Raw genomic sequence first — 72,089 nt, forward strand, 5'->3', positions numbered from 1 at the left:
GTGTATACTGGAAGCCTGTGCTAACATTTCTCCTGCGGTGTATATAGTAGTATATAGCAGTGTATACGTAAGCCTGTGCTAGCATTTCTCCTGCGGTGTATATAGTAGTATATAGCAGTGTATACAGATACTTGAAGCCTGTGCTAACATTTCTCCTGCGGTGTATATAGTAGTATATAGCAGTGTATACAGATACTTGAAGCCTGCGCTAGCATTTCTCCTGCAGTGTATATAGTGGTATATAGCAGTGTATACTGGAAGCCTGTGCTAGCATTTCTCCTGCGGTGTATATAGTAGTATATAGCAGTGTATACTGGAAGCCTGTGCTAACATTTCTCCTGCGGTGTATATAGTAGTATATAGCAGTGTATACGGAAGCCTGTGCTAGCATTTCTCCTGCGGTGTATATAGTAGTATATAGCAGTGTATACAGATACTTGAAGCCTGTGCTAACATTTCTCCTGCGGTGTATATAGTAGTATATAGCAGTATATACAGATACTGGAAGCCTGTGCTAGCATTTCTCCTGCGGTGTATATAGTAGTATATAGCAGTGTATACTGATACTGGAAGCCTGTGCTAGCATTTCTCCTGTGGTGTATATAGTAGTATATAGCAGTGTATACTGGAAGCCTGTGCTAGCATTTCTCCTGCGGTGTATATAGTAGTATATAGCAGTGTATACTGGAAGCCTTGTCTAGCATTTCTCCTGCGGTGTATATAGTAATATATAGCAGTGTATACTAGAAGCCTGTGCTAGCATTTCTCCTGCGGTGTAAATAGTGGTATATAGCAGTGTATACTTGAAGCCTGTGCTAGCATTTCTCCTGTGGTGTATATAGGAGTATATAGCAGTGTATACTGGAAGCCTGTGCTGGCATTTCTCCTGCGGTGTATATAGTGGTATATAGCAGTGTATACTTGAAGCCTGTGCTAGCATTTCTCCTGTGGTGTATATAGGAGTATATAGCAGTGTATACTGGAAGCCTGTGCTAGCATTTCTCCTGCGGTGTATATAGTAGTATATAGCAGTGTATACTGGAAGCCTGTGCTAGCATTTCTCCTGCGGTGTATATAGTAGTATATAGCAGTATATACTGGAAGCCTGTGCTAGCATTTCTCCTGCGGTGTATATAGCAGTGTATACGGATACTGGAAGCCTGTGCTAGCATTTCTCCTGCGGTGTATATAGTAGTATATAGCAGTGTATACGGATACTGGAAGCCTGTGCTAGCATTTCTCCTGCGGTGTATATAGTAGTATATAGCAGTGTATATGGATACTTGAAGCCTGTACTAGCATTTCTCCTGCGGTGTATATAGTAGTATATAGCAGTGTATACGGATACTGGAAGCCTGTGCTAGCATTTCTCCTGTGGTGTATATAGTAGTATATAGCAGTGTATACAGATACTGGAAGCCTGTGCTGGCATTTCTCCTGTGGTGTATATAGTAGTATATAGCAGTGTATACTGGAAGCCTGTGCTAGCATTTCTCCTGCGGTGTATATAGTAGTATATAGCAGTGTATACAGATACTGGAAGCCTGTGCTGGCATTTCTCCTGTGGTGTATATAGTAGTATATAGCAGTGTATACTGGAAGCCTGTGCTAGCATTTCTCCTGTGGTGTATATAGTAGTATATAGCAGTGTATACAGATACTGGAAGCCTGTGCTAGCATTTCTCCTGCGGTGTATATAGTAGTATATAGCAGTGTATACTTGAAGCCTGTGCTAGCATTTCTCCTGTGGTGTATATAGTAGTATATAGCAGTGTATACGGATACTGGAAGCCTGTGCTAGCATTTCTCCTGCGGTGTATATAGTAGTATATAGCAGTGTATATGGATACTTGAAGCCTGTGCTAGCATTTCTCCTGCGGGGTATATAGTAGTATATAGCAGTGTATACTGGAAGCCTGTGCAGCATTTCTCCTGCGGTGTATATAGTAGTATATAGCAGTGTATATGGATACTTGAAGCCTGCGCAGTGATTTCCTCCCGTCCATTATTGGTCTTTTCGGGGGACGTTTTGGTCGCCTGTGACTTTGGAATAAACGTTTTTGGAGACTCTGAGATGATATTTGAGACTTTTTATTATTATTTAGACAATATGGGGGATGATGAAATGATGACCGAATCCTCGCACTGTCTGACATTAACCCTTTAACTCCCGATGACATACATTTACATAATGGGGGCATTAAGGCGCTATAGTGAATGCTCGGAGGTCGGGCCCCCTCTATACCACCACTAAAAACATATTTGATATCGCTGAATTATGAAATCATTACGTTCCCGATCCTGCAGGGAGCGAAAACACAAGAAAATTCCAAAGTCAAATATTTCTGCTTTTTGGTCACATCCCAGTAAAAAAAATATCATAAAAAAGTGTTTAAAAATTCCCATATTCTCAAAGTGGTGCCAATAAACCTAAACTACAGATCACAGAGTATAATGGTCCCTGTAGGTCAGTGGTCTCCAATCTGCGGACCTCCAGATGTTGCAAAACTACAACTCCCAGCATGCCCGGACAGCCGTTGGCTGTCCGGGCATGCTGGGAGTTGTAGTTTTGCAACATCTGGAGGTGCGCAGGTTGGAGACCACTGCTGTAGATGAGAGATCAGAATGTGACGATTTACATGGATACATTGTATCTTCTCTTTTCCTTTGTTATTTCAGCGGTTCAGCCTCAGCGCCATCTGGTGGACATATTGTCACTGCAGGGATCGCACTTCATTTCTTATACAGTGTAGGAGGCCGCCTAGTGGTGAGACTGTATATTGCATCTCAGCAATGGAGACGGCAGGAGTGTGAAGCGGGGAAGAAGAACCTGGGATCTTCATATACAAATGTTTATCAGATAGTAACACAGACAGAGGAGCGAACGTGTTCTGGAGGAAATACCCCGATGTGTCCACGGCGCAGAGACCCCCGGGGCCCAAGAGGATCTTCATGATGAATTTCTCTCATTCCGCTGTCTCTCATGTTCCAAAAGATCCTGCAAAAGCAAAAATTAACATCACAGCCTATCCATCACTAGAGATCAGCGGTGACATCACTGAGAATACAGCCTATCCATCACTAGAGATCAGCGGTGACATCACTGAGAATACAGCCTATCCATCACTAGAGATCAGCGGTGACATCACTGAGAATACAGCTTATCCATCACTAGAGATCAGCGGTGACATCACTGAGAATACAACCTATCCATCACTAGAGATCAGCGGTGACATCACTGAGAATACAGCCTATCCATCACTAGAGATCAGCGGTGACATCACTGAGAATACAGCCTATCCATCACTAGAGATCAGCGGTGACATCACTGAGAATACAGTCTATCCATCACTAGAGATCAGCGGTGACATCACTGAGAATACAGCCTATCCATCACTAGAGATCAGCGGTGACATCACTGAGAATACAGCCTATCCATCACTAGAGATCAGCGGTGACATCACTGAGAATACAGCCTATCCATCACTAGAGATCAGCGGTGACATCACTGAGAATACAGCCTATCCATTCACTAGAGATCAGCGGTGACATCACTGAGAATACAGCCTATCCATCACTAGAGATCAGCGGTGACATCACTGAGAATACAGCCTATCCATCACTAGAGATCAGCGGTGACATCACTGAGAATACAGCCTATCCATCACTAGAGATCAGCGGTGACATCACTGAGAATACAGCCTATCCATCACTAGAGATCAGCAGTGACATCACTGAGAATACATCCTATCCATTCACTAGAGATCAGCGGTGACATCACTGAGAATACAGCCTATCCATCACTAGAGATCAGCGGTGACATCACTGAGAATACAGCCTATCCATCACTAGAGATCAGCAGTGACATCACTGAGAATACAGCCTATCCATCACTAGAGATCAGCGGTGACATCACTGAGAATACAGCCTATCCATCACTAGAGATCAGCGGTGACATCACTGAGAATACAGCCTATCCATCACTAGAGATCAGCAGTGACATCACTGAGAATACATCCTATCCATCACTAGAGAACAGCGGTGACATCACTGAGAATACAGCCTATCCATTCACTAGAGATCAGCGGTGACATCACTGAGAATACAGCCTATCCATCACTAGAGATCAGCGGTGACATCACTGAGAATACAGCCTATCCATCACTAGAGATCAGCGGTGACATCACTGAGAATACAGCCTATCCATCACTAGAGATCAGCGGTGACATCACTGAGAATACAGCCTATCCTTCACTAGAGATCAGCGATGACATCACTGAGAATACAGCCTATCCATCACTAGAGATCAGTGGTGACATCACTAGAGATCAGCGGTGACATCACTGAGAATACAGCCTATCCATCACTAGAGATCAGCGGTGACATCACTGAGAATACAGCCTATCCATCACTAGAGATCAGCGGTGACATCACTGAGAATACAGCCTATCCATCACTAGAGATCAGCGGTGACATCACTGAGAATACAGCCTATCCATCACTAGAGATCAGCGGTGACATCACTGAGAATACAGCCTATCCATTCACTAGAGATCAGCGGTGACATCACTGAGAATACAGCCTATCCATCACTAGAGATCAGCGGTGACATCACTGAGAATACAGCCTATCCATCACTAGAGATCAGCGGTGACATCACTGAGAATACAGCCTATCCATCACTAGAGATCAGCGGTGACATCACTGAGAATACAGCCTATCCATTCACTAGAGATCAGCGGTGACATCACTGAGAATACAGCCTATCTATCACTAGAGATCAGCGGTGACATCACTGAGAATACAGCCTATCTATCACTAGAGATCAGCGGTGACATCACTGAGAATACAGCCTATCCATCGCTAGAGATCAGCGGTGACATCACTGAGAATACAGCCTATCCATCACTAGAGATCAGCGGTGACATCACTGAGAATACAGCCTATCCATCACTAGAGATCAGCGGTGACATCACTGAGAATACAGCCTATCCATCACTAGAGATCAGCGGTGACATCACTGAGAATACAGCCTATCTATCACTAGAGATCAGCGGTGACATCACTGAGAATACAGCCTATCCATCACTAGAGATCAGCGGTGACATCACTGAGAATACAGCCTATCCATCACTAGAGATCAGCGGTGACATCACTGAGAATACAGCCTATCCATCACTAGAGATCAGCGGTGACATCACTGAGAATACAGCCTATCCATCACTAAAGATCAGCGGTGACATTACTGAGAATACAGCCTATCCATCACTAGAGATCAGCGGTGACATCACTGAGAATACAGCCTATCCATCACTAGAGATCGGCGGTGACATCACTGAGAATACAGCCTATCCATCACTAGAGATCGGCGGTGACATCACTGAGAATACAGCCTATCCATCACTAGAGATCAGCGGTGACATCACTGAGAATACAGCCTATCCATCACTAGAGATCAGCGGTGACATCACTGAGAATACAGCCTATCCATCACTAGAGATCAGCGGTGACATCACTGAGAATACAGCCTATCCATCACTAGAGATCAGCGGTGACATCACTGAGAATACAGCCTATCCATCACTAGAGATCAGCGGTGACATCACTGAGAATACAGCCTATCCATCACTAGAGATCAGCGGTGACATCACTGAGAATACAGCCTATCCATCACTAGAGATCAGCGGTGACATCACTGAGAATACATCCTATCCATCACTAGAGATCAGCGGTGACATCACTGAGAATACATCCTATCCATCACTAGAGATCAGCGGTGACATCACTGAGAATACAGCCTATCCATCACTAGAGATCAGCAGTGACATCACTGAGAATACAGCCTATCCATCACTAGAGATCAGCGGTGACATCACTGAGAATACAGCCTATCCATCACTAGAGATCAGCGGTGACATCACTGAGAATACAGCCTATCCATCACTAGAGATCAGCGGTGACATCACTGAGAATACAGCCTATCCATCACTAGAGATCAGCGGTGACATCACTGAGAATACAGCCTATCTATCACTAGAGATCAGCGGTGACATCACTAAGAATACAGCCTATCCATCACTAGAGATCAGCGGTGACATCACTGAGAATACAGTCTATCCATCACTAGAGATCAGCGGTGACATTACTGAGAATACAGCCTATCCATCACTAAAGATCAGCGGTGACATTACTGAGAATACAGCCTATCCATCACTAAAGATCAGCGGTGACATTACTGAGAATACAGCCTATCCATCACTAGAGATCAGCGGTGACATCACTGAGAATACAGCCTATCCATCACTAGAGATCAGCGGTGACATCACTGAGAATACAGCCTATCCATCACTAGAGATCAGCGGTGACATCACTGAGAATACAGCCTATCCATCACTAGAGATCAGCGGTGACATCACTGAGAATACAGCCTATCCATCACTAGAGATCAGCGGTGACATCACTGAGAATACAGCCTATCCATCACTAGAGATCAGCGGTGACATCACTGAGAATACATCCTATCCATCACTAGAGATCAGCGGTGACATCACTGAGAATACAGCCTATCCATCACTAGAGATCAGCGGTGACATCACTGAGAATACAGCCTATCCATCACTAGAGATCAGCGGTGACATCACTGAGAATACATCCTATCTATCACTAGAGATCAGCGGTGACATCACTGAGAATACAGCCTATCCATCACTAGAGATCAGCGGTGACATCACTGAGACTACAGCCTATCCATTCACTAGAGATCAGCGGTGACATCACTGAGAATACAGCCTATCCATCACTAGAGATCAGCGGTGACATCACTGAGACTACAGCCTATCCATTCACTAGAGATCAGCGGTGACATCACTGAGAATACAGCCTATCCATCACTAGAGATCAGCGGTGACATCACTGAGAATACAGCCTATCCATCACTAGAGATCAGCGGTGACATCACTGAGAATACAGCCTATCTATCACTAGAGATCAGCGGTGACATCACTGAGAATACAGCCTATCCATCACTAGAGATCAGCGGTGACATCACTGAGAATACAGCCTATCCATCACTAGAGATCAGCGGTGACATCACTGAGAATACAGCCTATCCATCACTAGAGATCAGCGGTGACATCACTGAGAATACAGCCTATCCATCACTAGAGATCAGCGGTGACATCACTGAGAATACAGCCTATCCATCACTAGAGATCAGCGGTGACATCACTGAGAATACAGCCTATCCATCACTAGAGATCAGCAGTGACATCACTGAGAATACAGTCTATCCATCACTAGAGATCAGCGGTGACATCACTGAGAATACAGCCTATCCATCACTAGAGATCAGCGGTGACATCACTGAGAATACAGCCTATCCATCACTAGAGATCAGCGGTGACATCACTGAGAATACAGCCTATCCATCACTAGAGATCAGCGGTGACATCACTGAGAATACAGCCTATTCATCACTAGAGATCAGCGGTGACATCACTGAGAATACAGCCTATCCATCACTAGAGATCAGCGGTGACATCACTGAGAATACAGCCTATCCATCACTAGAGATCAGCGGTGACATCACTGAGAATACATCCTATCCATCACTAGAGATCAGCGGTGACATCACTGAGAATACAGCCTATCCATCACTAGAGATCAGCGGTGACATCACTGAGAATACAGCCTATCCATCACTAGAGATCAGCGGTGACATCACTGAGAATACAGCCTATCCATCACTAGAGATCAGCGGTGACATCACTGAGAATACAGCCTATCCATCACTAGAGATCAGCGGTGACACCACATATATATGTTATTTTATATTCACTCATGTGTTATACGGTCTTTGCATCTATAAGAGGAAGGATAAAATCTTAAGGGTTAAGTCTGAGATTACGTTCCGTGATGTTCTCACTATAATTGATGTGTTACCATATTCCTACCATATCTGTGCTGGGGAGTCCAGGCCGAAATGTCTTCCCAGAGTCTGGTAAAAAGGTTTATACTGTAGGTTCCTTTTAATTTAATGGGTCCACATTGATGATGGCAATGAGTAATGTGTCAAATTACCTATTCAAGAGCGCCATCTAGTGAAAAGGTAGATTATCATTTAACCAGAAATTAGTCCTTGTTAGGATTCGGCTGGCTGGAGGTGGATCCTCTGTGTCAGCGAGGGATTGGCGTGGACCGGTTCTAAGTTGCTACTGGTATTCACCAGAGCCCGCCGCAAAGCGGGATGGTCTTGCTGCGGCGGTAGCAACCAGGTCGTATCCACCGGCAACGGCTCAACCTTTCTGACTGCTGAGAAGGTGTGGGACAGAAGGACTAGACAGAGGCGAGGTCAGACGTAGCAGAAGGTCGGGGCAGGTGGCAAGGTTTGTAGTAAATGGTGATAGCAGAAGGTCAGGAAACACAGGTATGGCAAACACTGGAAACGCTTTCTCAAGGCACAAGGGCAACAAGATCCGGCAATGCTGGGAAGAGGAAGTGAGGTTATAAGGACGTAGAGCAGGTGGAAGCTAATTAGACTGATTTGGGCCAGGCACCAATCATTGGTGCACTGGCCCTTTAAATCTTAGAGAGATGGCACGCGCGCGCCCTAAGGAGCGGAGCTGCGCGCGCCAGGACGTGACAGCCGGGGACCGGGATAGGTGAGTAACTTGGGATGCGATTCGCGAGCGGGCACGTCCCGCTATGCAAATCGCATCCCCGTCGACAATGTCAGTGCAGCGCTCACGGTCAGCGGGTCTGACCGGGGCGCTGCAGAGAGAGGAACGCCGCGAGCGTTCCGGGGAGGAGCAGGGACCCGGAGCGCTCGGCATAACAGTACCCCACCCCTCTTAGGTCTCCCCCTCTTTTTGTCTGCTTGTCCCTTCACATGAGACGAGGCCATTGGGAGCGATTCTTGAGTTTCTTTCTGAAAGACAGAGAAGTCCTGGGTGAATTCATCCATAGCAGGCAATCCAGAGGAAGTGGGGATTGGGAGGGGGGGCAGAGGGTGAAGCTTGTCACGGGGCAGAGTGTTACCAGGAAGGGGGCTATGAGGAGGCAAAGTCTCTGCTTGTTTTTTGTAAAAAACCTCGGCATAGTCCTGATAGGCCTTGGGGAGACCTGGTATAGGAGGAGTCACTGAAGTTTGACAGATGGGACTGGGAGCAGACGTGAGGCATTTTTTGTGGCAAGAAGCACCCCAGCTCTTGATCTCCCCGGTGGTCCAGTCAAGGGTGGGAGAGTGGCGTTGGAGCCATGGCAGACCGAGGAGGACTTCAGAGGTGCAGTTAGGCAGAACAAAAAATTAAATTTTTTCGTGATGCAGTCCAATGCTCATGAGCAGGGGTTCTGTGCGGTAACGCACAGTGCAGTCCAATTTTACTCCGTTGACCGAGGAAATGTAGAGCGGCTTGACGAGACGGGTCACAGGGATGTTGAACCTATTAACAAAAGAGGCCAAAATAAAATTTCCCGCAGAACCAGAGTCCAAGAAGGCCACAGCTGAGAAGGAAGAGTTAGCAGAAGGAGAAATCCGCACGGGCACAGTGAGACATGGAGAAGCAGACTTCATACCAAGAGACGCCACTCCCACATGAGCTGGGTGCGTGCGTTTTCCAGACGTGGAGGACGAATAGGGCAATCCACCAACAAATGTTCGGTACTAGCGCAGTACAGACATAAATTTTTATCCCTACGGCGAGTCCTCTCTTCTTGGGTCAGGCGAGACCGATCCACTTGCATAGCCTCCTCGGCAGGAGGCACAGGGGTAGATTGCAAAGGATACTGTGAGAGAGGTGCCCAGGGATGAAGGTCTTTTTCCTGGCGGAGCTCCTGATGTCTCTCAGAAAAACGCATGTCAATGCGGGTGGCCAAATGGATAAGTTCATGCAGGTTGGCAGGAATCTCTCGTGCGGCCAGCACATCCTTGATGTTACTGAATAGGCCTTTTTTAAAGGTCGTGCAGAGAGCCTCGTTATTCCAAGATAATTCAGAGGCGAGGGTACGAAATTGGATGGCGTATTCGCCTACAGAAGAATTTCCTTGGACAAGGTTCAGCAGGGCAGTTTCGGCAGAAGAGGCTAGGGCTGGTTCCTCGAAGACACTACGAACCTCAGCGAAGAAGGACTGGACAGTGGCTGTGGCAGGATCATTGCGGTCCCAGAGCGGTGTGGCCCATGACAGGGCCTTCCCAGACAGGAGACTAACCACGAAAGCCACCTTCGACCGTTCTGTGGGAAATTGGTCCGACAACATCTCCAAATGTAGGGAACATTGAGACTGGAAACCACGGCAGAGTTTAGAGTCCCCATCATATTTGTCCGGCAGGGACAAGCGGAGGCTAGGAGCGGCCACTCGCTGCGGAGGAGGTGCAGGAGCTGGCGGAGGAGATGGTTGCTGCTGTAGCTGTGGCAGAAGTTGCTGTAGCATGGCGGTCAACTGCGACAGCTGCTGTCCTTGTTGGGCGAACTGTTGTCCTAGTTGCTCTATCTGTTGAAACTGCTGGGCAACCACCGTGGTAAGGTCAGCGACAACTGGCAGCGGGACCTCTGCGGGATCCATGGCCGGATCTACTATTAGGATTCGGCAGGCTGGATGTGGATCCTCTGTGTCAGCGAGGGATTGGCGTGGACCGTACCGGTGGACCGATTCTAGGTTGCTACTGGTATTCACCAGAGCCCGCCGCAAAGTGTGATGGTCTTGCTGCGGCCGGAGCAATCAGGTCGTATCCACCGGCAACGGCTCAACCTCGCTGACTGCTGAGAAGGCGTGGGACAGAAGGACTAGACAGAGGCGAGGTCAGACGTAGCAGAAGGTCAGGGCAGGCGGCAAGGTTCGTAGTCAATGGTGAAAGCAGAAGGTCGGGAAACACTGGTATGGCAAACACTGGAAACGCTTTCTCAAGGCACAATGGCAACAAGATCCGGCAATGCTGGGAAGAGGAAGTGAGGTTATATGAGCAAGGAGCAGGTGGAAGCTAATTAGACTGATTGGGCCAGGCACCAATCATTGGTGCACTGGCCCTTTAAATCTTAGAGAGCTGGTGCGCGCGCGCCCTAAGGAGCGGAGCCGCGCGCACCAGGACGTGACAGCCGGGGACCGGGACAAGTAAGTGGATTGGGATGCGATCCGCGAGCGGGCGCGTCCCGCTATGCGAATCACATCCCCGTCGGCAGTGTCAGTGCAGCGCTCCCAGTCAGCGGGTCTGACCGGGGCGCTGCAGAGAGGGGAACGCCGCGAGTGCTCCGGGGAGGAGCAGGGACCCGGAGCGCTCGGCGTAACAGTCCTAATACGGTCAATGTACGTCACTAGATACTTATTTGCATATGTCCACGCCCATCATACCTATTGGGGATTACAACTAGTGGGGTGCGGAATAACTAAAGATTTTTGGTAAAAAAACAACGTGCAGATACACAAAGGGGTTTGCAACAGATCTTAGAAAATGCTTAAAAGGTACACGGAGCTGATAGAAAGCGTATACCTACAGACCTAAGATGGAGTTCAATATACATAGAGCTTATACCCTCTCTAGAACTAATTTACAACTTTAGGAACTACCTGAGGGACGAGACGTGAAGAGTTAGCGCGAGACCTACAGCCAGGCCTCTTCTGAGATGCCCAGACAATGGTTACCCCTGATGATGTTATGGACCCAGCTTTCCAGGATGCAGAAGTTAGAGCTAAAACCATCTGGGAAACATAAGAACGGCTTCTCATTTGATTAAGACCAATTTTAATAATGTGGATAAAATTATGTCAAATAAAATGGTGGATAGATCTTTGCTCCAATCGCTAGGTTGAGATTATAAATGTTAGCATATAGATCACTTCTTCTTCTTCTGCAGAGAGCAGGGTGTGTTCTATACATATCAGTGCATTCACATACTAGCTGCATCATGTGACTTTCTCACAAGGAGCTTATTCCAAGCTTTCCCTCCAAAATTTAGAGCATAGTAGATTATATATCTTGTACTGTGTCTTAAAAGGTTCTTACCAAAGTCATGTGTGTGGTGAGTTAGAAGTGGGCAGAGTGACACTAAACTTTATTCTCTTCCCTCCCAACTCCTGTCTGATCCAGTGGAACAGGCTGCGGCCCTCGATTCTTATCTCGCTATTTGGCTTACCTGCTTTGTTGGGGGCCGATCGGGAGGTTCTTAATGCACCCATCACTGGGGACGAACTCTTGGAGGTTCTAAAGTCCCTTTCTACTGGCCGTTCCGCTGGCTCAGACGGCTTCTCCTAACTCTACTACAAGACTTTCTCTTCTGTCCTCGTAAACCTGGCAAGAATCCTCATCATGATTGCTCTAGGTATCCGCCTATTGCCCTCCTTAACTCTAACCTCAAATTGTTCTCTAAGGTGTTAGCGGTCCGACTTAGCTCCTTTCTCCCCACTCTGATCCATAAGGACCAGGTTGGCTTCATCCCCTGTTGCCAGGGCGGTGACAACACCTGGAGGGTGGTGGACCTTGTTGATCTGATCAATCGGAGATCTGAGCAGGCTCTCATACTTAGCCTAGACGCTGGGATGGCCGTTTATGTTCGCTACCCTTCAGAAGTTTGGTATTACGGATCATTTTTTGACTGCACTGCGGGGTCTCTATTCCTCTCCTACAGCTTCTCTCAAACTCACTCATGCTCCTTCTCCAACCTTCCCTTTGTTCAATGGGAGTCGTCAGGGATGTCTGTTGTCCCCCTTGGTTTTTGCACTTTGTATTCAGCCTTTAGCTGCTATGATTTGGGGTGACCCGGACATCACTGGCATTCCCTTGCACGACAGGGATTTTAAGATCTGTCTCTTTGCTGATGATGTGCTTCCTACTCTCACTCGTCCCTTGCTCTCTCTACCTAGCCTTTATAGGGTCCTTCACGCAAGGTCTCCGGCTATAAGGTCAACCTCTCTAAGGCTGCATTCACATCTCGTTTTGTACATACGGGTGCCGGATCCGGCTGGGGGAGGGGAAAACCGGGTGCTCCCGTGCCCCTGCCGGATCAGCCAGTAAGTCCATTTACTTTAATGAGCCACCCGTAGCCGACCGGAGTCAAGCGGTGACTCCGGTAGGCTCAATTTTGACCCGTATGCGGTTTCCTGACCGGACCTCAAACAAAACCACATACGGGTCAAAACTGAACCGACCGGAGTCACCGTTTGACTCCGGCCGGCTCATTAAAGTAAATGGAGTCACGGGCTGATCCGGCTGGGGTATGGGAGCGCCTGGTTTGCCTCTGGATCTCGCGCCCGTATGTACAAAACGAGATGTGAATGCAGCCTAAGTCGGAAGCGCTTCCTCTGAATCTTCCCTTGTCTCTCTCCACTCTTCTTTGCTCTAACTATTCTTTCAAATGGTCCCCTTCTGCTCTTAAGTACCTGGGGGTTTCTACCACCTCTTGCTATTCCTCGCTTTACTCTACCAACTATCTCCCGCTCTTTCGCGAACTCTATGCTCTTTAGGAAAAGTGGCGCTCGCAGTACATTTCCTTTTTTCGGGGAATCGCGGCCGTGAAAATGACCATACTTCCGAAATTACTGTATTATTTTGAAACGTTGCCGGTTCGGGTGCCGCTGTCTGCACTCTGCTCATTTCAAACTGTGATTTTTTGGATGGGAAGAGGGATCGACTCCCTATGTCTGTCATGATGGCAAATAGGGCGTTTGGAGGTCTTGCAGTTCCGGATGTGGTCAGGTACTACTGGGCTGCCCATCTGCGCCATCTTGCGGCGTGTTCATCTTATCATGCCTATAGCCGATGGATGGAGCTGGGGAAGATTTGGTTAGCCCCTTTCCACCCCCAATACGTTGATCTGGTCTTCTCTCGCTTCCACTGTCTCCCTATCCCCTTTATTGGGTCCGATGGCTTTCTCGAAATATGTCTGGGGATATTGTTCTGTGAAATTCAGGCTGTTTTCTCCCTCTTCCCCTCTCTGGTCTTTCCTTTGTCTATCCTCTTGTCTATCTTCTCCAGCTTTCTCACCCCGTGATGTCTAAGAAGCTATTTAAGCTCTTTATGCACATAGTCTTGGCTGCTAAAACACTTATTGCTAAATGCTGGAAGAGGACCCTCCCCCCGGCTGAATCTGACCTCTTATCTCGCATACGGGAGATCCATTCTCTGGAATCTTTAACAGCTTCCCTGAATAACTCTGTCCCTTTGTTTCACTCGGTCTGGGAGCCCTGGGACTGTTTCTCTGGTAGGCAACTGCCTTGATACTCTCTTTTCTTTTGCTCTTTCCTCTCTTTCTCCTTTCAATCTTTCCTATGTACCTCCGTGTGTTAACTGTCGCTTTTTGTTGCTCTTGTACTCTCCCCGGTTTGAGCTCCCTCCCTTGTTTGTGGCCTTGGGCCTTGTCCTATATTAGCTGCCGTTTGGAAGTACTCTCATTGGTTTTTGTTATTTTCTCCAATAGCTGCCGGTTATGTTGGTATTGGAGGTCATTGGAACGCTGCTGTCACTGTACTGGCCTTTCCAGATCTAGTCACTTGCTAATACGATTGGCTGTATAGCTTTGGATGTTAATGGGCCCTGGCCCTTGTGACAATTCTGTTTTTATTTTTGTTTCAATTTGTAACTATGCAAACTTTTCAATAAAAATTACAGTAAAAAAAAAAAGAAGTGGGCAGAGTGGTTGCATATCACTTCCATTTAAAATATCTATACGCTAGATGTTGCCCATTCTGATATCATGTGATGTAAGGTTCTCTCTTCCCCAGTAATATACCTACTATATGTATAGAATAATCTTTATATCTTCATATCATATTAATATTCATTTATATATCATTGTGTATATTGCAAAACTACCTTCCTAGCGTCGAAGACATAAAAAGAACTTGATTATTTTAGAAATCGGCTCAGATGTGCATTGTTTATATTTTTCAGCATTTCATAAGGACATCATTTTTATAACTTTTTTGACCATATTACCGAGAAGCCTATCCATTCAATAGATATCAGCGGTGACATCAATAAGAATACAGCCTATTCATTCATTAGAGATCAACAGTGACATCACTGAGAATACAGCATATCCATTCACCAGAGATCAGCAGTGCCATCACTAAGAATACAGCCTATTCATTCATTAGAGATCAGCAGTGACATAACTGAGGATACAGCCTATCCATTTACTAGAGATGAGCAGTGACATCACTAGAGATCAGCGGTGACATCACTAGAGATCAGCGATGACACCACCATATAGACTGTTTGTTATGATTCGGCCCCTTTTTGCCCCTCACCCGCCCCCTCATACTCACGATCAGTAAGGTGCAGGATAGCAGGATGGCCTTCATGGAAACCTCCAGGTCTGGTGGGAATTGTACCACAAACTTATCTTCTCTGGAGAACATTTCCTTGCTAATTCCTTTCCACACTCGGGTTATGTGGCCGACCATAAAGGATTTATCAGCTGACAGCACCTGGAGCATGGGGAGGGGAGAGAAGCGTCATGTTACTCTATACTGATGGATGGGCCCCACAATCTCCTCTGCTGACACCCAGGAACCCCATGTGTTCAGACACAAGAGTGGAGTGTAGGTTTTGTTGTGTTTTTTGCTGTTCCGACCTTTTTTTCCATGGTATTTATTAGTTTACTCCGCTTTCAGGAAACTTTATTCATGCTTTAAAGTGTAGGGTTTTCTTCCTAGAAAATTGACAAGAGTGTTTTTTCAGAAAAGACGAGTGACTTTGGTTGAAATGTAGGGAACACGCCTCTTTTTCTGAAAACCACGCCCATTTTGTAGGGCTTTTTTTTTCACTCTGAGTGTTTCTGATTCTGTTGGGATTTTTCTGTCGCACATTCAAAATTAACACAGAATTTAGGCGCACAACTCGACAAAAAGAGTCAAAATGCTGTTAGTAAATGAGGGCCATAGTGTAGAATCCCTAAAATAATGATCGGGAGGAATGGGCGTTCAGTCCTGATAGTCGGCGACTAACCTGGAAGACTCGATCAGACATGAAGCCTTCTCCCCATCCCGGCCCTTTCACTTTTAGACAGATCTGATTTAACGGGTTCAGGATGTCAAAAGATGCAGAAGAAAAGGACCAGTTCTGTTCTATGTAACCGAGGAGCTGACCCGAGGCGTCAATTACCTGTAACTGAAGAACATCAAAAAGCGACATCAGAAGGACCCCGGAACCGAGACCATCTTTCTCTGTGATCCTAAGACCTATACGTTGTATCTCACCGATACTAAGACCTATACGTTGTATCTCACCAATCCTAAGACCTAGACCATGTATCTCACTGATCCTAAGACCTACACCATGTATCTCACCGATCCTAAGACCTAGACCTTGTATCTCACTGATCCTAAGACCTAGACCATGTATCTCACCGACCCTAAGACCTAGACCTTGTATCTCACCGATCCTAAGACACAGACCTTGTATCTCACCCATCCTAAGACCTAGAACTTGTATCTCACCCATCCTAAGACCTAGACCTTGTATCTCACTGATCCTAAGACCTAGACCATGTATCTCACCGATCCTAAGACCTAGACCATGTATCTCACTGATCCTACGACATAGACCTTGTATCTCACCGATCCTAAGACCTAGACCTTGTATCTCACTGATCCTAAGACCTAGACCTTGTATCTCACTGATCCTAAGACATAGACCTTGTATCTCACCGATCCTAAGACCTAGACGATGTATCTCACTGATCCTAAGACATAGACCTTGTATCTCACCGATCCTAAGACCTAGACCATGTATCTCACCCATCCTAAGACACAGACCTTGTATCTCACCGATCCTAAGACCTAGACCATGCATCTCACCGATCCTAAGACATAGACCTTATATCTCACCGATCCTAAGACCTAGACCTTGTATCTCACCCATCCTGGGACGTAGACCTTGTATCTCACCCATCCTAAGACCTAGACCTTGTATATCACCCATCCTAAGACATAGACCTTGTATCTCACTAATCCTAAGACCTAGACCATGTATCTCATGATCCTACGACCTAGATAATGTATCTCACTGATCCTTAGACCTAGACAATGTATCTCCCCGATCCTAAGACCAAGATCTTGTATCTCACCGATCCTAAGACCTAGACCTTGTATCTCACCGATCCTAAGACCTAGACCTTGTATCTCACCCATCCTGGGACCTAGACCTTGTATCTCACCTATCATAAGACCTAGACCTTGTATCTCACCGATCCTAAGACCTAGACATTTTATCTCACCCATCCTAAGACCTAGAATCTCACCGATACCAAGACTTAGACCTTGTATCTCACCCACCCAAAGACCTAGACCTCATATTACACTGATCCTAAGAACTTGACCTCATATCACACTGATCCTAAGAACTTGACCTCATATCACAATAATCTTAAGACCTAGACTGCGTTTTACACAGACATTAAGATCTAGACCTCATATCACACTGACCCTAAGACCTAGACCTCAGATTACACTGATCCTAAGACCTAGATATCCTATCACACTGATCTATAATAACTTTCCTCCATTGTATTGTAGACCAGGACTAATATCCTCAGTCTGCTGAGACTACAGGTTGCATATTTGTGACTTACTTTTGTTTCCCAGCTGCAGCATTCATAAGGTATAAGCAGGTGGAGGACATTGTATCCCTGAGTGTCCTGGACTCTGACATCCATCCGAGGTCCACAGCATTCCCGATTCTCAGTTGCCTGGTATACAAGGTTTCCATTTGGCCCTAACAAGTCGTAGGTGCAGGAATACTGGAACATGCTGTTCCCTGAAATCACAGGACAACAAGAAAAATAACAGGACAACAAGGCACATCACAGGACAACAAGACACACCACAGGACAACAAGACAAATCACAGGACAACAAGACAAATCACAGGACAACAAGACAAATCACAGGACAACAAGACAAATCACAGGACAACAAGACACATCACAGGACAACAAGACACATCACAGGACAACAAGACACATCACAGGGCAACAAGACAAATCACAGGGCAACAAGACACATCACAGGACAACAAGACACATCACAGGACAACAAGACAAATCACAGGACAACAAGACAAATCACAGGACAACAAGACACATCACAGGACAACAAGACACATCACAGGGCAACAAGACAAATCACAGGACAACAAGACACATCACAGGACAACAAGACACATCACAGGACAACAAGACACATCACAGGACAACAAGACACATCACAGGACAACAAGACACATCACAGGACAACAAGACAAATCACAGGACAACAAGACACATCACAGGACAACAAGACAAGTCACAGGGCAACAAGACACATCACAGGGCAACAAGACACATCACAGGGCAACAAGACACATCACAGGACAACAAGACACATCACAGGACAACAAGACACATCACAGGGCAACAAGACACATCACAGGACAACAAGACACATCACAGGACAACAAGACACATCACAGGACAACAAGACACATAACAAGAAAACAAGACACATCACAGGGCAACAAGACACATCACAAGAAAACAAGACACATCACAGGGCAACAAGACACATCACAGGACAACAAGACACATCACAGGGCAACAAGACACATCACAGGACAACAAGACACATCACAGGACAAGACACATCACAGGGCAACAAGACACATCACAGGACAACAAGACACATCACAGGACAACAAGACACATCACAGGACAACAAGACACATCACAGGACAACAAGACAAATCACAGGGCAACAAGACACATCACAGGACAACAAGACACATCACAGGACAACAAGACAAATCACAGGGCAACAAGACACATCACAGGGCAACAAGACACATCACAGGACAACAAGACACATCACAGGACAACAAGACACATCACAGGACAACAAGACACATCACAGGACAACAAGACACATCACAGGGCAACAAGACGTATAGCAATGATATCTGGGACGACAAAGGCCAGACCAGAGAAGATCAGCATTCACTAGAGATCAGCGGTGACATCACTGGGAATACAGCCTATCCATCACTAGAGATCAGCGGTAACATCACTGAGAATGCAGCCTATCCATCACTAGAGATCAGCGGTGACATCACTAATATCTATACACACACACACACATCACCTTACACGTAACGCAGGCTCCAGCAGTGAAAACTTACATTTCTGATTGATGTAGAACTGACTGACCTGTAACAGAGCAGAGACAATAAATTAATAGTGTGAAAGTGGCACAATCATCATCCTCATCACCGACACAATCATCATCCTCATCACCAATACAATTATCATCCTCATCACCAATACAATCATCATCCTCATCACCGACACAGTCATCATCCTCATCACCGACACAATCATCATCCTCATCAACATCACAGACACCATTATCATCCTCATCACCGACACAGTCATCATCCTCATCACCAACACAGTCATCATCCTCATCAACATCATCGACACCATTATCATCCTCATCACCAATACAAGCATCATCCTCATCACCAATACAATCATCATCAACATCACCGACACCATCATCCTCATCACCGATACAATCATCATCCTCATCACCAACACAGTCATCATCCTTATCAACATCATAGACACCATTATCATCGTCATCACCAATACAATTATCATCCTCATCACCAATACAATCATCATCCTCATCACCAACACAGTCATCATCCTCATCAACATCACCGACACCATTATCATCCTCATCACCAATACAATTATCATCCTCATCAACATCACCGACACCATCATCCTCATCACCGACACAATCATCATTATCATCCTCCTCCTCCTTCTCTTCCTCCCCCTCCTTATTATCCTCCTCTGGTGACTCATCCGGGGCCGGACTAGGACTTCATGGTCAGATATGCGGCCGGCAGGTCATCCAATTAGCGTCAGTCACCATCCCTGTGTTCTCACATGTACCCCAAGACCATGTTCCCTGTTATATGTCTGTATACCACCAACTCCTCCTTCATCCTATCAGGAACATGCAGAGTTCCATTTTCACTTGGACACAGGATGAAGTTGAATGGTCCTGTATACCAGTTAATTGGGGTATTACATAAGATATAGCAGTGCTAATCAATACGATTAGGAGGGAATGTGTGAGGCTCATGTAAGTGTTTGATTGATGCAGAATGATATCATCATTTCAATTTTATTTTGGGTAGACTTGGTTGTCAATTGTATTTTGGGTAGGCTCGGGTGCCGATTGTACAGCGGGGATCAAAAGTTTGGGCACCCCAGGTAAGCATTTGTATTAATGTGCATAAAGAAGCCAAGGAAAGATGGAAAAATCTCCAAAAGGCATCAAATTACAGATTAGACATTCTTATAATATGTCACCAAAAGTTACATTTTATTTCCATCATTTACACTTTCAAAATAAAAGAAAACAAAAAAATGACATCTGTAAAAGTTTGGGCACCCTGCAGAGTTAATATCTAGTACTGCCCCCTTTGGCAAGTATCACAGCTTGTAAACACTTTTTGTAGCAGCCAAGAGTCTTTCAGTTCTTGTTTGAGGTATCTTTGACCATTCTTCCTTACAAAAGTCTTCCAGTTCTTTGAGATTTCTGGGCTGTTTGTCACGCACTGCTCTTTTAAAGTCTATCCATAAATTTTTAATTATGTTGAGGTCAGGAGATTGTGAAGGCCATGGCAAAACCTTCAATTTATGCCTCTTGATGTAATCCCCCGTGGATTTCGAGGTGTTTAGGATCCCTATCCATTTGTAGAAGCCATCCTCTCTTTAATTATTACTTTTTCAAAGATGGCATCAAGTTAGCATCCAAAATTTGCTGAAATGTTATTGAATCCATTTTTCCTTCTACTCGTGAGATGTTCCCTGTGCCACTGGCTGCAATACAACCCCAAAGCATGATTGATCCACCCCCATGCTTATCAGTTGGACAGAGGTTCTTTTCATTAAATTCTGTTCCCCTTCTTCTCCAAACGTACCTTTCCTCATTCCGGCCAAAAAGTTCAATTTTAATCTGATCGGTCCACAGAACTTGTTTCCAAAATGCATCGGGCTTGTCTATATTTTCATTTGCAAAGTTCAAACGCTGATTTTTGTGGTGAAGACGTAGAAGAGGTTTTCTTCTGATGACTCTTCCATGAAGACCATATTTGTACAAGTATCTCTTTATAGTGGAATAGTGTACCACAACTCCAGTGTCTGCCAGATCTTTCTGGAGGGATTGCGCAGTCAAACGTACATTTTGAATTGTTTTTCTCACAATCCTGCGAGCTGTTCTGTCTGATAGTTTCTTGGTCTTCCAGATCTTGCTTTAACTTCCACTGTTCCTGATGACTGCCATTTATTAATTACATTTACGAACAGAGGATATTGACATCTGAAAACGTTTTGCTATCTTCTTATAGCCTTCTCCAGCTTTGTGAGCGTCAACTATTTTCAGTTTCAGATTTCTAGACAACTGCTTAGAGGAACCCGTGGTGCTGATTGTTGGGGAAAGATCAGATGAGTCTGGGCATTTATAACCTTTGAGATTGACATCACGTGGTCTTCCCAGATGATGATTGAGAACAATCCATGACACTGGCAGGTCTCAGCTTTGTAAAGGGGGCAGTGCATGCTATAAACTCTGCAGGGGGCACAAACTGTGGCAGACGCCATTTTTTTGTTTTCTGTTATTTTGAAAGTGTAAATGATGGAAATAAAATGTAACTTTTGGTGACATATTATAAGAATGTCTAATCTGTAATTTGATGCCTTTTGGAGAATTTTCCATCTTTCCTTGGCTTCTTTATGGACATTAACACAAATTTTTACCTGGGGGCCCAAACTTTTGATCCCCACTGTATTTTGGGTAGACTCGGGTGCCGATTGTATTTTGGGTAGACTCTGGTGCCAATTGTATTTTGGGTAGACTCTGGTGCCAATTGTATTTTGGGCAGACTCGGGTACCGATTGTATTTTGGGTAGACTCTGGTGCCGATTGTATTTTGGGTAGACTCGGGTACCGATTGTATTTTGGGCAGACTCGGGTACCGATTGTATTTTGGGTAGACTTGGGTGCAGATTGTATTTTGGGTAGACTCGGGTGCAGATTGTATTTTGGGCACACTCGGGTGCCGATTGTATTTTGGGTAGACTCGGGTACCGATTGTATTTTGGGTAGACTTGGGTGCAGATTGTATTTTGGGTAGACTCGGGTGCAGATTGTATTTTGGGCAGACTCGGGTGCCAATTGTATTTTGGGCAGACTCGGGTGCCGATTGTATTTTGGGTAGACTCTGGTGCCGATTGTATTTTGGGTAGACTTGGGTGCAGATTGTATTTTGGGTAGACTCGGGTGCAGATTGTATTTTGGGCAGACTCGGGTGCCAATTGTATTTTGGGCAGACTCGGGTGCAGATTGTATTTTGGGCAGACTCGGGTGCCGATTGTATTTTGGGCAGACTCGGGTGCCGATTGTATTTTGGGCAGACTCGGGTGCCGATTGTATTTTGGGCAGACTCGGGTGCCGATTGTATTTTGGGAAGATTTGGGTGCCGATTGTATTTTGGGAAGATTTGGGTGCCGATTGTATTTTGATTTAGAAGTTGGTCGAAATCCCAAAATAGACTTAAATCTTCATTGCAGGATATTGTCTACGTATCTGCCCCGAAAAAAAATGACTTATGGGAACAAAGTAAAATCTTCACCTCAACAATTGTGTTCTCTGACGACCATAAAATAACCAAATCAGCAGAGGAGGGGGCACAAGTTGTCCCCTTTATCTGGTGATAAACAAGGGAGAAGTTGTAGAATAGTTTGTTTCCAGAGAATTAAGTAATTTTAGTTTTTTCTTTCTTATATTTACAGAAAAATTGTGTTCTCCAGCCAACCTAAAAAAAAACAAAAAAAACAGCTCTGCAGGGGCGGGGGCACAAGTCGACCACATAGTTGTTCCCTTTATCTGATGATCAATGGGAAAAGTTGTAGAGCAAATTGTTTGAATCCGGAGAGTTAAAGGGGTACACCAAATGCTTAAAACCAGCGCCGGGACCCCCCCTAATATTATTTCTTATCTATACCATTTATATAAATCTAAAATCACTTAAAGGGGTACTCCACTGCTCAGCATCTGGAACAAAAAGTTCCGAATGCTTAGAGCTGGTGCCGGGAGCTCGTGACATCATAGCCCCGCCCTCTCAAGATGGCCCGCCCTGCCCGCCCCCTCAATGCATGTCTATGGGAGGGGGCGTGGTGACTTTCACGCCCCCTCCCATAGACATGCATTGAGGGGGTGGGGCGTGACATCGTGAGGGGCGGCCCCTATGATGTCACGAGCTCCTGGCGCCAGCTCTAAGCATTTGGAACTTTTTGTTCCAGATGCTGAGCAGTGGAGTACCCCTTTAAGTGATTTTAGATTTATATAAATGGTATAGATAAGAAATAATATTAGGGGGGTCCCTATTTAAGGATCTGTGGGGGTCTCGCTCAACCCCTCTAATGCACTGAAAGCATTTTAACCAATTTTAGATGCGGTGATGCGGTGACGTTGACTATACATGCGGACAGCTGGCACTCACCGAGTGTAAACTGATCTTAGCTTGTGAGTGCCGCATACACCAAGAGGACAAACACAAGGGGAAAGAAAGATACAAAACAAGTGCAGTGTGACACCGCGGGTCCCGTCCACCCCCCCCACACCCCATCCATCTGACCACAACTATTACATTAATCCTGTTACACAATTCACCTCCTGACATGACACAAACCAAGAACATCCGGATGACAAATCCGTAATGTCCGGAGCAGATATGGACGTTCTTGGCCAACATTCCCCAAACCGGCCAAACCCCAACAAAAATCTAAAATATCTTAAGGTTTAGTAATGTCTCACCGGAATTAACTCCTGCAGCCCCGGAGGAACAATCGGAAAGGCGGCCATTACTATCTGGAATGAGAGAGAAAAGTCACAATTACCTATAACTGGGCAAACACTACACCCTGACCTAATACTGCTCCACCACATGTATACACTACCGTCCTAATACTGCTCCACCACATGTATACACCCTGACCTAACACTGCTCCACCACATGTATACACCCTGACCTAACACTGCTCCACCACATGTATACACCCTGACCTAATACTACTCCACCACATGTATACACTACCGTCCTAATACTGCTCCACCACATGTATACACTACTGTCCTAATACTTCTCCACCACATGTATACACTACTGTCCTAATATTACTCCACCACATGTATACACTACTGTCCTAATACTTCTCCACCACATGTATACACTACTGTCCTAATATTACTCCACCACATGTATACACTACTGTCCTAATACTACTCCACCACATGTATACACTACTGTCCTAATACTACTCCACCACATGTATACACTACCGTCCTAATACTACTCCACCACATGTATACACTACCGTCCTAATACTACTCCTCCACATGTATACACTACTGTCCTAATACTTCTCCACCACATGTATACACTACTGTCCTAATACTACTCCACCACATGTATACACTACTGTCCTAATACTACTCCACCACATGTATACACTACTGTCCTAATACTTCTCCACCACATGTATACACTACTGTCCTAATACTACTCCACCACATGTATACACTACTGTCCTAATACTACTCCACCACATGTATACACTACCGTCCTAATACTGCTCCACCACATGTATACACCCTGACCTAATACTGCTCCACCACATGTATACACCCTGACCTAACACTGCTCCACCACATGTATACACCCTGACCTAATACAACTCCACCACATGTATACACCCTGACCTAATACTACTCCACCACATGTATACACTACCGTCCTAATATTGCTCCACCACATGTATACACTACCGTCCTAATACTGCTCCACCACATGTATACACTACCGTCCTAATACTGCTCCACCACATGTATACACTACTGTCCTAATACTACTCCACCACATGTATACACTACTGTCCTAATACTGCTCCACCACATGTATACACTACCGTCCTAATACTGCTCCACCACATGTATACACTACCGTCCTAATACTGCTCCACCACATGTATACACTACTGTCCTAATACTACTCCACCACATGTATACACTACTGTCTTAATACTGCTCCACCATATGTATACACTACTGTCCTAATACTACTCCACCACATGTATACACTACTGTCCTAATACTACTCCACCACATGTATACACTACTGTCCTAATACTGCTCCACCACATGTATACACTACTGTCCTAATACTACTCCACCACATGTATACACTACCGTCCTAATACTACTCCACCACATGTATACACTACTGTCCTAATACTACTCCACCACATGTATACACTACTGTCCTAATACTGCTCCACCACATGTATACACTACTGTCCTAATACTGCTCCACCAAATGTATACACTACTGTCCTAATACTACTCCACCAAATGTATACACTACCGTCCAAATACTACTCCACCACATGTATACACTACCGTCCTAATACTGCTCCACCACATGTATACACTACCGTCCTAATACTGCTCCACCACATGTATACACTACTGTCCTAATACTGCTCCACCACATGTATACACTACTGTCCTAATACTACTCCACCACATGTATACACTACTGTCCTAATACTACTCCACCACATGTATACACTACTGTCCTAATACTACTCCACCACATGTATACACTACCGTCCTTATACTGCTCCACCACATGTATACACTACTGTCCTAATACTACTCCACCACATGTATACACTACTGTCCTAATACTGCTCCACCACATGTATACACTACTGTCCTAATACTACTCCACCACATGTATACACTACCGTCCTAATACTACTCCACCACATCTATACACTACCGTCCTAATACTGCTCCACCACATGTATACACTACTGTCCTAATACTACTCCACCACATGTATACACTACTGTCCTAATACTGCTCCACCACATGTATACACTACTGTCCTAATACTACTCCACCACCACATGTATACACTACTGTCCTAATACTACTCCACCACATGTATACACTACTGTCCTAATACTGCTCCACCACATGTATACACTACTGTCCTAATACTACTCCAGCACCACATGTATACACTACTGTCCTAATACTGCTCCACCACATGTATACACTACCGTCCTAATACTGCTCCTCCACATGTATACACTACTGTCCTAATACTGCTCCTCCACATGTATACACTACTGTCCTAATACTACTCCACCACATGTATACACTACTGTCCTAATACTGCTCCACCACATGTATACACTACTGTCCTAATACTACTCCAGCACCACATGTATACACTACTGTCCTAATACTGCTCCACCACATGTATACACTACTGTCCTAATACTACTCCACCACATGTATACACTACCGTCCTAATACTACTCCACCACATGTATACACTACCGTCCTAATACTACTCCTCCACATGTATACACTACTGTCCTAATACTTCTCCACCACATGTATACACTACTGTCCTAATACTACTCCACCACATGTATACACTACTGTCCTAATACTACTCCACCACATGTATACACTACCGTCCTAATACTGCTCCACCACATGTATACACCCTGACCTAATACTGCTCCACCACATGTATACACCCTGACCTAACACTGCTCCACCACATGTATACACCCTGACCTAATACTACTCCACCACATGTATACACCCTGACCTAATACTACTCCACCACATGTATACACTACCGTCCTAATACTGCTCCACCACATGTATACACTACCGTCCTAATACTGCTCCACCACATGTATACACTACCGTCCTAATACTGCTCCACCACATGTATACACTACTGTCCTAATACTGCTCCACCACATGTATACACTACCGTCCTAATACTGATCCACCACATGTATACACTACTGTCCTAATACTACTCCACCACCACATGTATACACTACTGTCCTAATACTGCTCCACCACATGTATACACTACTGTCCTAATACTGCTCCACCACATGTATACACTACTGTCCTAATACTGCTCCACCACATGTATACACTACTTTCCTAATACTGCTCCACCACATGTATACACTACTGTCCTAATATTACTCCACCACATGTATACACTACTGTCCTAATACTACTCCTCCACCACATGTATACACTACTGTCCTAATACTACTCCACCACATGTATACACTACTGTCCTAATATTACTCCACCACATGTATACACTACTGTCCTAATACTACTCCTCCACCACATGTATACACTACTGTCCTAATACTGCTCCACCACATGTATACACTACTGTCCTAATACTATTCCACCACATGTATACACTACTGTCCTAATACTACTCCACCACATGTATACACTACTGTCCTAATACTGCTCCACCACATGTATACACTACTGTCCTAATATTACTCCACCACATGTATACACTACTGTCCTAATACTACTCCTCCACCACATGTATACACTACTGTCCTAATACTACTCCACCACATGTATACACTACTGTCCTAATACTACTCCACCACATGTATACACTACCGTCCTTATACTGCTCCACCACATGTATACACTACTGTCCTAATACTACTCCACCACATGTATACACTACTGTCCTAATACTGCTCCACCACATGTATACACTACTGTCCTAATACTACTCCACCACATGTATACACTACCGTCCTAATACTACTCCACCACATCTATACACTACCGTCCTAATACTGCTCCACCACATGTATACACTACTGTCCTAATACTACTCCACCACATGTATACACTACTGTCCTAATACTGCTCCACCACATGTATACACTACTGTCCTAATACTACTCCACCACCACATGTATACACTACTGTCCTAATACTACTCCACCACATGTATACACTACTGTCCTAATACTGCTCCACCACATGTATACACTACTGTCCTAATACTACTCCAGCACCACATGTATACACTACTGTCCTAATACTGCTCCACCACATGTATACACTACCGTCCTAATACTGCTCCTCCACATGTATACACTACTGTCCTAATACTGCTCCTCCACATGTATACACTACTGTCCTAATACTACTCCACCACATGTATACACTACTGTCCTAATACTGCTCCACCACATGTATACACTACTGTCCTAATACTACTCCAGCACCACATGTATACACTACTGTCCTAATACTGCTCCACCACATGTATACACTACTGTCCTAATACTACTCCACCACATGTATACACTACCGTCCTAATACTACTCCACCACATGTATACACTACCGTCCTAATACTACTCCTCCACATGTATACACTACTGTCCTAATACTTCTCCACCACATGTATACACTACTGTCCTAATACTACTCCACCACATGTATACACTACTGTCCTAATACTACTCCACCACATGTATACACTACCGTCCTAATACTGCTCCACCACATGTATACACCCTGACCTAATACTGCTCCACCACATGTATACACCCTGACCTAACACTGCTCCACCACATGTATACACCCTGACCTAATACTACTCCACCACATGTATACACCCTGACCTAATACTACTCCACCACATGTATACACTACCGTCCTAATACTGCTCCACCACATGTATACACTACCGTCCTAATACTGCTCCACCACATGTATACACTACTGTCCTAATACTACTCCAGCACCACATGTATACACTACTGTCCTAATACTGCTCCACCACATGTATACACTACCGTCCTAATACTGCTCCACCACATGTATACACTACTGTCCTAATACTACTCCACCACCACATGTATACACTACTGTCCTAATACTGCTCCACCACATGTATACACTACCGTCCTAATACTGCTCCACCACATGTATACACTACTGTCCTAATACTACTCCACCACATGTATACACTACTGTCCTAATACTACTCCACCACATGTATACACTACTGTCCTAATACTGCTCCACCACATGTATACACTACTGTCCTAATACTACTCCACCACATGTATACACTACTGTCCTAATACTACTCCACCACATGTATACACTACTGTCCTAATACTGCTCCACCACATGTATACACTACTGTCCTAATACTACTCCACCACATGTATACACTACTGTCCTAATACTACTCCACCACATGTATACACTACTGTCCTAATACTACTCCACCACATGTATACACTACTGTCCTAATACTGCTCCACCACATGTATACACTACTGTCCTAATACTTCTCCACCACATGTATACACTACTGTCCTAATACTCCTCCTCCACATGTATACACTACTGTCCTAATACTACTCCACCACATGTATACACTACTGTCCTAATACTACTCCACCACCACATGTATACACTAATGTCCTAATACTACTCCACCACATGTATACACTACTGTCCTAATAATACTCCACCACATGTATACACTACTGTTCTAATACTACTCCACCACATGTATACACTACTGTCCTAATACTACTCCACCACATGTATACACTACTGTCCTAATACTGCTCCACCACATGTATACACTACTGTCCTAATACTGCTCCACCAAATGTATACACTACTGTCCTAATACTACTCCACCAAATGTATACACTACTGTCCTAATACTACTCCACCACATGTATACACTACCGTCCTAATACTGCTCCACCACATGTATACACTACCGTCCTAATACTGCTCCACCACATGTATACACTACTGTCCTAATACTACTCCACCACCACATGTATACACTACTGTCCTAATACTACTCCACCACATGTATACACTAGTGTCCTAATACTTCTCCACCACATGTATACACTACTGTCCTAATACCACTCCACCACATGTATACACTACCGTCCTAATACTGCTCCACCACATGTATACACTACTGTCCTAATACTACTCCACCACATGTATACACTACTGTCCTAATACTACTCCACCACATGTATACACTACTGTCCTAATACTACTCCACCACATGTATACACTACCGTCCTAATACTACTCCACCAAATGTATACACTACCGTCCTTATACTGCTCCACCACATGTATACACTACTGTCCTAATACTACTCCACCACATGTATACACTACTGTCCTAATACTACTCCACCACATGTATACACTACTGTCCTAATACTACTCCACCACATCTATACACTACCGTCCTAATACTGCTCCACCACATGTATACACTACTGTCCTAATACTGCTCCACCACATGTATACACTACTGTCCTAATACTGCTCCACCACATGTATACACTACTGTCCTAATACTACTCCACCACATGTATACACTACTGTCCTAATACTACTCCACCACATGTATACACTACTGTCCTAATACTGCTCCACCACATGTATACACTACTGTCCTAATACTACTCCAGCACCACATGTATACACTACTGTACTAATACTGCTCCACCACATGTATACACTACCGTCCTAATATTGCTCCACCACATGTATACACTACTGTCCTAATACTGCTCCACCACATGTATACACTACCGTCCTAATACTGCTCCACCACATGTATACACTACTGTCCTAATACTACTCCACCACATGTATACACTACTGTCCTAATACTACTCCACCACATGTATACACTACTGTCCTAATACTGCTCCACCACATGTATACACTACTGTCCTAATACTACTCCACCACATGTATACACTACTGTCCTAATACTACTCCACCACATGTATACACTACTGTCCTAATACTGCTCCACCACATGTATACACTACTGTCCTAATACTCCACCACATGTATACACTACTGTCCTAATACTCCTCCTCCACATGTATACACTACTGTCCTAATACTTCTCCACCACATGTATACACTACTGTCCTAATACTACTCCACCACCACATGTATACACTAATGTCCTAATACTACTCCACCACATGTATACACTACTGTCCTAATACTACTCCACCACATGTATACACTACTGTTCTAATACTACTCCACCACATGTATACACTACTGTCCTAATACTACTCCACCACCACATGTATACACTACTGTCCTAATACTGCTCCACCACATGTATACACTACCGTCCTAATACTGCTCCACCACATGTATACACTACTGTCCTAATACTGCTCCACCACATGTATACACTACTGTCCTAATACTGCTCCACCACATGTATACACTACTGTCCTAATACTGCTCCACCACATGTATACACTACTGTCCTAACACTGCTCCACCACATGTATACACTACTGTCCTAATACTACTCCACAACATGTATAATCTACTGTCCTAATACTACTCCACCACCACATGTATACACTACTGTCCTAATACTACTCCACCACATGTATACACTAGTGTCCTAATACTTCTCCACCACATGTATACACTACTGTCCTAATACCACTCCACCACATGTATACACTACCGTCCTAATACTGCTCCACCACATGTATACACTACTGTCCTAATACTACTCCACCACATGTATACACTACTGTCCTAATACTACTCCACCACATGTACACACTACTGTCCTAATACTACTCCACCACATGTATACACTACTGTCCTAATACTACTCCACCACATATATAAACTACTGTCCTAATACTACTCCACCACATGTATACACTACTGTCCTAATACTGCTCCACCACATGTATACACTACTGTCCTAATACTACTCCACCACATGTAAACACTACTGTCCTAATACTCCACCACATGTATACACTACTGTCCTAATACTACTCCACCACCACATGTATACACTACTGTCCTAATACTACTCCACCACCACATGTATACACTACTGTCCTAATACTACTCCACCACATGTATACACTACTGTCCTAATACTACTCCACCACATGTATACACTACTGTCCTAATACTGCTCCACCCCATGTATACACTACTGTCCTAATACTGCTCCACCACATGTATACACTACTGTTCTAATACTCCACCACATGTATACACTACTGTCCTAATACTTCTCCACCACATGTATACACTACTGTCCTAATACTGCTCCACCCCATGTATACACTACTGTCCTAATACTACTCAACCACATGTATACACTACTGTCCTAATACTACTCCACCACATGTATACACTACTATCCTAATACTACTCCACCACATGTATACACTACTGTCCTAATACTACTCCACCACATGTATACACTACTGTCCTAATACTACTCCACCACATGTATACACTACTGTCCTAATACTACTCCACCACATGTATACACTACTGTCCTAATACTACTCCACCACATGTATACACTACTATCCTAATACTCCACCACCACATGTATACACTACTGTCCTAATACTGCTCCACCACATGTATACACTACTGTCCTAATACTACCCCACCACATGTATACACTACCGTCCTAATACTACTCCACCACATGTATACACTACCGTCCTAATACTGCTCCACCACATGTATACACTACTGTCCTAATACTACTCCACCACATGTATACACTACTGTCCTAATACTACTCCACCACATGTATACACTACTGTCCTAATACTACTCCACCACATGTATACACTACTGTCCTAATACTACTCCACCACATGTATACACTACTGTCCTAATACTACTCCACCACATGTATACACTACTGTCCTAATACTACTCCACCACATGTATACACTACTGTCCTAATACTACTCCAGCACCACATGTATACACTACTGTCCTAATACTACTCCACCACATGTATACACTACTGTCCTAATACTACTCCACCACATGTATACACTACTGTCCTAATACTACTCCAGCACCACATGTATACACTACTGTCCTAATACTACTCCAGCACCACATGTATACACTACTGTCCTAATACTACTCCACCACATGTATACACTACTGTCCTAATACTACTCCACCACATGTATACACTACTGTCCTAATACTCCACCACATGTATACACTACTGTCCTAATACTACTCCACCACATGTATACACTACTGTCCTAATACTACTCCACCACATGTATACACTACTGTCCTAATACTACTCCACCACATGTATACACTACTGTCCTAATACTGCTCCACCACATGTATACACTACTGTCCTAATACTGCTCCACCACATGTATACACTACTGTCCTAATACCACTCCACCACATGTATACACTACTGTCCTAATACTACTCCACCACATGTATACACTACTGTCCTAATACTACTCCGCCACATGTATACACTACTGTCCTAATACTGCTCCACCACATGTATAGACTACCGTCCATATACTGCTCCACCACATGTATACACTACTGTCCTAATACTACTCCACCACATGTATACACTATTGTCCTAATACTACTCCACCACATGTATACACTACTGTCCTAATACTGCTCCACCACATGTATACACTACTGTCCTAATACTGCTCCACCACATGTATACACTACTGTCCTAATACCGCTCCACCACATGTATACACTACTGTCCTAATACTACTCCACCACATGTATACACTACTGTCCTAATACTACTCCGCCACATGTATACACTACTGTCCTAATACTGCTCCACCACATGTATAGACTACCGTCCATATACTGCTCCACCACATGTATACACTACTGTCCTAATACTACTCCACCACATGTATACACTACTATCCTAATACTACTCCACCACATGTATACACTACTGTCCTAATACTACTCCACCACATGTATACACTACTGTCCAAATACTACTCCACCACATGTATACACTACTGTCCTAATACTGCACCACCACATGTATACACTACTGTCCTAATACTACTCCACCACATGTATACACTACTGTCCTAATACTACTCCACCACATGTATACACTACTGTCCTAATACTACTCCACCACATGTATACACTACTGTCCTAATACTACTCCACCACATGTATACACTACTGTCCTAATACTGCTCCACCACATGTATACACTGTTAAGCCTAGCGCTCCGGGTCCCCGCTCCTCCCCGGAGTGCTCACGGCGGCTCTCTCCCCGCAGCGCCCCGGTCGGTTCCGCTGACCGGGAGCGCTGCACTGTCATGGCCGTCGGGGATGCGATTGGCACAGCGGGACGCGCCCGCTCGCGAATCGCATCCCAGGTCACTTACCCGTCCCGGTCCCCTGCTGTCATGTGCTGGCGCGCGCGGCTCCGCTCTCTAGGGCGCGCGCGCGCCAGCTCTCTGAGACTTTAAGGGCCAGTGCACCAATGATTGGTGCCTGGCCCAATTAGCTTAATTGGCTCCCACCTGCTCCCTGTGTATATTACCTCACTTCCCCTGCACTCCCCTGCCGGATCTTGTTGCCTTGTGCCAGTGAAAGCGTTTAGTGTGTCCAAAGCCTGTGTTACCTGAACTTCTGCTATCCATCCTGACTATGAACCTTGCCGCCTGTCCCGACCTTCTGCTACGTCTGACCTCGCCTCTGCCTAGTCCTTCTGTCCCACGCCTTCTCAGCAGTCAGCGAGGTTGAGCCGTTGCTAGTGGATACGACCTGGTTGCTACTGCCGCAGCAAGACCATCCCGCTTTGCGGCGGGCTCTGGTGAACACCAGTAGCCTCTTAGAACCGGTCCACGCCAATCCCTCGCTGACACAGAGGATCCACAACCCGTAAGCCGAATCGTGACATACACTACTGTCCTAATACTACTCCACCACATGTATACACTACTGTCCTAATACTACTCCACCACATGTATACACTACTGTCCTAATACTATTCCACCACATGTATACACTACTGTCCTAATACTGCTCCACCACATGTATACACTACTGTCCTAATACTGCTCCACCACATGTATACACTACTGTCCTAATACTACTCCACCACATGTATACACTACTGTCCTAATACTATTCCACCACATGTATACACTACTGTCCTAATACTACTCCACCACATATATACACTACTATCCTAATACTACTCCACCACATGTATACACTACTGTCCTAATACTACTCCACCACATGTATACACTACTGTCCTAATACTACTCCACCACATGTATACACTACTGTCCTAATACTACTCCACCACATGTATACACTACTGTCCTAATACTGCTCCACCACATGTATACACTACTGTCCTAATACTGCTCCACCACATGTATACACTACTGTCCTAATACTACTCCAGCACCACATGTATACACTACTGTCCTAATACTACTCCTCCACATGTATACACTACTGTCCTAATACTACTCCAGCACCACATGTATACACTACTGTCCTAATACTACTCCTCCACATGTATACACTACCGTCCTAATACTGCTCCACCACATGTATACACTACTGTCCTAATACTACTCCACCACATATATACACTACTATCCTAATACTACTCCACCACATGTATACACTACTGTCCTAATACTACTCCACCACATGTATACACTACTGTCCTAATACTACTCCGCCACATGTATACACTACTGTCCTAATACTACTCCACCACATGTATACACTGCTGTCCTAATACTACTCCACCACATGTATACACTACTGTCCTAATACTGCTCCACCACATGTATACACTACTGTCCTAATACTACTCCACCACATGTATACACTACTGTCCTAATATTACTCCACCACCACATGTATACACTACTGTCCTAATACTACTCCACCACATGTATACACTACTGTCCTAATACTACTCCACCACATGTATACACTACTGTCCTAATATTACTCCACCACCACATGTATACACTACTGTCCTAATACTACTCCTCCACATGTATACACTACTGTCCTAATACTACTCCACCACATGTATACACTACTGTCCTAATACTACTCCACCACATGTATACACTACTGTCCTAATATTACTCCACCACCACATGTATACACTACTGTCCTAATACTACTCCTCCACATGTATACACTACTGTCCTAATACTACTCCACCACATGTATACACTACTGTCCTAATACTACTCCACCACATGTATACACTGCTGTCCTAATACTACTCCACCACATGTATACACTACTGTCCTAATACTGCTCCACCACATGTATACACTACTGTCCTAATACTACTCCACCACATGTATACACTACTGTCCTAATATTACTCCACCACCACATGTATACACTACTGTCCTAATACTACTCCACCACATGTATACACTACCGTCCTAATACCACTCCACCACATGTATACACTACTGTCCTAATATTACTCCACCACCACATGTATACACTACTGTCCTAATACTACTCCTCCACATGTATACACTACTGTCCTAATACTACTCCACCACATGTATACACTACTGTCCTAATACTACTCCTCCACATGTATACACTACTGTCCTAATACTACTCCACCACATGTATACACTACTGTCCTAATACTACTCCACCACATGTATACACTACTGTCCTAATACTACTCCACCACATGTATACACTACTGTCCTAATACTGCTCCACCACATGTATACACTACTGTCCTAATACTGCTCCACCACATGTATACACTACTGTCCTAATACTACCCCACCACATGTATACACTACCGTCCTAATACTACTCCACCACATGTATACACTACCGTCCTAATACTGCTCCACCACATGTATACACTACTGTCCTAATACTACTCCGCCACATGTATACACTACTGTCCTAATACTACTCCGCCACATGTATACACTGCTGTCCTAATACTACTCCGCCACATGTATACACTGCTGTCCTAATACTACTCCGCCACATGTATACACTACTGTCCTAATACTACTCCACCACATGTATACACTACTGTCCTAATACTGCTCCACCACATGTATACACTACTGTCCTAATACTGCTCCACCACATGTATACACTACTGTCCTAATACTGCTCCACCACATGTATACACTACTGTCCTAATGCTGCTCCACCACATGTATACACTACTGTCCTAATACTGCTCCACCACATGTATACACCACTGTCCTAATACTACTCCACACCACATGTATACACTACTGTCCTAATACTGCTCCACCACATGTATACACTACTGTCCTAATACTGCTCCACCACATGTATACACTACTGTCCTAATACTACTCCACCACATGTATACACTACTATCCTAATACTACTCCACCACATGTATACACTACTGTCCTAATACTACTCCACCACATGTATACACTACTGTCCTAATACTACTCCGCCACATGTATACACTACTGTCCTAATACTGCTCCGCCACATGTATACACTACTGTCCTAATACTGCTCCACCACATGTATACACTACTGTCCTAATACTACTCCACCACATGTATACACTACTGTCCTAATACTACTCCACCACATGTATACACTACTGTCCTAATACTGCTCCACCACATGTATACACTGTTAAGCCTAGCGCTCCGGGTCCCCGCTCCTCCCCGGAGCGCTTACGGCGGCTCTCTCCCCGCAGCGCCCCGGTCGGTTCCGCTGACCGGGAGCGCTGCACTGTCATGGCCGTCGGGGATGCGATTCGCACAGCGGGACGCGCCCGCTCGCGAATCGCATCCCAGGTCACTTACCCGTCCCGGTCCCCTGCTGTCATGTGCTGGCGCGCGCGGCTCCGCTCTCTAGGGCGCGCGCGCGCCAGCTCTCTGAGACTTAAAGGGCCAGTGCACCAATGATTGGTGCCTGGCCCAATCAGTCTAATTAGCTTCCACCTGCTCCCTGTGTATATTACCTCACTTCCCCTGCACTCCCTTGCCGGATCTTGTTGCCTTGTGCCAGTGAAAGCGTTTAGTGTTGTCCAAAGCCTGTGTTACCTGAACTTCTGCTATCCATCCTGACTACGAACCTTGCCGCCTGCCCCGACCTTCTGCTACGTCTGACCTTGCCTCTGCCTAGTCCTTCTGTCCCACGCCTTCTCAGCAGTCAGCGAGGTTGAGCCGTTGCTAGTAGATACGACCTGGTTGCTACTGCCGCAGCAAGACCATCCCGCTTTGCGGCGGGCTCTGGTGAACACCAGTAGCCTCTTAGAACCGGTCCACTAGCACGGTCCACGCCAATCCCTCGCTGACACAGAGGATCCACAACCCGTAAGCCGAATCGTGACATACACTACTGTCCTAATACTACTCCACCACATGTATACACTACTGTCCTAATACTACTCCACCACATGTATACACTACTGTCCTAATACTATTCCACCACATGTATACACTACTGTCCTAATACTACTCCACCACATATATACACTACTTTCCTAATACTACTCCACCACATGTATACACTACTGTCCTAATACTACTCCACCACATGTATACACTACTGTCCTAATACTGCTCCACCACATGTATACACTACTGTCCTAATACTACTCCACCACATGTATACACTACTGTCCTAATACTACTCCACCACATGTATACACTACTGTCCTAATACTACTCCACCACATGTATACACTACTGTCCTAATACTACTCCACCACATGTATACACTACTGTCCTAATACTACTCCACCACATGTATACACTACTGTCCTAATACTGCTCCACCACATGTATACACTACTATCCTAATACTACTCCTCCACATGTATACACTACTGTCCTAATACTACTCCACCACATGTATACACTACTGTCCTAATACTACTCCAGCACCACATGTATACACTACTGTCCTAATACTACTCCACCACATGTATACACTACTGTCCTAATACTATTCCACCACATGTATACACTACTGTCCTAATACTACTCCACCACATGTATACACTACTGTCCTAATACTACTCCACCACATGTATACACTACTGTCCTAATACTACTCCTCCACATGTATACACTACTGTCCTAATACTACTCCGCCACATCTATACACTACTGTCCTAATACTACTCCTCCACATGTATACACTACCGTCCTAATACTGCTCCACCACATGTATACACTACCGTCCTAATACTGCTCCACCACATGTATACACTACCATCCTAATACTGCTCCACCACATGTATACACTACTGTCCTAATACTGCTCCACCACATGTATACACTACTGTCCTAATACTACTCCACCACATGTATACACTACTGTCCTAATACTACTCCACCACATGTATACACTACTGTCCTAATACTACTCCAGCACCACATGTATACACTACTGTCCTAATACTACTCCAGCACCACATGTATACACTACTGTCCTAATACTACTCCAGCACCACATGTATACACTACTGTCCTAATACTACTCCACCACATGTATACACTACTGTCCTAATACTACTCCACCACATGTATACACTACTGTCCTAATACTATTCCACCACATGTATACACTACTGTCCTAATACTACTCCACCACATGTATACACTACTGTCCTAATACTACTCCACCACATGTATACACTACTGTCCTAATACTATTCCACCACATGTATACACTACTGTCCTAATACTACTCCACCACATGTATACACTACTGTCCTAATACTGCTCCACCACATGTATACACTACTATCCTAATACTACTCCTCCACATGTATACACTACTGTCCTAATACTACTCCACCACATGTATACACTACCGTCCTAATACTATTCCACCACATGTATACACTACTGTCCTAATACTGCTCCACCACATGTATACACTACTATCCTAATACTACTCCTCCACATGTATACACTACTGTCCTAATACTACTCCACCACATGTATACACTACCGTCCTAATACTATTCCACCACATGTATACACTACCGTCCTAATACTGCTCCACCACATGTATACACTACCGTCCTAATACTGCTCCACCACATGTATACACTACTGTCCTAATACTACTCCACCACATGTATACACTACCGTCCTAATACTACTCCACCACATCTATACACTACCGTCCTAATACTGCTCCACCACATGTATACACTACTGTCCTAATACTACTCCACCACATGTATACACTACTGTCCTAATACTGCTCCACCACATGTATACACTACTGTCCTAATACTACTCCACCACCACATGTATACACTACTGTCCTAATACTACTCCACCACATGTATACACTACTGTCCTAATACTGCTCCACCACATGTATACACTACTGTCCTAATACTACTCCAGCACCACATGTATACACTACTGTCCTAATACTGCTCCACCACATGTATACACTACCGTCCTAATACTGCTCCTCCACATGTATACACTACTGTCCTAATACTGCTCCTCCACATGTATACACTACTGTCCTAATACTACTCCACCACATGTATACACTACTGTCCTAATACTGCTCCACCACATGTATACACTACTGTCCTAATACTACTCCAGCACCACATGTATACACTACTGTCCTAATACTACTCCACCACATGTATACACTACCGTCCTAATACTGCTCCACCACATGTATACACTACCGTCCTAATACTGCTCCACCACATGTATACACTACTGTCCTAATACTACTCCACCACCACATGTATACACTACTGTCCTAATACTACTCCACCACATGTATACACTAGTGTCCTAATACTTCTCCACCACATGTATACACTACTGTCCTAATACCACTCCACCACATGTATACACTACCGTCCTAATACTGCTCCACCACATGTATACACTACTGTCCTAATACTACTCCACCACATGTATACACTACTGTCCTAATACTACTCCACCACATGTATACACTACTGTCCTAATACTACTCCACCACATGTATACACTACCGTCCTAATACTACTCCACCAAATGTATACACTACCGTCCTTATACTGCTCCACCACATGTATACACTACTGTCCTAATACTACTCCACCACATGTATACACTACTGTCCTAATACTACTCCACCACATGTATACACTACTGTCCTAATACTACTCCACCACATCTATACACTACCGTCCTAATACTGCTCCACCACATGTATACACTACTGTCCTAATACTGCTCCACCACATGTATACACTACTGTCCTAATACTGCTCCACCACATGTATACACTACTGTCCTAATACTACTCCACCACATGTATACACTACTGTCCTAATACTACTCCACCACATGTATACACTACTGTCCTAATACTGCTCCACCACATGTATACACTACTGTCCTAATACTACTCCAGCACCACATGTATACACTACTGTACTAATACTGCTCCACCACATGTATACACTACCGTCCTAATATTGCTCCACCACATGTATACACTACTGTCCTAATACTGCTCCACCACATGTATACACTACCGTCCTAATACTGCTCCACCACATGTATACACTACTGTCCTAATACTACTCCACCACATGTATACACTACTGTCCTAATACTACTCCACCACATGTATACACTACTGTCCTAATACTGCTCCACCACATGTATACACTACTGTCCTAATACTACTCCACCACATGTATACACTACTGTCCTAATACTACTCCACCACATGTATACACTACTGTCCTAATACTGCTCCACCACATGTATACACTACTGTCCTAATACTCCACCACATGTATACACTACTGTCCTAATACTCCTCCTCCACATGTATACACTACTGTCCTAATACTTCTCCACCACATGTATACACTACTGTCCTAATACTACTCCACCACCACATGTATACACTAATGTCCTAATACTACTCCACCACATGTATACACTACTGTCCTAATACTACTCCACCACATGTATACACTACTGTTCTAATACTACTCCACCACATGTATACACTACTGTCCTAATACTACTCCACCACCACATGTATACACTACTGTCCTAATACTGCTCCACCACATGTATACACTACCGTCCTAATACTGCTCCACCACATGTATACACTACTGTCCTAATACTGCTCCACCACATGTATACACTACTGTCCTAATACTGCTCCACCACATGTATACACTACTGTCCTAATACTGCTCCACCACATGTATACACTACTGTCCTAACACTGCTCCACCACATGTATACACTACTGTCCTAATACTACTCCACAACATGTATAATCTACTGTCCTAATACTACTCCACCACCACATGTATACACTACTGTCCTAATACTACTCCACCACATGTATACACTAGTGTCCTAATACTTCTCCACCACATGTATACACTACTGTCCTAATACCACTCCACCACATGTATACACTACCGTCCTAATACTGCTCCACCACATGTATACACTACTGTCCTAATACTACTCCACCACATGTATACACTACTGTCCTAATACTACTCCACCACATGTACACACTACTGTCCTAATACTACTCCACCACATGTATACACTACTGTCCTAATACTACTCCACCACATATATAAACTACTGTCCTAATACTACTCCACCACATGTATACACTACTGTCCTAATACTGCTCCACCACATGTATACACTACTGTCCTAATACTACTCCACCACATGTAAACACTACTGTCCTAATACTCCACCACATGTATACACTACTGTCCTAATACTACTCCACCACCACATGTATACACTACTGTCCTAATACTACTCCACCACCACATGTATACACTACTGTCCTAATACTACTCCACCACATGTATACACTACTGTCCTAATACTACTCCACCACATGTATACACTACTGTCCTAATACTGCTCCACCCCATGTATACACTACTGTCCTAATACTGCTCCACCACATGTATACACTACTGTTCTAATACTCCACCACATGTATACACTACTGTCCTAATACTTCTCCACCACATGTATACACTACTGTCCTAATACTGCTCCACCCCATGTATACACTACTGTCCTAATACTACTCAACCACATGTATACACTACTGTCCTAATACTACTCCACCACATGTATACACTACTATCCTAATACTACTCCACCACATGTATACACTACTGTCCTAATACTACTCCACCACATGTATACACTACTGTCCTAATACTACTCCACCACATGTATACACTACTGTCCTAATACTACTCCACCACATGTATACACTACTGTCCTAATACTACTCCACCACATGTATACACTACTATCCTAATACTCCACCACCACATGTATACACTACTGTCCTAATACTGCTCCACCACATGTATACACTACTGTCCTAATACTACCCCACCACATGTATACACTACCGTCCTAATACTACTCCACCACATGTATACACTACCGTCCTAATACTGCTCCACCACATGTATACACTACTGTCCTAATACTACTCCACCACATGTATACACTACTGTCCTAATACTACTCCACCACATGTATACACTACTGTCCTAATACTACTCCACCACATGTATACACTACTGTCCTAATACTACTCCACCACATGTATACACTACTGTCCTAATACTACTCCACCACATGTATACACTACTGTCCTAATACTACTCCACCACATGTATACACTACTGTCCTAATACTACTCCAGCACCACATGTATACACTACTGTCCTAATACTACTCCACCACATGTATACACTACTGTCCTAATACTACTCCACCACATGTATACACTACTGTCCTAATACTACTCCAGCACCACATGTATACACTACTGTCCTAATACTACTCCAGCACCACATGTATACACTACTGTCCTAATACTACTCCACCACATGTATACACTACTGTCCTAATACTACTCCACCACATGTATACACTACTGTCCTAATACTCCACCACATGTATACACTACTGTCCTAATACTACTCCACCACATGTATACACTACTGTCCTAATACTACTCCACCACATGTATACACTACTGTCCTAATACTACTCCACCACATGTATACACTACTGTCCTAATACTGCTCCACCACATGTATACACTACTGTCCTAATACTGCTCCACCACATGTATACACTACTGTCCTAATACCGCTCCACCACATGTATACACTACTGTCCTAATACTACTCCACCACATGTATACACTACTGTCCTAATACTACTCCGCCACATGTATACACTACTGTCCTAATACTGCTCCGCCACATGTATAGACTACCGTCCATATACTGCTCCACCACATGTATACACTACTGTCCTAATACTACTCCACCACATGTATACACTATTGTCCTAATACTACTCCACCACATGTATACACTACTGTCCTAATACTGCTCCACCACATGTATACACTACTGTCCTAATACTGCTCCACCACATGTATACACTACTGTCCTAATACCGCTCCACCACATGTATACACTACTGTCCTAATACTACTCCACCACATGTATACACTACTGTCCTAATACTACTCCGCCACATGTATACACTACTGTCCTAATACTGCTCCACCACATGTATAGACTACCGTCCATATACTGCTCCACCACATGTATACACTACTGTCCTAATACTACTCCACCACATGTATACACTACTATCCTAATACTACTCCACCACATGTATACACTACTGTCCTAATACTACTCCACCACATGTATACACTACTGTCCAAATACTACTCCACCACATGTATACACTACTGTCCTAATACTGCACCACCACATGTATACACTACTGTCCTAATACTACTCCACCACATGTATACACTACTGTCCTAATACTACTCCACCACATGTATACACTACTGTCCTAATACTACTCCACCACATGTATACACTACTGTCCTAATACTACTCCACCACATGTATACACTACTGTCCTAATACTGCTCCACCACATGTATACACTGTTAAGCCTAGCGCTCCGGGTCCCCGCTCCTCCCCGGAGTGCTCACGGCGGCTCTCTCCCCGCAGCGCCCCGGTCGGTTCCGCTGACCGGGAGCGCTGCACTGTCATGGCCGTCGGGGATGCGATTGGCACAGCGGGACGCGCCCGCTCGCGAATCGCATCCCAGGTCACTTACCCGTCCCGGTCCCCTGCTGTCATGTGCTGGCGCGCGCGGCTCCGCTCTCTAGGGCGCGCGCGCGCCAGCTCTCTGAGACTTTAAGGGCCAGTGCACCAATGATTGGTGCCTGGCCCAATTAGCTTAATTGGCTCCCACCTGCTCCCTGTGTATATTACCTCACTTCCCCTGCACTCCCCTGCCGGATCTTGTTGCCTTGTGCCAGTGAAAGCGTTTAGTGTGTCCAAAGCCTGTGTTACCTGAACTTCTGCTATCCATCCTGACTATGAACCTTGCCGCCTGTCCCGACCTTCTGCTACGTCTGACCTCGCCTCTGCCTAGTCCTTCTGTCCCACGCCTTCTCAGCAGTCAGCGAGGTTGAGCCGTTGCTAGTGGATACGACCTGGTTGCTACTGCAGCAGCAAGACCATCCCGCTTTGCGGCGGGCTCTGGTGAACACCAGTAGCCTCTTAGAACCGGTCCACGCCAATCCCTCGCTGACACAGAGGATCCACAACCCGTAAGCCGAATCGTGACATACACTACTGTCCTAATACTACTCCACCACATGTATACACTACTGTCCTAATACTACTCCACCACATGTATACACTACTGTCCTAATACTATTCCACCACATGTATACACTACTGTCCTAATACTGCTCCACCACATGTATACACTACTGTCCTAATACTGCTCCACCACATGTATACACTACTGTCCTAATACTACTCCACCACATGTATACACTACTGTCCTAATACTATTCCACCACATGTATACACTACTGTCCTAATACTACTCCACCACATATATACACTACTATCCTAATACTACTCCACCACATGTATACACTACTGTCCTAATACTACTCCACCACATGTATACACTACTGTCCTAATACTACTCCACCACATGTATACACTACTGTCCTAATACTACTCCACCACATGTATACACTACTGTCCTAATACTACTCCTCCACATGTATACACTACCGTCCTAATACTGCTCCACCACATGTATACACTACTGTCCTAATACTACTCCACCACATATATACACTACTATCCTAATACTACTCCACCACATGTATACACTACTGTCCTAATACTATTCCACCACATATATACACTACTATCCTAATACTACTCCACCACATGTATACACTACTGTCCTAATACTACTCCACCACATGTATACACTACTGTCCTAATACTACTCCACCACATGTATACACTACTGTCCTAATACTGCTCCACCACATGTATACACTACTGTCCTAATACTGCTCCACCACATGTATACACTACTGTCCTAATACTGCTCCACCACATGTATACACTACTGTCCTAATACTACTCCACCACATGTATACACTACTGTCCTAATACTACTCCACCACATGTATACACTACTGTCCTAATACTACTCCGCCACATGTATACACTACTGTCCTAATACTACTCCACCACATGTATACACTGCTGTCCTAATACTACTCCACCACATGTATACACTACTGTCCTAATACTGCTCCACCACATGTATACACTACTGTCCTAATACTACTCCACCACATGTATACACTACTGTCCTAATATTACTCCACCACCACATGTATACACTACTGTCCTAATACTACTCCACCACATGTATACACTACTGTCCTAATACTACTCCACCACATGTATACACTACTGTCCTAATATTACTCCACCACCACATGTATACACTACTGTCCTAATACTACTCCTCCACATGTATACACTACTGTCCTAATACTACTCCACCACATGTATACACTACTGTCCTAATACTACTCCACCACATGTATACACTACTGTCCTAATATTACTCCACCACCACATGTATACACTACTGTCCTAATACTACTCCTCCACATGTATACACTACTGTCCTAATACTACTCCACCACATGTATACACTACTGTCCTAATACTACTCCACCACATGTATACACTGCTGTCCTAATACTACTCCACCACATGTATACACTACTGTCCTAATACTGCTCCACCACATGTATACACTACTGTCCTAATACTACTCCACCACATGTATACACTACTGTCCTAATATTACTCCACCACCACATGTATACACTACTGTCCTAATACTACTCCACCACATGTATACACTACCGTCCTAATACCACTCCACCACATGTATACACTACTGTCCTAATATTACTCCACCACCACATGTATACACTACTGTCCTAATACTACTCCTCCACATGTATACACTACTGTCCTAATACTACTCCACCACATGTATACACTACTGTCCTAATACTACTCCTCCACATGTATACACTACTGTCCTAATACTACTCCACCACATGTATACACTACTGTCCTAATACTACTCCACCACATGTATACACTACTGTCCTAATACTACTCCACCACATGTATACACTACTGTCCTAATACTGCTCCACCACATGTATACACTACTGTCCTAATACTGCTCCACCACATGTATACACTACTGTCCTAATACTACCCCACCACATGTATACACTACCGTCCTAATACTACTCCACCACATGTATACACTACCGTCCTAATACTGCTCCACCACATGTATACACTACTGTCCTAATACTACTCCGCCACATGTATACACTGCTGTCCTAATACTACTCCGCCACATGTATACACTACTGTCCTAATACTACTCCGCCACATGTATACACTACTGTCCTAATACTACTCCGCCACATGTATACACTACTGTCCTAATACTGCTCCACCACATGTATACACTACTGTCCTAATACTGCTCCACCACATGTATACACTACTGTCCTAATACTGCTCCACCACATGTATACACTACTGTCCTAATGCTGCTCCACCACATGTATACACTACTGTCCTAATACTGCTCCACCACATGTATACACCACTGTCCTAATACTACTCCACACCACATGTATACACTACTGTCCTAATACTGCTCCACCACATGTATACACTACTGTCCTAATACTGCTCCACCACATGTATACACTACTGTCCTAATACTACTCCACCACATGTATACACTACTATCCTAATACTACTCCACCACATGTATACACTACTGTCCTAATACTACTCCACCACATGTATACACTACTGTCCTAATACTACTCCGCCACATGTATACACTACTGTCCTAATACTACTCCACCACATGTATACACTACTGTCCTAATATTACTCCACCACCACATGTATACACTACTGTCCTAATACTACTCCTCCACATGTATACACTACTGTCCTAATACTACTCCACCACATGTATACACTACTGTCCTAATACTGCTCCACCACATGTATACACTACTGTCCTAATACTACTCCACCACATGTATACACTACTGTCCTAATACTACTCCACCACATGTATACACTACTGTCCTAATACTGCTCCACCACATGTATACACTGTTAAGCCTAGCGCTCCGGGTCCCCGCTCCTCCCCGGAGCGCTTACGGCGGCTCTCTCCCCGCAGCGCCCCGGTCGGTTCCGCTGACCGGGAGCGCTGCACTGTCATGGCCGTCGGGGATGCGATTCGCACAGCGGGACGCGCCCGCTCGCGAATCGCATCCCAGGTCACTTACCCGTCCCGGTCCCCTGCTGTCATGTGCTGGCGCGCGCGGCTCCGCTCTCTAGGGCGCGCGCGCGCCAGCTCTCTGAGACTTAAAGGGCCAGTGCACCAATGATTGGTGCCTGGCCCAATCAGTCTAATTAGCTTCCACCTGCTCCCTGTGTATATTACCTCACTTCCCCTGCACTCCCTTGCCGGATCTTGTTGCCTTGTGCCAGTGAAAGCGTTTAGTGTTGTCCAAAGCCTGTGTTACCTGAACTTCTGCTATCCATCCTGACTACGAACCTTGCCGCCTGCCCCGACCTTCTGCTACGTCTGACCTTGCCTCTGCCTAGTCCTTCTGTCCCACGCCTTCTCAGCAGTCAGCGAGGTTGAGCCGTTGCTAGTAGATACGACCTGGTTGCTACTGCCGCAGCAAGACCATCCCGCTTTGCGGCGGGCTCTGGTGAACACCAGTAGCCTCTTAGAACCGGTCCACTAGCACGGTCCACGCCAATCCCTCGCTGACACAGAGGATCCACAACCCGTAAGCCGAATCGTGACATACACTACTGTCCTAATACTACTCCACCACATGTATACACTACTGTCCTAATACTACTCCACCACATGTATACACTACTGTCCTAATACTATTCCACCACATGTATACACTACTGTCCTAATACTACTCCACCACATATATACACTACTTTCCTAATACTACTCCACCACATGTATACACTACTGTCCTAATACTACTCCACCACATGTATACACTACTGTCCTAATACTGCTCCACCACATGTATACACTACTGTCCTAATACTACTCCACCACATGTATACACTACTGTCCTAATACTACTCCACCACATGTATACACTACTGTCCTAATACTACTCCACCACATGTATACACTACTGTCCTAATACTACTCCACCACATGTATACACTACTGTCCTAATACTACTCCACCACATGTATACACTACTGTCCTAATACTGCTCCACCACATGTATACACTACTATCCTAATACTACTCCTCCACATGTATACACTACTGTCCTAATACTACTCCACCACATGTATACACTACTGTCCTAATACTACTCCAGCACCACATGTATACACTACTGTCCTAATACTACTCCACCACATGTATACACTACTGTCCTAATACTATTCCACCACATGTATACACTACTGTCCTAATACTACTCCACCACATGTATACACTACTGTCCTAATACTACTCCACCACATGTATACACTACTGTCCTAATACTACTCCTCCACATGTATACACTACTGTCCTAATACTACTCCGCCACATCTATACACTACTGTCCTAATACTACTCCTCCACATGTATACACTACCGTCCTAATACTGCTCCACCACATGTATACACTACCGTCCTAATACTGCTCCACCACATGTATACACTACCATCCTAATACTGCTCCACCACATGTATACACTACTGTCCTAATACTGCTCCACCACATGTATACACTACTGTCCTAATACTACTCCACCACATGTATACACTACTGTCCTAATACTACTCCACCACATGTATACACTACTGTCCTAATACTACTCCAGCACCACATGTATACACTACTGTCCTAATACTACTCCAGCACCACATGTATACACTACTGTCCTAATACTACTCCAGCACCACATGTATACACTACTGTCCTAATACTACTCCACCACATGTATACACTACTGTCCTAATACTACTCCACCACATGTATACACTACTGTCCTAATACTATTCCACCACATGTATACACTACTGTCCTAATACTACTCCACCACATGTATACACTACTGTCCTAATACTGCTCCACCACATGTATACACTACTATCCTAATACTACTCCTCCACATGTATACACTACTGTCCTAATACTACTCCACCACATGTATACACTACCGTCCTAATACTATTCCACCACATGTATACACTACTGTCCTAATACTATTCCACCACATGTATACACTACTGTCCTAATACTACTCCACCACATGTATACACTACTGTCCTAATACTACTCCACCACATGTATACACTACTGTCCTAATACTACTCCACCACATGTATACACTACTGTCCTAATACTACTCCACCACATGTATACACTACTGTCCTAATACTACTCCACCAAATGTATACACTACTGTCCTAATACTACTCCACCACATGTATACACTACTGTCCTCACACTTCCCTATGATTTCTTCAGTTTTTTACCTTTTCTGCTCCTGTTTTGCTTCTTCTCCTCCGCTCTCTGTAGTAGATCAGGAAGTTGTTCTCTGTTCTGTTGTAACTTAAGGATCAGCTGATAAATGTGCACATGGCTGTGATGTCATCTGTAAACCGCCTACTATAGAGGAGGAGAGAAGTGGTACTGTGCACTGTCTATATATACAGGACAGGAGAAGTGGTACTGTGCAGTGTCTATATATACAGGACAGGAGAAGTAATACTGTGCAGTGTCTATATATACAGGACAGGAGAAGTGGTACTGTGCAGTGTCTATATATACAGGACAGGAGAAATTATACTGTCCAGTGTCTATATATACAGGACAGGAGAAGTTATACTGTCCAGTGTCTATATATACAGGACAGGAGAAGTTATACTGTGCAGTGTCTATATATACAGGACAGGAGAAGTTATACTGTCCAGTGTCTATATATACAGGACAGGAGAAGTTATACTGTGCAGTGTCTATATATACAGGACAGGAGAAGTGGTACTGTGCAGTGTATATATATACAGGACAGGAGAAGTGGTACTGTGCAGTGTATATATACAGGACAGGAGAAGTGGTACTGTGCAGTGTCTATATATACAGGACAGGAGAAGTGGTACTGTGCAGTGTCTATATATACAGGACAGGAGAAGTTGTACTGTGCAGTGTCTATATATACAGGACAGGAGAAGTTATACTGTGCAGTGTCTATATATACAGGACAGGAGAAGTTATACTGTGCAGTGTCTATATATACAGGACAGGAGAAGTTATACTGTGCAGTGTCCATATATACAGGACAGGAACTCTTTTATTTTATATAAAAAGAAATACAAAACATAAACCAAACATAACAACCATAACAATGATAATCAAACATAAGATAAACCTAATGCATAACAAATAATATCACAAACAAAAATCCCTTCTGGTCCAGGACAACACACACTCCATACCTATATACACACACACTACATATATACACACTACATACCTATATACACACACACTACATATATACACACTACATATATACACACACACTACATATATACACACTACATACCTATATACACACACACCGCCAACCTATGTAACTATATACATGACATACCTATATAACTATATACACCACATTCTATATAACTTTATACACCACACGTACCTATACAAAAGAATTAATTTTTTTTTTATATAATATATGCACAAAAATCTAATCAATAATATACATATATAAGTATATATACACACATATACACCTACACATATCCATACACTAAATAATAAACACACACAAAAAAACAATATATAAGAATTTACTTATAAATATCCCCCACCTTTCCTATAACCTACACAAAATTATTCATCAAATAATATAACCTTATTCATTATATATGTACAGTCCCTATACATATATACAAAACTCCTACACATATATACAACCTTTATACAATATACAATCCCTACACCATAACACCAACCCCTCAGGGCTCCGGTTCGATGTCTGTAGCCGCCTACATCTTTTCGTCTTTATCAAAACAAAAATGTCTGGTGACAGCTTCAGCCCATCACCAGGGAGGAGATTACTAGGTTAGGGCACCTTAAAGGAGAACCCCCTCCACAGGGTAGAGGCACTAAATGCACCAAACTTTTCATACTCCAAAGAACGAACCTTCACCAGGTCACCGAGCGTGTTCCTACAAACCTCGTCCACGGGGAGGATTTTCTGTCTCGTCGACACTAAACACCTCGCTTGCCACGTGTGATACCTGACCACTGCGCTGACTATAAATGAAGTGCACCGGTCCCGGACACCCAGATCTTTGAAGGCCGCATAAACCCACTCAGCATAGGAAAGGGCAGCCAGCCGCGGCCAGCCGATGGAAGCTCCCACCCTTTGATATACCTCTATATTAAAAGGGCACTGAAGCAGGAAGTGGTCCATGTCCTCCAGCACACCCCCACACTCCTCCCGGGGACAACCCTTTTCATCGGAGTTCCTGTACTTCAGATTGCCCCTTACATATAGCTTACCATGGAAGCCCCGCCAGGTCAAGTCCCAATACTTCAAGGGGATCCTAGGTGAATTTAAAAGAGCCAACCCAATCCCTTGATCCCGACCTGGGCAATCCTTGAGGGCCAGTGGTTTCTGGAAATGGCTCAGCAAGACCCTGTTATCGAGGATTTTCCTCGGCAGAGTTCTTACCTCCCACATCCCCAGCCCCCACCTCCTGATGACCTTCAGAACCAGTGCAACATAAGTCGGGAGATGCCCGTGTGACGTGCGAAGATCCTTCACTTGACCGCCTCTCTCCCATTCCTGGAAGAAAGGCTGAAACCATCTCCTGCAAGAGACTACCCACGGAGGAGCCCTCTCTGTCCAGAGGTTTGATATATTGGTCTTTAAAAAGGAATTCACTAGGAATACCACCGGGTTGACCATACCCAACCCGCCTAGTCTCCTCGTGCGGTAAGTCACCTCCCTCTTAATTAGGTTCAGTCTATTCCCCCACAACATTAGGAAGAACAGACTGTAGACCCGGCTCCAGAGGGGTTCTGGCAAAAGGCTGACACTGCCCAAATAGATTAACAACGGGAGCAAGTAGGACCTGATCAAGAAGACCCTTTCCCTAAAGGTCAAAGACCAACCTTTCCACTGTTCCACTCTTTTGGAGACATCTTCCAGTCTGCTTTCCCAATTTCGTGTGGGGTAATCCCCGGGACCAAATTCGATGCCCAGAATTTTTGCAGATTCCTGGGGCACAGGGAGGGTGTCCGGGAGACAGAACTCAGGGTCTCCACCTCCCAACCAAAGACTTTTGCACTTTTCCCGGTTGATCTTAGACCCGAATGCCTCCGAGTAGCAATCCACCTCCGACATCACCCATTCCGCCTCCCCTTGCGAAGAGACAAAAATGGAGACGTCATCAGCGTATGCCACTACCCTTAAGGCCGAATCCGGCACCGCCGGGTCCATCCTCACCCCCGCCAATGGTTCGCGATCTAGCCTTCGAAGGAAGGGGTCGATCGCGAACACATAAAGCAAAGGGCTTAACGGACAGCCTTGACGCACACCAGACTCCACCCCAAAAGGGCGGCCCACCCAACCGTTTACCAATGGAAAAGTCTCAGCCCCTGCGTACAATGTTCTCAGCCAATCCACAAACCCCCCCTGGCAGACCGTATTTCAAAAGAGTGGACCAGAGATACTCGTGATCAACTCGATCAAAAGCCTTTGCCTGGTCCAGGGACAGCAGAAACCCCTTCCAGTGACCAGCCTGACCCTGCTCCATGGCCTCGCGGACACCCAGCACCGCACTAAAAGTGCTACGACCGGGAACAGAGCAGTGCTGGGACCCCGAAAGGAGCTGAGGGGCAAATTTCACCAACCTGTTGAATAGCACTTTTGCCAGAATCTTTCTGTCCACATTGAGAAGCGCTATGGGACGCCAATTCTCAATGTGGGACGAGTCTTTACCCTTTGACAGGATGATCAGAGCCGACCTCCACATACACTTCGGCAGAGTGCCCGAGGATAGACACTCATTTATTACCTCAGTAAAGAGGGGAACCAAGATGTCCTTAAAGGTCTTATAAAACTCGGATGTTAAGCCATCCGGACCTGGCGACTTTTTGAGGGCAAGCCTCTCAATCGCCAGCTTCACTTCCTCTTCTCTGTCAAAACACTAAGAGAGGGGTCTACTCCTGACTGAGGAATGGCATCAGCCAGGAAAGCCGCCATCTTGCCTCGATCTAGATCCCTCTTCCCCAAGAGGTGCGAGTAAAAGGCTCTGACGACCTCCAGGATCCCCGATCTGGACTTGTTCAGAGATCCTGTACTATCGACCAGGCCGGTCACGATCTTACAATCCACTGACATCTTACAGCTCCGGAAAGGGTCGGGCGAGCGGTACTTCCCGAAATCCCTTTCAAAAACTAAAGATGCGTGTCTATCATACTGGCACTTCTTTAGCAAAGATTTCACTCTGGAGATTTCCTCTCGGTCACCTCCAGTCGAGACAAGAACCTCGAGTTTCCTCCTTAGTTCCTGATAGAGACGATCCCTATTCAGACTCCTAAGGTTCGCGGTCTGGCGGAAGAATCTCGCAGCCCGTTTTTTGAACATCTCCCACCACTCTGACTTAGTGTTGCATAAGTCCAGTAATGGTACCTGGCTCTGCAGAAACTCCTCAAAGGACCGTCTTATCTCCTTGACTACCAGGAGGGACGAATTCAGCTTCCACAATCCCCTTCCCATCCTGGGGGTCTCTGAAACATTCAAAGAGAACATAATCAAACAGTGGTCGGAGAACTCCACCTCAACAACCTGTAAAGGTGAAGAGACAGAATCCTCCTTCAAAAAAAACCTATCTATCCTAGACCTGATCTCTCTACCTCTAAAGTAAGTGAACCCGCTGTGACCTGGGGTGTGCCGGATGTGGACATCCACCAGGCGAGACTCACTAGCTATTCTATTCAAGGCGACGCTATCATAATCTAGCCGATCCCTGGAGCCTCCCCTATCAAGAGACCTTGTAACAGTATTAAAATCTCCTCCAAAAATGACCTGCCGGCTAGTAAAAAGTAGGGGCTTAATCCTCATAAAGAGACTTTTCCGGTCCCACCTAGTCTGTGGACCGTAGATGTTTATAAGACTTAATTCTTGTCCCTTCATGAGGACGTCTAATACCAGACATCTCCCCATTTCTAGCTCGATTACACGTCTGCATTCTACCTGAGCGGTTTTAAAAAGAACCGCCACCCCGCTATACGGCTCGGCCACAAGAGACCAGTGAGAGGGCCCATGGCGCCACTCACGCTTCGCCTTATGGATAGCGGTTAGATCTGTCAACCTGGTCTCCTGCAAAAATAAAATGTCGGCCTCAATTCGGCCGAGAAAATCAAAGGCCGCAAATCTTGCCGCATCTGACTTTATGCTGGCGACATTAATACTCGCCAGCGTCAACGGGGAGGGTGCCGCCATCATGTGTGATCAAGCTAGACACCCCTCTTCTTCCCTCCCCCTCCCTTTTCCTTAGTGTCATCATCAGAATTACCCAATTTACCCCTTTTTAAGCACAGAGACATATCCATATTTACAGAATTTACAGAGTTCCCCTCTTTTCCAGAGGTCACCTCCTGCACCCCACCTGGTCCTGGGACAGCCTCCCTCCCCGTTACCAGAGAGGAGGACTTGACGCTCCCAGAAGGCCTCACTTCAGACACCGGCACCTCGTCCCCGGCCTCCTCATCAGAGGAAGAGATGTTATCCCTGAGGACTTGGTACCGGTTAGGGCTATCTACCAGAGGGGAGGCGGTAGATCCTTCCGCTGGTACCTGGACAAGGGTGAGGGGGACTGAATGATCCCACTCCAAAGAAGGGGACTCCTTCTCCTTGCTCCTCTTCCTCCTCTTTTTCCTGGCACCCGATTTTCTCTTATTCTTTAGCCACTCTTTGCTCTCCTCATCCATACTCTCTCCTGGAGAGGAGGTAGCAGTGATGGCCCTCTTATCCTCCTCCTCCTCTCTATCCAGTCTCCTGGCCTCCTCCTCCAGCCCACCATCGCTCAGATCCTCAGCAGAATCCACCATCTCAGGGTCAGGTAAAGCTACCTCAGCTGTCACCTGAGAAGCCCCTTCCCTTTCCCTTTGGCGTGCCTCCAAACGCCTCAGCCTAGAAGGTGTCATTCTTTTCTTCCTTGGACCCGTAGTCTCCCCGCCTCCGCCGGTACCCTCCCCAGTGGAGTCAGCATCTCTGCTAACCCCAGCTGGAGATTCCACCGCATTGGCAAAAGAGACCGCACAGCGGCTGAAGGGGTGACCGAGGTCCCCACACAGGTGACAACGAATGTCCCCACAGGTTGCGGCGAGATGTCCTAACCCCCCACACAACGCGCACTTCTGGACCTTACATTGTGCGCTGAAGTGTGTCGGGTCACCGCACCTATGGCAGACCTTCGGCTGTCCCTGGTAGAAAACCAGGATCCTGTCCCTCCCCAGAAAAGTGGAGGAGGGAATGTGGGTGACAGAATTACCCGAAACCTTCAACTTGACCATGAAGGTCCAGGCCCCTGACCAGATACCAAATTCATCCCTGTTCTTTTGGGGAATGCTGACCACCTCTCCATAACGCCCAATCCAGGTCATGATGTCTATGCAAGAAAGAGATTCGTTACACGTTAATACCGTCACTTTCTTGATGTTATTCTGGCGAGAAATTGCCTGGACAGCAAAGTCTCGCCACTCGGGTGCTATCTTTGCCAGCTCGTACCGAGACCAAAAGAGCTCGAGCCCTTCAGCCCGGACAAAGCTGACATCGAAAAATGGGGTACCATGAGGATGTATCAGGGCAAAGATGTCACCTGCCCTGAAATCCATCTTGAGGAGGAGCTCAACTACTTTTGTCCTGTTTGGACAGGTATCACTGCCCCTCCGCCTTTTTGTCCTGTTTGGACAGGTATCACTGCCCCTCCGCCTAAGACGGACCACATTCCTCCTGGGGACCCCAGACCCGGCTGTGGGGAATGACCATGACTCCTCTCCTCTCCTTTGCTCTCGGAAGGCCCCGAGGCCGTGCCTCTCTATCCAAAAGGACAGTTCTACCTCTCTACCCTCTACAGTGATAGATTTATCCCCCCTCCGCAAGGCCTCCAGAAAGCGCCTCTGAAGGTCACTATGCCCAGGACCAGAAGGTACAGGATTCCCATGAGGCCCACTTGCCCCGGCAGCAACACTGGCATAACTCCTAGGGGGCGCCGCTGCCGGGGGTTCAGATGGACCAACCTCACTCTCCACAGAAGCCATACTCACCCCCCCTCTCGCACTCACATCCCCTCCATCCATCCTCTCATCATCATTCCCATCCTCCCTCACTCCCTCTCCCCCATTCACACCTCCACTCAGTCCTGGACCAGACCCCACAGACAGATCCCCCATATGTACATTATTTACAGATGTGACCTCAGCTTCATCGGGTGCTCCTGACCAGTCTTGCCCCGCCCCAATAATAGACTCTGACTGGTCAGGAACCCCCTCTGCCTCACTGGTCACAGGAAAGTCCTTTGGGACAGGAGGCCGTCTAGCTGCAGGAACAGTTCCTATTTTGTCCATAGACCCTCCAGTCCCCATGGGTTTGAGGACAGTCCCTTTAATGTTCTCCACTGCTTTAGCAGCCGCCATTGCCAGTCCAGCCTTGGCCGGTTTTATTATCCCTGCCGAGGTGCCACCTGCCCCAACCGCAGATGAGGTTCCCCCTCGAGAAGCCTCTGCAGGTGACACCCCGACAGCAGAAACCACACCGGCCGCAGACCCCACCGCGGAGCCTACTTTACCACCAAGCGCCTGGTGGCGCCGCTTATCTCCGCCCTCGCTCCTCATCTCCGGCACCGGGACCAAAGCTTTACCACTGCCCGCCTTGCCCTGTCCCGGTGCCGAAGAAAAGCAGCCTCCCGCTGGGCTGCTGACCTCACCAGACATGTCCGGCTTCACAGCCGAAATCGCCCCGACACTCTTACCGCTACTACAAGCTGAAACAGTGTCACATGACTTTCCCGTAGGGATCTCCATACTCTGTCCACTGCTCTTCCCCTGCACAGAACCCACCGCAGGGCCCTGACTAGGTGGAGCTGGGGAAAGGGGGACATAGGAAAATGATACCGACTCACCCCCCTTCTGGTCATTCCTTCTCCTCCTCCTCCTCTCCCCCTCATCCGGTACAGGGTCTTCTCCAAATGTGAAGCGCTCCATGTGTACTGGAGACTCCATCTGCCTGATGATGGCCATGAGTCTCCCCCCGGGGTCACTGCTCTCCTCCTCCGAGCTCCTCCTGGATCCTGATGTTGAGGCCGGTGGTCCTTGTCCAGGACAGATCCCACTCTGAGACCCCTGCGATGGATCCTGGATGTTAGTGGGGTCACTATCCTCCTCAGCAGGGGGGTCACTCTGGCTTGGCCCCTTCTGCCCCTCACACCTCTCCTGGTTCAGCAGCTTCTTCAGGAAGGGGCCGCTGTGTGTCTGAATGTCCATCCTTTTTCTCTCCAAGATGTTTATTTCGGACTTAAGCTTTGTAATGTCCTTATTAGCCTCTGCCCGCTTGCTCCCGGACGAGGTGTTTGCCCGCACTCGGGCGCATCTCAGCTCCTCACGCAGCCTGAACAGTTCTTTGCCTTTCTGCTTGTAGGCCTGTGTATAATAGGCAATCCTGGAGCTGTAGTCGCTGACAGGCTCCCGGGGCCTCCGCACGCCCCAGCCCTTCACCTCCATATATCCTCCTGAAGCCTCGCAGCTTAGGTCAGGGTCCAGAGGGGGGGCAGGAGAAACATTGCTGCTTCCCCCACCAGGTCTCCTTACCCCCTCCGAACAGGCCGGTCGCTGTGCATCCTCCGTCCCCGCCGGCCTACTCTGGGAACCAGAGGCCTGGGACTCGCTCTCCTCCTGCATCCCAGAAACCCGCTCCCTCCCAGGGCAGAAGGGAGCAGGAGCCTGGAACCACTTGGATCGCTCCCAGCAGCAGCAGCACTGACTCTAACGAGACGCAGTATACAGGACAGGAGAAGTGGTACTGTGCAGTGTATATATACAGGACAGGAGAAGTGGTACTGTGCAGTGTATGTATATATACAGAATAAGAGCAGATACTGAAGATTACAGCCAGTATACAGGACAGGAGAAGTTATACTGTGCAGTGTCTATATATACAGGACAGGAGAAGTTATACTGTGCAGTGTCTATATATACAGGACAGGAGAAATTATACTGTGCAGTGTATATATACAGGACAGGAGAAGTGGTACTGTGCAGTGTATGTATATATACAGAATAAGAGCAGATACTGAAGATTACAGCCAGTATACAGGACAGGAGAAGTTATACTGTGCAGTGTCTATATATACAGGACAGGAGAAGTTATACTGTGCAGTGTCTATATATACAGGACAGGAGAAATTATACTGTGCAGTGTCTATATATATACAGGACAGGAGAAGTTATACTGTGCAGTGTATATATACAGGACAGGAGAAGTTATACTGTGCAGTGTCTATATATACAGGACAGGAGAAGTTATACTGTGCAGTGTCTATATATACAGGACAGGAGAAGTGGTACTGTGCAGTGTATATATACAGGACAGGAGAAGTTATACTGTGCAGTGTCTATATATACAGGACAGGAGAAGTTATACTGTCCAGTGTCTATATATACAGGACAGGAGAAGTTATACTGTCCAGTGTCTATATATACAGGACAGGAGAAGTTATACTGTGCAGTGTCTATATATACAGGACAGGAGAAATTATACTGTGCAGTGTCTATATATATATACAGGACAGGAGAAGTTATACTGTGCAGTGTATATATACAGGACAGGAGAAGTTATACTGTGCAGTGTCTATATATACAGGACAGGAGAAGTTATACTGTGCAGTGTCTATATATACAGGACAGGAGAAGTTATACTATGCAGTGTCTATATATATATATACAGGACAGGAGAAGTTATACAGTGCAGTGTATATATACAGGACAGGAGAAGTGGTACTGTGCAGTGTCTATATATACAGGACAGGAGAAGTTATACTGTCCAGTGTCTATATATACAGGACAGGAGAAGTTATACTATGCAGTGTCCATATATACAGGACAGGAGAAGTTATACTGTCCAGTGTCTATATATACAGGACAGGAGAAGTTATACTGTCCAGTGTCTATATATACAGGACAGGAGAAGTTATACTGTGCAGTGTCTATATATACAGGACAGGAGAAGTTATACTGTCCAGTGTCTATATATACAGGACAGGAGAAGTTATACTGTCCAGTGTCTATATATACAGGACAGGAGAAGTTATACTGTCCAGTGTCTATATATACAGGACAGGAGAAGTTATACTGTGCAGTGTCCATATATACAGGACAGGAGAAGTTATACTGTCCAGTGTCTATATATACAGGACAGGAGAAGTTATACTGTCCAGTGTCTATATATACAGGACAGGAGAAGTTATACTGTCCAGTGTCTATATATATATATACAGGACAGGAGAAGTTATACTATGCAGTGTCTATATATATATATACAGGACAGGAGAAGTGGTACTGTGCAGTGTATATATACAGGACAGGAGAAGTTATACAGTGCAGTGTATATATACAGGACAGGAGAAGTTATACTGTGCAGTGTCTATATATACAGGACAGGAGAAGTTATACTGTGCAGTGTCTATATATACAGGACAGGAGAAGTGGTACTGTGCAGTGTATATATACAGGACAGGAGAAGTTATACTGTGCAGTGTCTATATATACAGGACAGGAGAAGTTATACTGTGCAGTGTCTATATATACAGGACAGGAGAAGTGGTACTGTGCAGTGTATATATACAGGACAGGAGAAGTTATACTGTGCAGTGTCTATATATACAGGACAGGAGAAGTTATACTGTGCAGTGTCTATATATACAGGACAGGAGAAGTTATACAGTGCAGTGTATATATACAGGACAGGAGAAGTTATACTGTGCAGTGTCTATATATACAGGACAGGAGAAGTTATACAGTGCAGTGTATATATACAGGACAGGAGAAGTTATACTGTGCAGTGTATATATACAGGACAGGAGAAGTTATACTGTGCAGTGTCTATATATACAGGACAGGAGAAGTTATACTGTGCAGTGTCTATATATACAGGACAGGAGAAGTGGTACTGTGCAGTGTATATATACAGGACAGGAGAAGTGGTACTGTGCAGTGTCTATATATACAGGACAGGAGAAGTTATACAGTGCAGTGTATATATACAGGACAGGAGAAGTTATACTGTGCAGTGTCTATATATACAGGACAGGAGAAGTTATACTATGCAGTGTCTATATATACAGGACAGGAGAAGTTGTACTGTGCAGTGTCTATATATACAGGACAGGAGAAGTTATACTATGCAGTGTCTATATATACAGGACAGGAGAAGTTATACAGTGCAGTGTATATATACAGGACAGGAGAAGTTATACTGTGCAGTGTCTATATATACAGGACAGGAGAAGTTATACTGTGCAGTGTCTATATATACAGGACAGGAGAAGTTATACAGTGCAGTGTATATATACAGGACAGGAGAAGTTATACTATGCAGTGTCTATATATACAGGACAGGAGAAGTGGTACTGTGCAGTGTCTATATATACAGGACAGGAGAAGTTATACTGTGCAGTGTCTATATATACAGGACAGGAGAAGTTATACTATGCAGTGTCTATATATACAGGACAGGAGAAGTTATACTATGCAGTGTCTATATATATATATATATATACAGGACAGGAGAAGTGGTACTGTGCAGTGTATATATACAGGACAGGAGAAGTTATACTGTGCAGTGTCTATATATACAGGACAGGAGAAGTTATACTGTGCAGTGTCTATATATACAGGACAGGAGAAGTTATACTGTGCAGTGTCTATATACACAGGGCAGGAGAAGTTATACTGTGCAGTGTCTATACATACAGGGCAGGAGAAGTTATACTGTGCAGTGTCTATATATACAGGACATGAGAAGTTATACTGTGCAGTGTCTATATATACAGGACAGGAGAAGTTATACTGTGCAGTGTCTATATATACAGGACAGGAGAAGTTATACTGTGCAGTGTCTATACATACAGGACAGGAGAAGTTATACTGTGCAGTGTCTATATATACAGGACAGGAGAAGTTATACTGTGCAGTGTCTATATATACAGGACAGGAGAAGTTATACTGTCCAGTGTCTATATATACAGGACAGGAGAAGTTATACTGTGCAGTGTCTATATATACAGGACAGGAGAAGTTATACTGTGCAGTGTCTATATATACAGAATAAGAGCAGATACTGAGGAACTTTTATTTTATATAAAATACAAAACATAAACCAACATAACATCCAGAACAATGATAATCAAATCAACATAAATAAACCTCATACATAACAAATCCTAATATCACAAACACAATCCCTTCTGGTCCAGGACAACACACACTACATACCTATATACACTACATACCTATATACACACTACTTACCTATATATATATATATATATACACACTACATACCTATATACACTACATACCTATATATACACACTACATATATACACACTACATATATACACACACTACTTACCTATATACACTACATATATACACTACATACCTATATACACTACATATATACACACTACTTACCTATATACACTACATATATACACTACATACCTATATACACACTACATATATACACACTACATATATACACACTACATATATACACACTACATATATACACACACTACTTACCTATATATATATATATACACACTACATACCTATATACACTACATACCTATATATACACTACATACCTATATATACACACTACATATATACACACACTACATATATACACACACTACTTACCTATATATATACTACATACCTATATACACACTACATACCTATATATACACACTACTTACCTATATATACACTACATACCTATATACACACTACTTACCTATATATACACTACATACCTATATATACACTACATACCTACCGTATATACTCGAGTATAAGCCGAGACCCCTAATTTCAACCCAAAATCCCAGGAAAAGTTATTGACTCGAGTATAAGCCTAGGGTGGGAAATACCTCATCCCCCCCCTGTCATCATCCAGACCCGTCATTAACATCCTCATCATCCCACACATCCCCCCTTCATCATCCCCTTGTCATCATCCCACACATCCCCCCTTCATCATCCCCTTATCATCCCACACATCCCCCCTTCATCATCCCCTTGTCATCATCCCACACATCCCCCCTTCATCATCCCCTTGTCATCATCCCACACATCCCCTTATCATCCCACACCCCCCCCCTTCATCATCCCCTTGTAATCATCCCACACCCCCCCCCCTTCATCATCCCCACCCCCCTTCATCATCCCCACACCCCCCCCCCCCCCTTCATCATCCTCTTCTCATCATTCGCCCTCAGTGGTCTTCAACCTGCGGACTTCCAGAGGTTTCAAAACTACAACTCCCAGCAAGCCAGGGCAGCCATCGGCTGTCCGGGCTTGCTGGGAGTTGTAGTTTTGAAACCTCCGGAGGTCCGCAGGTTGAAGACCACTGCGGCCTTCAACATCATCCAGCCCCCTCTCACCCCCTTTAGTTCTGAGTACTCACCTCCGCTCGGCGCTGGTCCGGTCCTGCAGGGCTGTCCGGTGAGGAGGTGGTCCGGTGAGGAGGTGGTCCGGGCTGCTATCTTCAACGGGGGCGCCTCTTCTCCGCGCTTCCGGCCCGGAATAGAGCCGTTGCCTTGACAGCGACGTATCTGCGTCGTTGTCAAGGCAACGTGACTATTCTGAGGCCGGGCCCGAAGCGCTTAGAAGAGGCCTCCCCGGTGAAGATAGCAGCCCGGACCACCTCCTCACCGGACCACCTCCTCACCGGACAGCCCTGCAGGACCGGACCAGCGCCGAGCGGAGGTGAGTACTCAGAACTAAAGGGGGTGAGAGGGGGCTGGATGATGTTGAAGGCCGCAGTGGTCTTCAACCTGCGGACCTCCGGAGGTTTCAAAACTACAACTCCCAGCAAGCCCGGACAGCCGATGGCTGCCCTGGCTTGCTGGGAGTTGTAGTTTTGAAACCTCTGGAAGTCCGCAGGTTGAAGACCACTGCGGGTGGGGGAGTTCACTCGAGTATAAGCCGAGGGGGGTGTTTTCAGCACGAAAAATCGTGCTGAAAAACTCGGCTTATACTCGAGTATATACGGTAATATACACACTACATATCTATATATACACTACATACCTATATATACACTACATACCTATATACACACTACATACCTATACACTACATATATACACACACTACATATATACACACACTACTTACCTATATATACACTACATACCTATATATACACTACATACCTATATATACACACTACATACCTATATATACACACACTACATACCTATATATACACACTACATACCTATATATACACACTACATACCTATATATACACACTACATACCTATATACACACTACATACCTATATATACACACTACATATATACACACACTACATATATACACACACTACTTACCTATATATATACTACATACCTATATACACACTACATACCTATATACACACTACATACCTATACACACACTACATATATACACACACTACTTACCTATATATACACTACTTACCTATATATACACTACATACCTATATATACACACACTACATACCTATATATACACACACTACATACCTATATATACACACACTACATACCTATATATACACACTACATACCTATATATACACACTACATACCTATATATACACACTACATACCTATATATACACACTACATACCTATATATACACACTACATATATACACACACTACATATATACACACACTACTTACCTATATATATACTACATACCTATATACACACTACATACCTATATATACACACTACATACCTATATACACACTACATACCTATATACACACTACATACCTATATACACACTACATATATACACACACTACATATATACACACACTACTTACCTATATATATACTACATACCTATATATACACTACATACCTATATATACACTACATACCTATATATACACTACATACCTATATATACACACTACATATATACACACACTACATATATACACACACTACTTACCTATATACTACATACCTATATACACACTACATACCTATATAAACACTACATACTAATATACACACTACATATCTATATATACACACTACATACCTATATACACACACTACATATCTATATACACACTACATACCTATATACACACACTACATATCTATATATACACACTACATACCTATATATACACACTATATATATATATATATATATATATATATATATATATATATATATATACACACACTACATACCTATATACACACTACATACCTATATATACACTACATACCTATATATACACACTACATATCTATATATACACACTACATACCTATATATATACACACCACATACCTCTATATACACTACATACCTATATATACACTACATACCTATATATACACACACTACATATATATATACACTACATGCCTATATACACATTACATACCTATATATACACACACTACATACCTATATATACACACTACATACCTATATATATACACACTACATATCTATATATACACTACATACCTATATACACACATACCTATATATACACTACATACCTATATATACACTACATACCTATATATACACTACATACCTATATATATACACACTACATATCTATATATACACTACATACCTATATATATACACACTACATATCTATATATACACTACATACCTATATACACACATACCTATATATACACTACATACCTATATATACACTACATACCTATCTACACACTACATACCTATATACACACATACCTATATATACACTACATACCTATATATACACTACATACCTATATATATATACACACACTACATACCTATATACACACTACATACCTATATATACACTACATACCTATATATACACTACATACCTATATACACACACTACATATATACACACACTACATATATACACACACTACTTACCTATATATATATACTACATACCTATATATACACCACATACCTATATACACACTACATACCTATATATACACACACTACATACCTATATATACACACTACATACCTATATACACACACTACATACCTATATACATATATATATATATATATACACACTACATACCTATATACACACACTACATACCTATATATACACACTACATACCTATATACACACTACATATATATATATATATATATATATATATACACACTACATACCTATATATACACTACATACCTATATATACACACTACATACCTATATATACACACTACATACCTATATACACTACATACCTATATACACACACACTACATACCTATATACACTACATACCTATATACACACACACTACATACCTATATATACACACTACATACCTATATATACACACTACATACCTATATATACACTACATACCTATATACACACTACATACCTATATATACACTACATGCCTATATATACACACTACATACCTATATATACACACTACATACCTATATATACACACTACATACCTATATATACACACTACATACCTATATATACACACTACATACCTATATACACACTACATACCTATATACACACCACATACCTCTATATACACTACATATCTATATATACACTACATACCTATATACACTACATACCTATATACACTACATACCTATATATACACACTACATACCTATATATACACACTACATACCTATATATATATACACACCACATACCTATATATACACACTACATATCTATATATACACTACATACCTATATATATATATATATATATATATATATATATATATATATATATACACTACATACATATCTACACACTACATACCTATATACACACACTACATACCTATATATACACACACTACATACCTATATATATACACACCACATACCTATATATACACACACTACATACCTATATATATATATATATATATATATATATATATATATACACACACTACATACATATATATACATACACCACATACCTATCTACACACTACATACCTATATACACACTACATACCTATACACACTACATACCTATATATATATATATACACACTACATACCTATATATATATACACACTACATACCTATATATATATATATACACTACATACCTATATACACACACTACATACCTATATATACACACACTACATACCTATATATACACACTACATACCTATATATATATATATATATATACACACTACATACATATATATACATACACCACATACCTATATACACACTACATACCTATATACACACTACATACCTATACACACTACATACCTATATATATATACACACTACATACCTATATATATATACACACTACATACCTATATATATATACACACACTACATACCTATATATACACACTACATACCTATATATACACTACATACCAATATATATACACACATCTATATACACACACTACATATCTATATACACACACTACATACCTATATATACACTACATACCTATATATACACTACATACCTATATATACACTACATACCTATATATACACTACATACCTATATATACACTACATACCTATATACACTACATACCTATATACACTACATACCTATATATACACACTACATATCTATATATACACACACTACATACCTATATATACACTACATACCTATATATACACTACATACCTATATATACACACACTACATATCTATATATACACACACTACATCTCTATATATACACACACTACATCTCTATATATACACACACTACATACCTATATATACACTACATGCCTATATACACATTACATACCTATATATACACACACTACATACCTATATATACACACTACATACCTATATATACACACTACATATCTATATATACACTACATACCTATCTACACACTACATACCTATATATACACTACATACCTATATATACACTACATACCTATATACACTACATACCTATATATACACACTACATATATACACACACTACATATATACACACACTACTTACCTATATATATACTACATACCTATATACACACTACATACCTATATATACACACTACATACCTATATACACTACATACCTATATACACACTACATACCTATATATACACTACATACCTATATACACACACTACATACCTATCTACACACTACATACCTATATATACACACACTACATACCTATATACACACACTACATACCTATATATACACTACATACCTATATATACACACCACATACCTATATACACACACTACATACCTATCTACACACTACATACCTATATACACACACTACATACCTATATACATACACTACATACCTATATATACACACTACATATATACACACACTACTTACCTATATATATATACTACATACCTATATACACACTACATACCTATATAAACACTACATATATATATATATATATATATATATATATATATATATATATATATACACTACTTACCTATATACACACTACATACTCATATACACACTACATACCTATATACACACTACATACCTATATATACACTACATACCTATATACACACTACATATCTATATATACACTACATACCTATATATACACACTACATACCTATATATACACACTACATACCTATATATACACACTACATACCTATATACACACTACATACCTATATACACACTACATACCTATATACACACTACATACCTATATATACACTACATACCTATATACACACACACTACATACCTATATACACTACATACCTATATACACACACACTACATACCTATATATAGACACTACATACCTATATATACACTACATACCTATATACACACTACATATCTATATATACACACTACATACCTATATATATACACACCACATACCTCTATATACACTACATATCTATATATACACTACATACCTATATACACTACATACCTATATACACTACATACCTATATACACACACACTACATACCTATATACACTACATACCTATATACACACACACTACATACCTATATATACACTACATACCTATATATACACACTACATACCTATATATATATATACACACACCACATACCTATATATACACACTACATATCTATATATATATATATATATATATACACTACATACATATCTACACACTACATACCTATATACACACTACATACCTATATATACTACATACCTATATATATACACACACACTACATACCTATATATATATATATATATATATATATATATATACTACATACATATATATACATACACCACATACCTATCTACACACTACATACCTATATACACACTACATACCTATATACACACTACATACCTATATATATATATACACACTACATACCTATATACACACTACATACCTATATATACACACACTACATACCTATATATACACACACTACATACCTATATATATATATATATATATATATATATATATATATACACACACTACATACCTATATACACACTACATACCTATACACACTACATACCTATATATATATACACACTACATACCTATATATATATACACACACTACATACCTATATATACACTACATACCAATATATATACACACATCTATATACACACACTACATATCTATATACACACACTACATACCTATATATACACTACATACCTATATATACACTACATACCTATATACACATTACATACCTATATATACACTACATACCTATATATAAACACACTACATACCTATATATACACACTACATACCTATATATACACTACATACCTATATATACACACACACTACATATCTATATATACACACACTACATACCTATATATACACTACATACCTATATATACACACTACATACCTATATATACACACACTACATATCTATATATACACACTACATACCTATATATACACACACTACATACCTATATATACACACACTACATGCCTATATACACATTACATACCTATATATACACACACTACATACCTATATATACACACTACATATCTATATATACACTACATACCTATCTACACACTACATACCTATATACACTACATACCTATATATACACACTACATATATACACACACTACATATATACACACACTACTTACCTATATATACTACATACCTATATATACACTACATACCTATATATACACTACATACCTATATATACACACTACATACCTATATACATACCTATATACACTACATACCTATATACACACTACATACCTATCTACACACTACATACCTATATATACACACACTACATACCTATATACACACACTACATACCTATATATACACTACATACCTATATATACACACACCACATACCTATATACACACACTACATACCTATCTACACACTACATACCTATATATACACACACTACATACCTATATACACACACTACATACCTATACATACACTACATACCTATATATACACACTACATATATACACACACTACTTACCTATATATATACTACATACCTATATACACACTACATACCTATATAAACACTACATACTAATATATACACACTATATATATATATATATATATATATATATATATACACTACTTACCTATATACACACTACATACCTATATACACACTACATACTCATATACACACTACATACCTATATATATACACACTACATACCTATATATATACACACTACATACTCATATACACACTACATACCTATATATACACACACTACATACCTATATACACACACTACATACCTATACATACACTACATACCTATATATACACACTACATATATACACACACTACTTACCTATATATATACTACATACCTATATACACACTACATACCTATATAAACACTACATACTAATATATACACTATATATATATATATATATATATATATATATATATATATATATATATACACACTACTTACCTATATACACACTACATACCTATATACACACTACATACTCATATACACACTACATACCTATATATATACACACTACATACTCATATACACACATACCTATATATACACATACCTATATATACACACTACATACCTATATATATACACTACTTACCTATATATACACTACATACCTATATATACACTACATATCTATATATACACTACATACCTATATACACACTACATATCTATATATACACACTACATACCTATATACACACTACATATCTATATATACACACTACATACCTATGTATACACACACTACATACCTATATACACACTACATACCTATATATACACA

The 72,089-nt window shown here is 43.3% G+C and overlaps 1 protein-coding gene across 4 annotated transcripts; it reads right to left on the minus strand.

The window, feature by feature from the left end:
• Positions 1 to 2,562: 2,562 nt before the first annotated feature.
• LOC130308079 (phospholipid scramblase 2-like) lies at positions 2,563 to 59,574 on the minus strand. Of its 4 annotated transcripts, XM_056552221.1 has the most exons (8): positions 58,562 to 59,200; positions 50,894 to 51,026; positions 23,856 to 23,909; positions 19,141 to 19,168; positions 17,562 to 17,746; positions 15,938 to 16,099; positions 15,256 to 15,417; positions 2,563 to 2,998 (listed from the first exon to the last, which is right to left on the minus strand). In XM_056552221.1, the coding sequence occupies exons 3-8, from the start codon at positions 23,901 to 23,903 to the stop codon at positions 2,951 to 2,953; spliced, it is 633 nt and encodes a 210-aa protein (XP_056408196.1). In that variant the 5' UTR covers positions 23,904 to 23,909; positions 50,894 to 51,026; positions 58,562 to 59,200; the 3' UTR covers positions 2,563 to 2,950. The 4 variants fall into 4 exon arrangements, 1 of the variants encoding a protein (XP_056408196.1); XR_008857137.1 differs by lacking the exons at positions 2,563 to 2,998; positions 15,256 to 15,417; positions 15,938 to 16,099; positions 17,562 to 17,746; positions 19,141 to 19,168 and having other exon boundaries at positions 23,895 to 23,909; positions 50,894 to 51,023; positions 58,562 to 59,574; XR_008857136.1 differs by lacking the exons at positions 2,563 to 2,998; positions 15,256 to 15,417; positions 15,938 to 16,099; positions 17,562 to 17,746; positions 19,141 to 19,168 and having other exon boundaries at positions 23,895 to 23,909; positions 58,562 to 59,574.
• Positions 59,575 to 72,089: the final 12,515 nt, after the last annotated feature.

The sequence above is a fragment of the Hyla sarda genome, unplaced genomic scaffold, assembly GCF_029499605.1.
Source record: "Hyla sarda isolate aHylSar1 unplaced genomic scaffold, aHylSar1.hap1 scaffold_146, whole genome shotgun sequence".
Taxonomy (NCBI): domain Eukaryota; kingdom Metazoa; phylum Chordata; class Amphibia; order Anura; family Hylidae; genus Hyla; species Hyla sarda.

Excerpts from the sequence above, each read along its gene's own strand:
- LOC130308079 (XM_056552221.1), bottom strand. The coding sequence starts at position 23,903 with ATGGCCGCCTTTCCGATTGTTCCTCCGGGGCTGCAGGAGTTAATTCCG. Across the intron at positions 15,418-15,937 it reads TGTCTGATCGAGTCTTCCAG|GTGCTGTCAGCTGATAAATC; the intron begins GTTAGTCGCCGA and ends CCCATGCTCCAG. Across the intron at positions 2,999-15,255 it reads TATCCTGCACCTTACTGATC|GATCTTTTGGAACATGAGAG; the intron begins GTGAGTATGAGG and ends TTGCTTTTGCAG.